A 72089-nucleotide genomic window follows, 5' to 3' on the forward strand; every position below is an offset into this window, starting at 1 on the left:
GAGGTCGTATGGCCCGATCCAACAATATTTAATCTGTGCACTACCGAGGGTCGAACGGCACGAGCCATAGATGCATCTATTACCCCGCTCGCAAATCATACATGCGACGTGGTCAAATATAAATACACACAACATTCAGTCAATCAAGAATTCATCAAGGAACAATTATCCAAGGAAAAGCCAATTCTCTTTTAACAATTCAAGAAGATGAAGTTTAATCTTTTTAGAAATTTATTTACTAATTTGATGTGATTTAAGCAAATCAAATTGTCAACAAGATTACTAATATTCTAAGTATAGCATGCTTTTGGGTCCTAGACTACCCAGACTTAAACATAATAGTAGCTACGCACGGACTCTCGTCACCTCGTGCGTACGTAGAACCCACAAATAGGAGCACATAACCAATTAACTCGCCTATGGGGACAATTCCCTCTTACAAGGTTAGAAAGGAGACTCACCTCGCTCTGAAGATCCATAACCGGCATTCCACTCCCTTCCGAAGACTCGAATCGATGCACAATTCTCCAAAACTAGCCAATAATTATGCAAATCCATTAATATGTGTTCAATTACTCACTACAATCCAATTCGTAGCAATTCCTAACCCCGATCGAAAAGTTGACAAAATTTCCCTCAGGCCCATATGCTCGGATTCCTAAATTTTTCGAAGATAAAGTTTACCCATAATCTCACGAACCCAAATATATGATTTGCTCTCAATTTAATGCCCGAAATAGTGGTCAAAATTTAAGAATATCAAATTTCTAGGTTTTCCTCAAAAACCTCAAATTTCTACCAATTTTCATGCTCAAATCCGTACATAATCAATGTATTTAACTCAAGATTTGGTGGGGATAGCTTATCTTATCATTGATGATGAAAATCCTCTCTTGAAACCTTCTAAGAATCGACCAAGCCAATAAAATATGAGAGGAAATGGCCAAAACCTCGATTTTAAAATATCCACTGCCTCCAGCACTTTCCGCACCTTCGGTCCCTTGACCGCTTCTGCGGTCCCACAGGTGCGAGCCACTCTACCACTTCTGCGGTTTCCTCCAGGCTCCCCTTTTCCCGCTTCTGCGCCTTGTCAACCGCAGGTGCGGTCCCGCTTCTGCGCCCTGTCAACCGCAGGTGTGGTCCCGCTTCTGCGGCATCCTGACCGCATTTGCGGTCTCTTCGTTCCTGACCCAAAACCGCATCTGCCCCCTCCTAGCCACTTCTTCGGCACTGCACCTGCGGCCAAACCCTGGCAGGTGTGGTTACACCAGATACCAGCAACTTCAGCCTTTCCAAATCCCATTTTCGATCCGTTAACTACCCGGAATCTTCCCGAGGCCCTCGGGACCCCAACCAATCACACCAACCAGTCCCAAAACATATTACGGACTCGCTCGAGGCCTCAAATTATGTCAAACAATGCTAAAATCTCGAATCGACCTCCAATCCAAGCTTTATGAATTTTAGAATTTCAAACATCTACTTTCGGTGTTTAAACCTATCAAATCAAGTTCGATTGACCCCAAATTTTGCACACAAATCATATTTGACATTACGGACCTACTCCAACTTCCAGAATCGGATTCCGACCCCAATATCAAAGAGTCCACTTTCGGTCAAACTTCTCAAAAACCTTCAAGTTCTATCTTTAGCCAAATGACTTCAAAATGACCCAAGGACCTCCGAATTTACTTCTGATCGCGCTTCCAACACCAGAATCACCATACAGAGCTACTCCCATACTCGGAATCCCAAACGGATATCGATAACACTGAAATGCACTTCAAGCCCAAACTTATGAAATTTCTTCCAAAATACTAACTTCCACAATAGGCGCCAAAACGCTCCCAGGGTCATCCAAAACCCAATTCGGGCATACGTCCAAGTCCGAAATCATCGTACAAACTTGCTGGAACCTTTAGATCCAAATTCTGAGGTCGTTTACTCTGAAATCCAATTCTAGTTAATTCTTCTAACTTAAAGCTTCCGAAATGAGAATTTGCTTTCCAAATCAACTCTGAACTTCCCGAAATTCAATTCCGACCATGTGTACAAGTCATAATACCTGAAATGAAGCTGCTTGTGGCCTCAGACTGCTGAACGACGCGCTAGAGCTCAAAATAATAGATCGGGTGGTTATAATAAATAAGAGCCAACTTTTCTCGATTCGGGATTTTAAACCGGTGACTTGGGACACCATAAATTATCCCAAGTGGCGACTCTGAATTTAAATAATTAATCACATTTCGATTATTGTCACTTTAATTAGAAAAACTCCCCTATACCCCTTTCCAGGGGTAGGAAAAAGGAGGTGTGACAAAATGATAGAAATAATGACTTTTTGTATGTAAATCACATTTTAATCCGTCATACCTCCAAAAAAAAGTCATCTAAACGATCCTGAAATCGTCGAAATATGATGTGATTCACTATAGCAGTGAATTCTTCTTAACTGATCATTTTCGATTATCGTACCAAATTTTAGGTCATTCGGAGATCGTAAAATTCATAATCGTCAAAAACTAGATCAAATTCGAATAAATTATTTTTGGCATATTTAGGATTAAATTCATGTGATTTGCATTCTTGCTATATATCATATCAAGTTAAATTATTATGTTTCAGATTTAACAAAAATATAACTGATATATAAAGAATAAATTTTCATATTTATAACAAATTCAATTTAATAAACTACTTGGAAACCAATCTATACGACCTCAAAATACCAAAAAACAGCATGATTCACTTCAAAGCAGTGAGTTTTTCTCACTAAATCATTTTTGATGAACCTGCCAAGTTTCAGGTCAATCGGAGTTTGTCAAATTCATGACTACCAGCCTGTAACCAAACTCGGAAAATAACCGTTTAAATCAATTTTATGAATTAAAATAAATATGATATTGATTTACATTCTCCTTATAATTATACTATGAGCTCAAGGTATATATATTATGTTCTTCCTATTTCTAGGATACATAATATCTCCTTTTGCAATAAATTATCCTTTTATTAAATACACAAGAATCTAAGATATTATATTTTCTCCCGTCCGGCCAAAACCCCAATATCTCTTCTCACGAGTGGAGTTGGTCTCACTAGTACCCAAAGATAAAACTTTTTTTCTAGTTAAGAACCTGCACCACTAATTTAGATTTATCAAGAATAATTTTTACATGGTACATAAAGCAGACTATTTTGTGGATCCTACTTGTTAATCATAATCCAATCCATGAATAGACATAATTTCACATGTACAAATTTATTAAGAATTTTTCATGAGTTCAAATAAACAAATCACTTTAGTAGTAACTATTTATTACTCATAAAATACTCAATTTATGAGTGAAGATACATGTAGCTCATAAAATTATTTTATGATAGACTATGGACCACAGCTTAAAAGCCATGCCAATAATATAAAACTCATACAAAATAATGTCATGCTTCTATAACGACCCGACCGATCGTTTCATGAGTTATAGCCCCATTTTCCCCATTTCTGTTTCCTTTTGTGCTCTTCAGCTGTATTTTATCATATCGCGTTAGTTGGCTCGGGTTCAGAGCGAGTTTTGGAGTAATTTGAGACACTTAGTCACTTTTGTGAAGGCTTAAGTTGGGAAAGTTAACCGGGTGTTGACTTATGAGTAAATGACCTCAGACTGGAATATTAATAGTTCCTTTAGCTCCGTTATGTGATTTTAGACTTTCAAGCGCGTCTGGAATGTGATTTGGAGGTTCGGGGTAGAATTAGGCGTGAATTGGAGAAACTAGAAATTTGACGACTTTGACCGGCAGCGGAAAATTTGATATCGGGGTCGGAATGGAATTTCGAAAGTTGGAGTAGGTTTGTATTGTCATTTGTGACTTGTGTACAAAATTTCAGGTCATATGAACGTGATTTGATAGGTTTCGGTATCTTTTGCGGAATTTGGAAATTTAGAAGTTCTTAGGCTTGAATCCGCGTGTAATTTGGTGTTTTGATGTTTTTTTGAGTGATTTGAAGGTTCGACTAAGTTCGAATGATGTTGTGGGATGTGTTGGTACATTTGGTTGAGGTCCCAAGGGCCTCGGGTGAGTTTCAAGTGGTTATCAGATCACTATTTGGCTTTGAAAGTTGGAAATATCGAATATCTGGTGTTGGAAAGTTGCAGGTGTCGGATCTTGGGAGTGCGACCGTGGAGGAAATTTCATGGACTACGATGGTACTATGCCACCGCGACGGGATTTCACGGTCAGCGGTGAGGATTGTGCGACCGCAGTGAATTTTATACGGACCGCGGTTGCTAATATCTCAGGACCCATGACCGCAGTAGAATTTCGCGAAATGCGGTGGGGAGTGTGCAGTCGAAGTGAGAAATATGCAAAACGCGGAATGGAATTTCAGATAGCACTATAGAAGTGAGGTTTAGGGTTTTATTTCACATTTTGGACTTTGGGAGCTCGGTTTGAGGCGAATTTTTGGGAGTTTTCATGAAAATCTTTGGGGTAAGTAATTCTAACTCGGTTTTGGATAATAATCATGAATATATCGTTGATTTCATAATTTGTTTAGTAATTTGGGATGGAATTTGGGGAAAATTTGTAGAGTTTCCTAAAATGATTTTTTGGAATTTGGAATCCAATTCGAAGTTGGATTTGAGTGAAACTAGTTCGGTTAATCTCGTAATCGAGTGGGTTGTCAGATTTTGTGACTTTGGTTGGATTTCAAGACATGGGCCCAGGGCCCGAATTTTGAGTTGACCTTTTGACTTTTGTCCTAAAGTTTAGCATTTTCTTATGGGATTGATTCCTTTAGCTCATGTTGATTATATCGAATTGTTTATGGCTAGATTCAGAGCATCTAGAGGTCGATTTGAGGGGAAAAGGCATCACAAAGTAGGATTTGGCTTGATTGAGGTAAGTAATATTTCAAATTTGGTTCAGAGGGTTCGAAACCTCGAACTACATCTCATGTGATTAGTATTGAGGTGACGCACATGCCAAGTGACGGGCGTGCGAGCGTAGCAGGGTTATATAGCATGTGCATTGGCATGTAGATGTAGCAGGGTTATATTTCTTTACTATGTTCATATCTGCTCTGTTTCACAATTTTGAGTTGTCTATTTAACTAAACACATGCCTACATTTCTGTATGTTATTTCTATTACTACTGATGAGGTTGAGTTCGTCACTACCTCTCAGTCCATAGTTTGGACTCATTACTTATTGAGTTGGTGTACTCACGTTACCCCCTACACCTTGTGTACAGATCTAGATACTTTCGGTCCTAGTGGCAGTCATTGATCAAGGTTGCAGGCTTTGGAGATTGTTGAGGTATATGCATGGCGTTCGCATGCCTTAACCCTCCTCCTCTATTCTAGATGTGTTTTAGATGTATTCAGTAAACATTGTAGTACACTATGCTATTTCTCTGGATGCTCATGTACTGCGTGACACCCTGGTTTTGGGCTGGTTGAATTCGTATTATGAATTTTGCCTTATGTTTTAAATTGTTTATTTTAAACGATAAAAGTATTCCACAAAGGTATCCAACTTTAGTATTGCAATTTTGTATTACGTTGAGTCGAGGCTGGCCTAGTTGCATGATAGGTGCCATCACAACGGGTTGAGTTTTGGGTTGTGACAAGTTGGTATTAGAGCCTAGGTTACATAGGTCTCACGAGTCATGAGCGAGTTTAGTAGAGTCTTGCGGATCGGTGCGGAGATGTTTGTGCTTATCTTCGAGAGGCTGCAGAACCTTTAGGAAAACTTCACATCCTTTAATTCTTGTCATGCAAATCTGTTAATTCTGGTAACTAAACTTTTGTTATTCTATTCACTCACAATTGGTGAGGACACGTGCTACCGGTCAAGACGGACGGTCGCCAGTACCACCAATTGGGGTTGGGAGAGGCTAAGGTCGCGATCGCAGTCGAGGCTGTGGTATGGGCAGAGGCATAGCCTGCACAACAGCTAGGGCGTCACCTGTAGAACCACCAGCCGCCCCAATTACTTGATCATGTCCCAGTTGTGGATGCTCCAGCGGGACCAGCTTAGGCACCGACTATTCCTATTGTTATCTCAGGTCTTCAGGAGATCTTGGATCAGATTTTGACCGTGTGCACCAGTCTTGCTCAGGCGATCGCTGTTTCTATTACAACAGCTACTTTCTAGGCAGGGGAGGCACTCAAACTCCCGCCTCCCATACACCCGAGTAGGTTGTTCAGGGGCTTCAGACACAGGGGTGTCACCAGCCCAGCCGGTTGCACCTGCACAGGACTATTTGGTTTCAGTCATGCCTAATGATGAGCAGCGTAGATTGGAGAGGTTTGGTAGATTTCAGCCTCCAACTTTCAGTGGTAGAGAGGGAGAGGATGCCTAGGGTTTCTTGGACAAGTGTCAGAGGATTCTCCGTACAATAGGTATTCTAGAGACAAGTGGGGTCTCATTCACTACATTTCAGTTCTTTGGAGCTGCCTTTACTTGGTGGGAGGATTATGAGAGGCATAGGGCTGTTGGTGCAGCGCCCCTTACCTGGCAGCAGTTCTCCGTTCTCTTCCTGTAGAAGTATGTGCCGCAGTCGTGCAGAGAGGAGTTGCACATACAGTTCGAGCAATTGTGTCAGGACGATATGACTGTGACATAGCATGAGATGAGGTTCTCTAAGTTAGACTGTAATATTGTTTGGTTGGTTCCTACAAACAGGGAGAGGACCAGGAGGTTCGTGGATGGCCTCGGATATTAGCTACGAATTCTTATGACCAGAGAGAGGGTGTCTGGTGCTTATTTTGAGGAGGTGGTTGACATTGCTCGAGAGATAAAGTCAGTTTACTGTCAAGAGCGGTTAGCTGAGATTTATATCTGAGAGATTGTTCGCCTGCACGGTGTCCCAGTTTCCATCATTTCAGATAGAGGTACTCGGTTTACATCGCAGTTTTGGAGGGCCATACAACGAGAGTTGGGTACTCAGGTTAAGTTGAGCACAAATTTTCACCCTCAGACGGACGGGGTAGTTCGAGCATAATATTCAGATATTGGAGGACATGTTACACACTTGTGTCATCAATTTTGAGGGTTCATGGGAACAGTTTCTATCGCTCGCCGAGTTTGCTTACAACAACAGTTATTAGTCAAGTATTTAAATGGATCCATATGAGGTTTTATATGGGAGACGGTGTAGATCTCCAGTAGGTTGGTTTGAGTTGGAAGAGGCTAGGCTTTTGGGTACAGACTTGGTTCAGGATGCTTTAGACAAGGTAAAAGTGATTCAGGAGTGGCTTCGTACAACTCAGTCGAGACATAAGAGTTATGCTGATAGAAAGGTTCTAGATGTGTCTTATATGGTTGGGGAGAAGGTTCTGCTGAAGGTTTCACCCATGAAGGGTGTTATAAGATTTGGGAAGAGGCACAAGTTGAGCCCTCGAATCATTGGGCCTTTTGAGGTGCTTCGGAGGATTGGGGAGGTGGCTTATAAGCTTGCTTTGCAACCTAGCTTGTCGGGGGTGCATCCAGTATTTCATGTTTCTATGCTCTAGAAGTATATCGGTGATCCGTATCATGTTTTGGATTTCAGCACGATTAAGTTGGATGGTGATTTGACGTATGATGTGGAGCCGGTGGCTATTTTGGAGCGGCAGGTCCGAAAGTTGAGAACAAAGGATATAGCTTCAGTGAAAGTGAAGTGGAGAGGTTGGCCCGTGGAGGAGGCTACCTGGGAGACCAAGAGGGAGATGTAGAGAAAATATCTACACCTATTTGAGGCTTTAGGTATGTGTCTAGACTTGTTCGAGGACGAATGTTTGTTTAAGAAGGGGAGGATGTAATGACCCGGCCGGTTTTTTCATGAGTTATAGCCCTGTTTTAGCCATTTCTATTTCCTTATGTGCTCTTCAGCTGTATTTTATCGTATCTCATTAGTTGGCTCGGGTTCGGAGTGGGTTTTGGAGTAAATTGAGACACTTAGTCACTTTTGAGAAGGCTTAAGTTGGGAAAGTTGACCGAATGTTGACTTATGAGTAAACGACCTTGGATTGGAATTTTGATAGGTTCGTTAGCTCCGCTAGGTAATTTTGGACTTAGGAGCATTTTCGGGATGTGATTTGGAGGTTCGGGGTAGAATTAGGCGTGAATTGGCGAAATTGGAAATATGACGACTTTGACGGGCAATGGAAAATTTGATATCCGGGTCAAAATGGAATTTCGGAAGTTGGAGTAGGTTCAACTTCTCATTTGTGACTTGTGTGCAAAATTTCAGGTCATATGGAAGTGATTTGATAGGTTTCGGCATTGTTTGCGGAATTTGGAAATTTAGAAGTTCTTAGGCTTGAATCAGCATGTAATTTGGTATTTTGATGTTGTTTTGAGTGATTCGAAGGTTCGACTAAGTTCGAATGATGTTGTAGGATGTGTTGGTATGTTTGGCCGAGGTCCCGAGGGCCTCAGGTGAGTTTCGGGTGGTTATCAGATCACTATTTGGCTTTAGAAGTTGGAAGTATCTGATATGTGGTGTTGGAAAGTTGCCAGTCTCGGATCTTGGGAGTGCGGCCGTGGAGGAAATTTCGTGGAATGCGATGGTACTATGCGGCCAAGATCGGATTTCGCGGTCAGCGGTGAGGATTGTGCGGCCGTAGTGAATTTTATGCGGACCGCGGTGGGGAGTGTGCGGCCACAGTGAGAAATACGCAGACCATAGAATGGAATTTCAGAGAGCACTATATAAGCGAGGTTCAGGGTTTTATTTCACATTTTGGACTTTGGGAGCTCGGTTTGAGGCAAATTTTCGGGAATTGTCAAGAAAATCTTTGGGGTAAGTAATTCTAACTCGATTTTGGCTAATAATCATGAATACATCATCGATTTCATCATTTGATTAGTAATTTGGGATGGAATTTGTGGAAAATTTGTAGAGTTTCCTAAAATGAATCTTTGGAATTTGGAAGCTGATTCGAAGTCGGATTTGAGTGAAACTAGTACGGTTAGTCTCGTAATCGAGTGGGTTGTCGGATTTTGTGACTTTGGTTGGATTTCGAGACATGGGCCCAGGGCCGACTTTTGAGTTGACCTTTTGACTTTTAGCCTAAAGCTTAGCATTTTCTTATGAGATTGATTCATTTAGCTCGTATTGATTATATTGAATTGTTTATGGCTAGATTCGAAGCATCCGGAGGTCGATTTGAGAGGCAAAGGCATCGCGGAGTAGGATTTGGCTTGGTTGAGGTAAGTAACGCTTTCAAACTTTGTTCTGAAGGTTTGAAACCCCGAACTACATGTCATGTGATTAGTATTAAGGTGACGCACATGCCAAGTGACGGGTGTGCATGCAGGCACCATGAGAATTGTGGCATGGTTCACACCATGGCACCGTTTAGTGAGTCTTTCTCATTGATATTCGTGTTTCCATCGTGTGATTAAGTAAATGAGCTGTAAATCAGACTATGTATCTTGTTAGGGCTTTTCGCTGATACTGTTGGGACCTGAGTGGTCCTTTTCTTGTTGTCATCTCACTGATTTCATTGATATCATGTGCTCAGTCATATTCATACATTTCATGTCACTTCTCAGTCTCAGATGTTATTTATTTGCATATCATATCATTGTTCCGGGCTAGTTTCATGTCATTGGTGATCCCGCGGTGAGACTAGAGAGTGATGACTGAGTGAGGCCGAGAGCCTGATTATGAATAACAGTTATTGGGTCGGGCTGCACGCCACAACGATTATAATAATGATTATAATAGTGCTTAGGCTAAAGGAGCCCCTCTGAAGTCTGTAACACACCCACAGTGAGCGCGGTTGATTATAATCAGGGATGGATCTTCCCTTGGTATGGAGATGGATCTTCTCCATGAGGCTGGATTGGCCTGTTTTTCCTCGGTACTGGAGACTGATAATTAGTGATGTATATATTCTGTGATGGATTTTCCCTGGTCCATGTGAGCCATATACAGTACCGAGTGGTTGTGAGGTTATTATCATTATCTGGAGATGGATCTTCTCCATAGGGCTGGATTGCCCTTCCTCAGTATTCAGTGACTGCTGTCAGAGATGTATATATATTCTGGGATGGATCTTCCCTGGGTTGTATGAGCCATATACAGTACTGAGTGGATGAGCACTTGGAATTGTGCGCACATGTGGCACTCAGTATGGTGCATTACATATAGCATGTGCATTGACATGTAGATGTAGCAAGGTTATACTCCTTTACCATGTTCATATTCTGTACGTTATTTCTATTATTCCTGATGAGGTTGAGTTCGTCACTACCTCTCAGTCCATAGTTTGGACTCATTACTTACTGAGTTGGTGTACTCACGTTACCCCCGGCACTTTGTGTACAGATCCAGGTACTTTCGGTTCCAGTGGCAGTCATTGATCGAGGTTGCAGGCTTTGGAGATTGTTGAGGTATATGCATAGCGTTCGCAGGCCTTGACCCTCCTCCTCTATTCTAGATGCGTTTCATATGTATTTAGTAAACATTGTAGTACACTATGCTATTTCTCTAGATGCTCATGTACTGTGTGACACCCTAGTTTTGGGCTGGTTGATTTCATATTATGAATTTTTCCTTATATTTTAAACAGTTTATTTTAAATATTCTGCAAAGATTTCCATCTTTAGTATTGTGGTTTTGGATTACATTGAGTCGAGACTGGCCTAGTTCCACGATATGCGCCATCACGATGGGTTGAGTTTTGGGTCGTGATAGTTTCACTTAATTACAACCTCCAACCAGAGAACAAAATTTTTCATCGAAAATCCAAGACTAGTAATCACGTAGGGCATGAAAACATAAACTAAAATTTGAGAATTTTTTTATGCACAAATATACCAAACACACAAATCATTAGTCATCCAGAATATCAAATAGAGGATTTCACTTTCTTACAAAATAATTATATCAGGTATACCTCGTAAGACCTAGTCAATAAAATCATACATCTCTATTATTGAATTTAATATAACAACATGTCTACTTACTAATAGCCAATGTGTAAACCCATTATATCACCAGTATTTAATCATGGAGACTATGGGGAGTCACTCCCCACCACCATTGAATTAAAAACGAATTAAAATTATTAAGAGATAATTTCTAGAAAATTAAAAAAAAACATCCAAAACACAATCCAAACGACCTCAAAATGCCAAAGAACACCATGATTCACTGTAAATCAGTGGGGGTTTTCTCATCACATCGTTTCCGATGGACCCACCAAATTTTAGCTCAATCAGAGTCCGTCAAGTTCATTGACCTCCAAAAACACCGACAGTTCGGTCAAAATCGAGTTTTGCGTTTTTCTGAGGTTTACCTAAAAAATACAGATCATCTCAATCAAATATCAATAAAAAAACAGATATCTCATGATTAGAAGAATAATCCAAAATTTTGCACAGTTAATTCACAAAACAATAGTGTAGTTTTTTAGAAAACAACATATACATATAATCAAAAACGCACATAAACATGATATTCTTGTTCCATGAAAAACCTAGTTAACAAATTAGATGTGAATGGGCTCTGATACCAATTGTTGGATTATTATATGCAGCAAAAGCATTCCCAATATCAAAATCACATATAATCTAGACAACTAGTATAACGGGATTTCACAGGTTACCTATTGAAGCGTGAACATGGCTCTTCAGTCACATGAGCCTTCAATTTCACATCGTCTCGTTTAAATCTCCACCACCCCCACGATCATGGTCTCCGAACATTCCACGGTCTTCTACTGTATTACCCAAATAATATCCCAAAATAGTAATTTCGTGTGGGCAAAATTTTCTAGGAAAATATGGCTGAAATTCGGCCACCATGTCTAACTCCCTTTAGGTGGAAAACCTTATATATTTATAGCACAAGTTTTAAGGGTTAAAACCCTTTTCCACAACTTGTTGGATTTTCTTTTCCACCAGAAAAAGGATCCTTTTATTTCCTATTATTTAGGCACAACAGGAATCACAAAATTTAATTAACAAGACTTCCAATTATGGAATTAATTTTTAATTTTCGAAATTAATATCCACCATAATTAATTACGAATTATTCCACTAAAAATCATAATTTCACTCATAATTCAACTTCGAAATTTATTCATTAAATCTTATTTAACTTCCCATGTTAAGATTCAAATACTAGTCAATTAAATTAAATTAAATTACTGACGATTTAATTTATTGATTATTTCCTTTAGACTTTCGCTTAACTTATTTCATGTGTCGGATACAAAATTTACCAGCCGGGTTTACACATGAAAGCTTATAAACTTTCATAAAGGTGTATTATCAATCTCTAAACCGAGACATGAATTCCATCAACTGACTATTACTTCGCCAATGTACATTATTATTATCCAATTTACTAGGCATATTGACCCACGAAAGAATCTCGCCTTTTAATAAATCAAAACAATAATAATATACACAGCTAATAATAATTATATCAAGATTAAGAGTATAAGTACATTTAATGGCTAGAATAAAATATTTATCTCTACTTGGTCCGTTCAGTACATACAAAATGTATTAGCACAAGAAGTTGGAATTAAACCATTCCCATAATCAAAATAAATTATATTTAATCTTGTGCTACAATCATCCATGATGGTTTGTCCAGTTCCATCAATAAATTGTGAACTCAAACTTTATACTTATAAGAACTGATGATTTAATCTTCCGTGTATAAGCTAAACTATATACACTAAATCATCTACTATATAAGCAAATGACACAGACTAATATATGATATGTTTAAAACTTTATTAAAATTGGATAAATAATTATTACATAATAAATACTATATCTAAACCAAACCCATGGTTAATAGTATATATCCCAATAGCTAGAACTATGAGCAAGACATATTTGATGTCTTTGATCTTTTAATGAATATTCCAAGAGTTTTATGAAATTTTGGAGATCGTATATTTAATCTCTTTGTGCATATTCTGAGAATTTATGGAATTGCTTAGATGGTTTTTGAAGGACATATGTAGCCTTATTTATAGGCATGAATTAGAGTTTGTGTGGAGTAACCACCAGGTAACTCTAATGGACTCATCTTGTAGAGGCCCTAGTCCAAAATTTTGTTATATACTAATTGACAAATTTTCAATATCTACAAATGCTCCCTACTTCATGGTTTGTCGGAGTGTAGGCTTGTCAAAGCTTGAAGACGAAACTTAAATTACACCTTAGACCTTGTGTTGACAACGTGTGCTAAATTTCGACGAACAAGGACAAAGAGATATTGCCCCCAACTGGTTTTTGGAATTTGCAGACCTCACTTTACGAGAAGAAGAGATGAGGGAAGAAATAGTCTCACTGGGCGTGTCAATTTATTTGCAGTAAATGTGTGCAGAAAAATAAATCTGCAATCACAAACAGCTACAAAGAAAAAAGGATTTTATTGATAAACATTGCGGGTTACAACTCTGTTTATTCCTTGATTCTTCTCTCCGATTTGTTATCTGTAATTCGAGTGCCTTAGCGACATATTTCTCGAATATAGGATGATATGCATCTCCGTGATGTATTTGATGATCAAGAAGCATGTAACAATACTTCATTTGGATCTTGAATGTTGCTAGAACTTCGAGCAAGGCAGTTGACATATGTTTGATCTCTTAATGAATATTCCAAGAGTTTTATGAAATTTCATAAATCGTATATTTGATCTCTTTGTGTGTATTCCGAAAGTTTATGAAATTGCTGAGATGGTTTTTGAAGGACATATGCAACCTTATTTATAGGCATGAACTAGAATTTTGGGTGAAGTAACCACCAAGTAATCCTAATGGGCTCATTACAAGGCCCTAGTCTAAATTTTTGTCACGTACTAATTTGACAAATTTTCAAAATATCTACTATAACTATGTGAAAAGCTTACTAATTATTGGTGATGACAAACCAGAACTTGTCTGTTGGGAACAAAGTTTAGGATCACATAACCTCAAAGCTGCCCAACCTTATTCCTCATTATCTTTCCCTTGATTTTGCTTTTGTTTTTCTTTTTTTAATTTGGATTTTTCTCCTTTGCATTTGTGCCTAAACTCTAATAATGTGAGAGTAGAGCGACGAAAAGATAGTAAGTATAGATTTTTAGTGAGCATTGAAAAATATCTAAATGTAGTTAGCTAGGTGCCGATGTAGTGCGAGTTCAAGAAAGCACGTTCTAACAAATTCATAACTAAATGTACTTTACCATGTTTTAATAACCTTTTTATTGGCCATTAATAAACTAATATAAACCTCATAAATCAGAGTATGAAATTAGAAAGAACAAAAGTGTGATGAAAACAATAAAAGAAGAAGAACAATATTGTAGCGAAAAAGAGAGAGGAAATTCTTATTGAATTATGTGATGAATTACAATGGAATAGAACCCTCTATTTATAGGGAGAGAGCGACTTAGCCACCAAGTAATAAACCCTAGAATCTCTCTAAATATAGACATTCACCATAAATAAAATTTTATTTATAACACTCCCTCGGAATGTCTATTCAACATATAATGTGCCTCGTTAAAACCTTAACTAAAATAAAACCCAATGGGAAAAATAATTCTAGAAAAGGAAAAAGAGTACACATATCTAATAATACGCCTTTCGGTTGCCTCGTTAAAAACCTTGCAAGGAAAACTCAGTGGGACAAAATCTTGTAAGGGAAAAAGAGTGCAACACACATTAACTCCCCCTAATGAGAGCGTCAATTGATATCCTTGAGCCTTCGCATCCCAATCTTGTACACTAGCTTCTTGAAGGTTGACGTCGGTAGAGATTTGATGAACAAATCAGCCATATTATCACTTGAACGAATTTGTTGCACATTAATATCACCATTCTTTTGAAGCTCATGTGTGAAAAATAACTTTGGTAAAATGTGCTTTGTCTTATCTCCTTTTATGAATCCTCCCTTCAATTGGGCTATGCATGCTGCATTATTTTCATACAAAATCGTGGGTAATTTGTCACACTTCAAACCACATTTGTCTCGAATAAGATGTATTGTAAACCTCAACCACACACATTCTCGACTTACTTTATGAATAGCAATTATCTCAGCATGATTAGATGAAGTAGCCACAATTGATTACTTAGTCGATCACCAAGATATGACAGTGCCTCCACAGGTAAACACATAACCTGTTTAAGACAGAGCCTTGTGTGGGTCAAATAAATACCCAGCATCGGCATAATCAACAAGATCAGGACTGCAATTATTGCCATAAAATAAGCCTATATCGATAGTTCCTTTTAGATACCGTAATATGTGTTTGATTCCATTCCAATGTCTCCTTGTAAGAGCAGAGCTATATCTTGCTAAGACATTAACTGAAAAGGTTATGTCAGGCCTTGTAGTATTAGCAAGATACATTAGTGCACCAATTGCACTAAGCTATGGTACTTCAGGACCAAGTAGCTCTTCATTCTTTTCCTGAGGTCGGAATGGATCCTTATTCACATCAATTGATCGAACAACCATCGGAGTACTTAATGGATGTGCTCCATCCATGTAAAACCGTTTCAATACATTTTCTATGTAGGCAGATTGATGAACAAAAATTCTGTTTGCCAAATGTTCAATTTGCAGACCAAGACATAATTTTGTCTTTCTGAGATCTTTCATCTCGAGTTCCTTCTTTAAACAATCAATTGCCTTTTGGAGTTCTATAAGAGTTCTAATAAGGTTTATGTCATCAACATATATGGCAAGTACAACAAATTCCGATGTTGTTTTCTTTATAAAAACACATGGGCAAATGGCATCATTTATATAGCCTTCCTTTAATAAATACTCAATAAGACGATTATACCACATTCGTCCTGATTGCTTTAGACCATACAAAAATCTTTGCAATTTGATTGAAAACATTTTTCGGGACTTTGAATTATGTGCGTTAGGAATTTTAAATCCCTCAAAAATTTTCATGTATATCTCATTATCAAGTGAGCCATCAAGGTAGGCGGTAACAACATCCATTAAATGCATATCAAGCTTTTTATGGACATTATAACTAATGAGATAACGAAACGTTATAGCGTCCATAACAGGTGAATATGTCACTTCATAATCGATACTAGGCCTTTGTGAAAATCCTTGTGCAACAAGGCGTGCCTTATATCTTTGTACCTCATTTTGCTCATTCTTCTTGCGTACAAAGACCCATTTATAGCCAATAGGCTTAACACCATTAGGTGTTTGGACTACAGGCCCCAAAACATCATGTTTCGCTAGTGAATTCAACTCTGATTAGATTGCTTCTTGCCATTTTGGCCAATCAAGTCTTTGTCGACATTCTCCAACAGATTGAGGTTCAAGATCCTCACTTTCTTGCATTATGCTAGATGCAACATATGCAAAGACATAATCCACCACTATATCCATTCGATTCAAATTTGTCTCAATATCGATTGGATTTATTGATAGTTCCTTATTTTCTTGAGTCTCGAGCTCAATGGATTCCTCATGGATCTTTGAATTTATTAAATCGTCAATTTCTTCATGAGATTCTTTCGTAGTGTCATTTTGATTATTTGTTTTCCTTTTTCTAGGATTTTTGGAACCTAATGGTCTGCCACGTTTTAGGCGTGCTTTTGACTCATTAGCTATGACACTAGAAGATTGTCCAATAGGGACATCAATACGGATTGGAACATTCTCTGTAGGGATATGTGATTTTGTTATCCTTTTCAAATTTGTAAATGCGTCTGGCATTTGATTTGCTATTCTCTGCAAATGGATAATTTTTTGCACCTCTTTTTTACAAATAGAGGCACGTGGATCAAGATAAGATAATAATGCATTTTTCCATAAAATTTTCCGTTTGGTTTCACCAACTTCTCCCCCTAATTTTGGGAAAAGTGTCTCATCGAATCGACAGTCTGCAAATCATGCAGTAAACAAATCCCCCATCAATGTTTCGAGGTAGTGAATAATGGAGGGAGATTCAAATCCAACATATATTTCTAACCTTTTTTGCAAACCCATTTTGGTGCGATATGGCAGTGCTACAGACACATATATTACGCATCCAAAAATTCTTAAATGGGATATATTAGGTTCATGACCCAAAACTAATTGCAACGTGGAATATTTATGATAATTTATCAGTCTGAAATGAACTAGCATTGCTGCATGCAAAATGGAGTGACCCCAAACAGAAATGGGTAACCTCGTTTTCATGAGTAATGGTCTTGCAATCAATTGCAGACGTTTAATTAAAGACTCTACAAGGCCATTTTGAGTGTGAACATGGTCTACAAGATGTTATACTTTTATCTCAATTGATAAGCAATAATCATTAAATGCTTGGGATGAAAACTCAGCAGCATTATCAAGTCTAATAGACTTAATTGGATTATCGGGGAATTATGCCCGTAATCGAATTATTTGTTCCATTAATTTGAAAACGTGAGGTTGCGTGATGACAATAGGTACACATGAGACAATCCAGAAGATGCATCTATTAAGACAATGAAATATCTAAATGACCCACTAGGTAGGTGAATAGGTCCACAAATGTCCCCTTGAATACGTTCCAAAAATGTAGGGGACTCAATTCCAACCTTTGTTGGTGATGGTCTAATTGTTATCTTGTATGAGTCCACCAAACTGTAGAGTACCTGGTCCTATATGAGATAATGCTGAGAATGCTACAAAAACTGAAAGTAAAGAAGACAAGGAATTTTACGTGGAAAAATTCTACACAAGGGGATAAAAAAACCATGACCTACTCTTGTAGGCTTTTAATTTTATTAACTTGCAATCTCCCTATTACAAGGCACTTTGCAATAACCCTATTACAAAAACTTCAATTAACTTGTGATGGTCTCACCACAAGCCACTTTATAACTCTCCTAGTTACAAAGGTTTTAAACTTATGACTATTCCTAGTCACAACATAAACTCGAAAGTTTACGGATTTTTGGTTTTTTCCTAAGACAAAGCTTCTAAGAAAGCAAACTAGGAAATACAATGAAGAACAAATAACAAGATTACAACTCAACTACGTATGTACATAAACTCATTAAGAAACTGATCCTTAGTGGTGTTGTCTTCTTGTTCTTGACACACCAGTGACTTCAATGTCGGATGAACACTGTTATGCTTGAGAGAATATCACTGAATGCACAAAAAGGTTGTGCCTTGAACCAGGTTGTTATATCACAAAAGACATCACAATAGATAGTGATGCCAATTCTTAGTACACGTATTGTCTGCACAGTCACTTTTGTGCAGTTGCGTTCCAGCTGGATAGTCGACTTGTACTTCTATTAGAGAACACTAACGAACCAGGTCCTAGTTTTGTTCCTCCTCTGTAATAGTTGTGAGATAGTCACTTTCTGCTGTTATGTTCCAATTGTACAGTTGACTTGTACTTCTATTGGAGAACCCTAAGGGACCAGGTCACCAGGTTCCTGTTGTGTTCCTCCCTGTGATCGTTCATTCATGTGCTGATTTTCAGACTGGACCAAGTCAGTTGAAATGTATACCATGTGGGCCAGGTTCTTTATCTGGTTCTTCACAACAAGTTTGTTAGATCATCAAAACATAAGAAGCATAAGGCAAAGACATTGAAAACCCATTAATGACAAACTTAGGCATATATAGTATTTATTTAGAGTAGAAATAACCAGATAAGATACCGGAAACTACAAAAAGTTCCCCCTTAATCTCAGATCTCTTTTTTCTTTTTGATTCCCCCTTAATCTTAGAGCTCTCTTGAAATATGATATTCCAAACTACACAAATTTCCCCTGAAATCTTATATTCTTCCCCCTTTTGGCATCATTAAAAAGAGCGCAAGCAGGTATTTAGCATAAAGAAGTCCAACACAGCTAGCTCATGTCACATATGTGCACACAACATGACAAAAAAAAGAAGCCAGAGGAACAAAGCATTGTACAGGCAAAAATGGGAGCTATTTTATTAATGTTTACAATGGACTCAGTAAGACAGGAGCAGTAATCGTGAATTTCAGCATGCCACCACAAAAAAAAAAGCAAACAAAAATAAAACAGCAGCCACAGAATATTAGAGCAAAAATAGCTGGACACTAGGAGGATCCTAGGGGACACTAGAAGAAAGAGGCTTGGAAGAATAGACAACAATGGTTTTGAGAACCAGGTCCAGTCGAGCATTTGCAGATAGTTGTTCTTCAAATAATTGTGCCCAAAGTTTATCATTTTCCTTTATCAATCGAGCAACTTCTTCATGAACAGAATCAGGACCTTTAACTGCTTGACTGAGCTGAGTTTCCAGTATGGCATTTCGAGCCCTCAACCTCCTAATATCTTCAGAAGCTACATTTTGAGCATTGATCAACTGAGAAATGGTCGAGATGCTTCCACCAGCTCTTTCTACACTTTCACATTCTTCTAAAGCGATCTTAGAGAAGGTTTGCTTGCGTGTGCCCACTCTGGGATTCTCCAAGGGGACCTTGTAGAATCCGATTTTATAGCAATAGATCGCCTCTCAAAACGAGGTAAGAGCACCTTATTGACCAGTTCAAAGAGAAGTTGATACTCAGGAAGCAACACCTTCTTATCGACCTATTCCCCCTGCTGAATAGCTTGCTCCTTCATGATAGCTCTCCTAAATTTTACACCATAAACACCCTTAACTGAGGACATCCCTTCACATGGAATTCTGAGAACCTTACCCAATATTGAAGCGTCGAGTACAATGTCTACTCCATTTACTAGCGCATAAATATGATCCCCTTCAATAGTGAAAAGAGATGCGTAAAACGTTTGTACCGCATCTTCGTACACCAGAGGCATGCTCCCTTCAAACAAGTGTTCCTATTGTTGAAATTCCACAATCTCCAGAATTTGTTTCATACCGGCCATCTCCGAAATTGTTGGATCAAATGTACGACCCCACAAGACTTTCTGAGTTCTTAATCTCTGCTGCCAAAGACCACTATCACAGGGCATAGACCTCTATGAACCAGGTTCTTTAACAGTTTCCTGTTTTCGTTTGCTAGACCCTTCAACATACTTTCCTTTCCAGCTTACTATCCCTATAGAATTATCTTCAGACATGGCTAGCTCTGTTTGACTCCTTTTAGACTTGTTGCTTCCCTTCACGAAGAACCATTTTGTTGCTCAATAGTTTCATCTGAAGCTTTATCCATAGACTTTTGAGCTTTCATAGATTGTTATACTAAGGAACCAGGTTCCCTTGGAGGATTTTTGTCAATCCCACTTACTGGAACACTCTTGTTAGTGACAAATTCCCTTTGATTCGTTATCCTCTTTTTCCTTGTCTTGACACTCCTCTTACTTTTCTGCAATGTGGACTCAAAACTCTCTTGCTGTTGTGACCTAATAGTGAGTGATTTGGAGGAGGACTCTACGAGCTTAGAGTGATCACGAGGTGTAGGAGAGGGTTTGCATGGAAAGAATCAGGTTCTTCAGAAGGTTTTTCTGAGAAAGTCTCATGAGCCAAAGACTTGAGGAGTACTTTGGTTTTTACATCTTCTAGGAATGAAGTTTCTTCCCCCTGATACTCAGACGAGAGATATGCTCATTCATTCATCAAACTCTCAGCAGCGATAGCCATGATGTTATGCGCTGCTTCCTTTTCTGGTGACTCTGAGAGAGTCACTAAGTCCAGGATGGAGGAGTTCAGATATTGGTCAGGATCATCCTCAAGGACTTCTGACACTTGAGAGGTAAAATCTCCTGAGTGTTCTTTGATGAGATCCAAGGAATGGCTAGACATAGGGTTTTCAAAATATTGAGGGAAACTAGGGTTTGTCTGAAAAGGAAAAACTGTAGGAAAAAAGGAGGAGCCAGAAGTGGGTTAAGTAGTAGAAGGAGTGAAATAGTGAAGCTCTGGAGATGATTTCAAGGATGATAGAGAAGTGGGATTGGTGTTAATGGTGGGAGAAGGGGGCGATTGTTAGATTTCCATTATAGGAGTATTTGGAAGGCAAGTAGATTGGGAGAGAGAGATGAAGAGAGGATCATAGCTGCACAAAAGAGATGAAGGTTCATGACTTGTTGTGAGAGAGAAAGAAAGTTTTATTGGAAGAAGGGCTAATGATGAGAGGAGAGAGAGAAACAGGTTTTGAATAGTTCTGAAAACGACAGTAGGTTTGTGGGAAGGTGTTACCGTGCAGAGGGGATGAAGGGATTTGAAAGACAAAACCTGACATGCAGACTTTGAAAAGTCGGATGATGTGGCAGTTGAGTTAATTTTGTTAAATTTTCTTTTTTGTTTTCAAAATGCATGTAGAATAAGTACATTACTCCTAACCTGGAGTACAGGAACCTTATGCCAGAATAATATATTTTTTTTGAAAAAGGTTTTAACAACTCCTCTTTCATAGTTCATAACTGTACCTTTAGCTTCTATGATCATCATGCGTGTTTACCTGCAATAATATTGATGTGAGTTAGGCTTGGTGAGAAAACACTTTAGCTAACTTTACCTGATAGTGTTTTGCATAGCCAGCTGATGGAGGATTAGGTTCTTCATTAGACTTTTATGACCCCATCTTCACCTTGTTTGATCCAGAATATTCTCTACTCAAGGCTTTGATAAATATATTTGGAATTTGGTCTTCTGTTCTGCAAGACTTTCCACAGATCAACCCTTTCTTCATATTGACCCTCAGAAGATAATCAATGTGCATGGTCCTCTTGCTTTGAGATTCTTTTTCAGTTGTTGACGAGGCCATTGAGTTTTGCTTCCTTGTCCCCCAAGGTATGAGGCATGAAATGGCAAGTGAACCTTTCCAGAAGTGATTTTCCTTTCCACAGCAAAACTTGCATTGTTAACATCATCATTCCCAATAGGATTAAAACACTGTCACCTGAAGGGTGACACAATACCAGGTCCTGAGTTCCCTTAAGGTATCTCAAACTTCTGTAGGTAGACTTCAAGTAGGATTCCTATGGACTTTCACTTTGGATTCTATTATGGAGTGGAGATACAGAAAAGACTAAAGAATTGTTTTTAAAAGACTTATCTAACTCTAGAATAAAAGAAAGTGATTAACTTGTCACATAGATGAGAGCTTTTGTGTTTCCAGTTTGGGACTAAACTTTGATTGGTAGGGGAGATTTCAAGATTAATTTTATTTCCCCACACTCTGTGTTCTGTTGCTGTGGAGTGCCATGAGCTGCATCTCTACTCTTTCTTCAGCTTCAGTGGTAGTACGTGAAGTACCAGGTTCCTTGTGAGAAGTGGAAGATGATGTTGCATTGTCTTTCACCAGTCTCCTTCATCTTACTCATTTTATCAGCTTCCCTATTTGAAGCCTCAGATATTTCCCAGGGACCAGAGTTGGTTCATCATATTGATCATCACTGTTTCTTCCTTGGCTAGAGGATGGTGTCTTGTTGAATACTCTATGAGCACTTCCTTCCATTTAGTGTGCCTTTTGTTGTAGACTTTGTGGCCTTGCTTTGTGGAGAGTAATCCAGAAGGATTCCTTCGTTTGACTTTTGCATTGAACTTCCCAAGATGGTCTTTCCCGTTGTCGAGAACATGTCCTTTTTAGTCAAGAAGGTTCTCTGATGAGTTGTCTTTCAGTCAAGAAGGCATTTTCTTCCATTTGGCAGCTCATAGTGGGTGTTGATTCAGGAGCAACCTGATCAAACACTTGTTTGCCAAGTAGAAAATAGTATTTACTGTTTTTGCCCAGAATTTCTTGGTGATTCCATAGTTGATGAGCATTATCCATGCCACATCTTCCAGTTCTGTTCTTTCTTTCAGCAATACCATTTTGCTGTAGAGTCCTTGGTGTTGACAAGTTGTGCGTGATCCCTTTTTTTCACTTGAATCTTCTTGACAAGAACCATTAATACCTCAAGAGTCTTCTCCTTTGTTTTGTGAACCCGTGCCCAGGTGACTCTTGAGTTTGGCAGACCATGGACCAGGTCCTTCTGAGTTAATTTATTCGGAAGTGAGAAGCTTGCATACACCAATATTTCATGCCAAAGTTCCGACTTCACCCATCTCATACCACCAGCTTTTGGAGATTCATAGTCAACATAGTGGATGTTCTTGTTTTCTTTGTCCACTGAGACCACTTGGCTAGTTATCAGATTGGTACCTATACTTTAGGTCATTCACATAGTACACGTTCTGAATTGAGTGCCAAAGAACCTTTCCAACTTTACATTTACTGAGAATGTACCCTCTCCTTTCTTTTTAAGGATACATTCCCTTCCTGCAGGGCTTTTAGTGAGAAAAAATACGTGCTTTGAGGATCCACAGTCCATAGTCCATCGCAGTCTGTTTCCTCTTATTGTTCCCTGCACATGCAAATCAAGGGTTAGATTTAGGAACCCAAACTAGTTTGGGTCCTTTTCTATGATTAAAAGGATGCATAAGGGCTTTCCTAGTCCGCAGGCAACATCCGTTTCTTGCGAGTGGTACCCGGTCCCTTGCTAGTAGTCACTTTATCAGTAAACACTTTGTTTTTCTGAACAGACTGAACCATGGCCTGGTAATTTTCTTTAAAGTGCTCATTGTTCCCACAGTGGGTACATAGCCAGTTATCAAGGACAGTGACATACTTGCTGTGAGGATTGTAAGGAGTTTTCTCCCTTTGCAACCTGATCCCCTGCCTGTTTCCACTATTGCTAAGATATATGGCAGTGACAGCATCTGAGGACCAGGTCCACTTTAGAGATTGTTCAAGATCAATCCTTTCTTTCTCTAATTCAGCTTTGAAGTTGCTGATTCTTCTCGAGTTCCCTACATAGACTGGTTTTCACAACAGTTAATTCATTTTCAAGCTTGATGTGTGACTCACTAGCTACTTCCTTCCCTTTCCCAAAACTCACATTCATATATTCTCTATTGAGTCCCTCAATGGTTTCCTCTAGATCGGTGCATATCACTAAAAGATCATCCTTCTCTTACTCAGTAGTTGCAATATTTCCTTCTAAGGTGTGTTTCTCATTGCTAAGACCTTCTATTGTTTCTTTTAGATCAAAAACTACTACCATCAGGTCGTCTCTCTCATTTTCCACACTAGTTATTCTTTCATTCAAAGCTTCTTTTTCTTTTGCAAGATTAGCTATGGTCTCATTTAGGTCCACTACACAGACCACCAGATCATCTCTAGATTGTTCGCCTTCTCCTAGTTCTATGGTCAGGATCTCCTTATCATTAACAAGGCTATGATATACATCAATTAGGACATTTGCTAACGACCTTAGCTTCTTTCTTGTCTACGGCCACGACCACGACCACAAATAAAGTCACGGCCTTTTCCACGCTTAACATAATGGGAATACACCCCATCCACTTCAGGCAATGGTGTAGATCCAGTGGGTCGATTTTTGTGATTTCTCATGAGCAAATCATTGTTTCGTTCATCCACAAGGAGAAGAGAAATCAACTCAGAGTACTTCTTGAAACCTTTCTCTCTGTACTGCTGTTGCAGGACCATATTGGAGGCATGAAACGTTGTAAACAGTTTTTCAAGCATATCATAGTCAAAGATAGTATCTCCACAGAGTTTCAATTTAGAAGTAATTCTGAGCATCGCAAAATTATATTTAGAAACAGACTTAAAGTCTTGGAGCCTCAGATGAGCCCAATCATATCGTGCTTGTGGAAGAGTGGCCAACTTTAAGTTGTCATATCTTTCCTTTAAGCCATTCCACAAAACAAGTGGGTCTTTGACTGTGAGATATTCTATTTTCAACCCTTCATCAAGGTGATGACGCAAGAAAATCAAGGCCTTACCACAGTCTTCGTTGGATGCTTTAGTTTTGTCTTTAATGGCGTCTCCAACACTCATTGCATCTAAATGGATTTCAGCATCCAACACCCATGTCATATAGTTCTTGCCCGAAATTTCAAGGGCAACGAATTTTCTTTCCATAGTGTCAGTCTTAATTAAAAAGAGGAGAAAAGTTATACCTTAATCTTCCCAAATGCTTCTTGAGACGGTAGAGTCTCGTGCTGATAACGTGTGATGAAAACAATAAAAGAAGAAGAACAATATTGCAGAGAAAGAGAGAGAGGAAATTCTTATTGAATTTTGGGATGAATTACAATGAAATTGAACCCCCTATTTATAGGGAGAGAGCGACTTAGCCACAAAGTAATAAACCTTAGAATCTCTTCAAATATAGATATTCACTATAAATAAATTCTATTTATAACAAAAAGGAAATAGTGGGGACCTTTTGGAGACAAATTGATGAGTTTGGGGGGTGGGGTGGGGGGGGGGACGACTTCAAGTATTTGTCAAAGCAATTACTATATATTATCAGAACATCATCCATAGATGGCAGCAAAATATATTTTTTGGTAAAATATATGGCAAAATTGCATTTATTTTGCTTAGTAGTGGGACAGCATCCATGGCAGTAGGTTCAATATGTCCATTTTTTTAGCCAATTGGCATATATAAAGCGATATGTATTGATTCTGAAGTCTATACTAAATTTGGTTGGGAGGGTGGGGATTACCTCTTTCATGGATTAGTCATGTCTTGGTCGTTTGGCAAAATTGATGGAATTTTTAATGGTAAATTGCCATCAGCTAAGGGACACAATACGCTAAGAATCCAAGCAAGGTGTCAGATTTTAAATACGTAGAAGTTTCTTCCTTAACTGGCTAGTATTAATGAATAGATCCAACCAAAGAATCTTCGTCCTTAATTAAAAGTCTCAGGCTCGAACACTTGCAATAAAGAAATTCAGGGTGAAATTAAAAAATAGCCAAATTTATAACTGGTCATTCAAAAATAGCTCAGTTTCAAAAGTAATCGAAATTTAACTACATTTCATGTAAAAATAAATCTGAGTGAAAACACTGTTCAAAACCCAGAAAATACACCAGTATATTATGCTGGAGTTCTAGCATAAGTATACTTGAACTCCAACATATTATACTGGAGTTCCAGGATAAGTATGTTGGAACTCCAGCATATTATGATGGAGTTCCAACATAAGTACACTAGAACTCCAGCATACTATACTGGAGTTCCAGCGAATGTACTAGTCCAACATAATATACTGGAGTTTGGAGCACCGGTACTCCAGTATACTGGAGCCAGCAAAGTATACCGGTCCAGCATGATATGCTGGAGTTCATACACAGGTGCACCAAACTCCAGTATATTATGTTGGACTAGTCTCTGTTGCAGCAAAATAGTGGTTATATTTTCATTGACTTGGTAAACGCTGGCTATTTTTGAATGACCAGTCTGAAAACTGGCTATACCGTACTATTTTTACAAAAATTCATAGTGATGACTGGGAAGTGCTCTCCCTACATGGTCCTTATTATGCGATGTAAACCTAAATTAATTATTGGGTTTGTGATTTCGATTATCAAATAATTAAACAAAAAAATAGTATTAGTGAATAGTGCGGGACTCTTTATATTTCTTAATTAATAGAAACATAAAAGAAGGACAGAAATACTACAACAACAACAACCTAGTGTAATCTCATAATTAGTGGGGTTTGGGAAGGATAGAATATACGCATACCTAAGGAGAAAAGTTATTTCCGGTAGACCCTAGGCTTAGGAAAAAGGGAAGGGGCAATAATAATCTGACCAATCTGACACCTTCGAAAGGAGAGGACAGAAATATTGTGTTTAAATATAATTGGGGTCATCCCTTTATATGGGGACACTTCGTCTAGTTGTTCTAGAGGATTAAAAGTGACAAATCAAGGAAAAAATGAGCTGAAAAGGGGACTTAATTATCAATGGATGATTAGCAATCTAAAGATTTGAAAATCTGTGATTGGCATAGGGATTAGTAGAGATAAATCAACTGTGTATTGAGCGACTGTTCCAACATGTGGATCTAAACTCCCATATGTCTCCTGGAAACAAAAATATCACATGGAAATGTCTTTATAATTCACATACAATTCGGACATATCACTTGAACACTGTGTTTAAGACGGTTCCCTTTTTATCTCCTCTCTTAATTTCCCTTAATATTGGAAACAAGTACACATAGGATTTAAAAGATCTGAATCTAATTAGTGATAGAATAATTAATTAATCATTTCATAATTATGAAATAAGTATCTGATGTTGGTTCCTCTATTCAGAGAAATTTAAGTGAAGCTAAAAAGTTACTCCTAGCTAGGTGTCTATGGAATCTTGACTCTTATGTATGGACATGCAGTAAATAGGGTTAAGTTCCGAAGAGGAGACTACCATCGTCAGAGGGTTGTGCCTTTATCCTCCAGATCAAGGTGAGATGCAGTCTTGTCAATATTATTTCGTTGTCTCGGAAAAAGAAAAAAGAAAGAAAAAAAGGACGAATATATCTTACCCTGTAAGAGAAACCTAGTTAACTTTACAACTAAGATCATATATATCTGGAGAGACGCACGTTTAATTAAGAAGACCTTAGCGCCAAGTTATATTAGAGATAACTAATTAATCCCTTGCCATGGGATATGGTAAACATATGACCAAAATCTTTGCTTTTTTGTTGTCAGCCTCAATGAGACGGAACTAGCATTACTCCTTCTACCACAAAATCAATGGTCGTGTTTGGAGTACGCAAGGGTCACGCATCTAATTATTATTAATTGTTGATTTTACCTATTTTCAAATAAACTTTAAATATATTCTGAAGCTGCAGATTGTTTACCCCATAATTTGGTAACAATTAAATTTGTATGTGATTTTAGGGATATGTGATTTAATCTAACACGAACAATTAAGAATATCAAATAAATGAGATAGAGGTGAAATAAACGTTCAAACCAGTTGCAATACTATGATCAAGCCTGAATTTAGATTGAACAGTGACCTCATCCTCGATTGGGGCTTCGGTTCGAGCCCAGTCGTGAATGAAGAACATGATAAGTGAACAAGAACTTTAACAGTAGCTAAACGACAGAAAATAAGCTTGTATTGCTTTGATTCGCGTGATACAGTGTGTCTTACAAAAGAAAAGAGTTTCATCCCTACAATTGAGATGTCTTTGGATAGGACCAGACTACAAAGGTTCGGGCCACTTGGTCTTTTTATTGCGTCCTATGGCTGATACGATGCTGACGCGTCCATGTTGAAGTTGTATGCCGACAATCTCGGTGCTTCCCTTCTCCCAATCGGCTTATAGAACCCATTTTTGCTTATCAAGCCTCGACCATCGTGCCCTCGATCGCTTTTCTTCTCGTTCCTCGCAGGATGACGCCTGAATCCATTTCCTCTTCGGTTCGCACTGTATGGTTGATACCAATCTCGAACCGATCTAGGCTCTTCATCAATGTACCTCCTAGATCTATCGTCAGCCCTGATGGGGTAAACAGATTCAGAAGGGGGCCAGGGTTGGTCGTCCTCGATCCTGATCTTTGACTGGTACCTGTTATGGACATCGACCTAGGTTACTGCCGGTTACTCAACCAAATTTTGTTTGTTGTTGAGAGGCCAATGAACTTTGGGGGTTAAGCCATTGAGTGAATTCCTGAATGGTCCAATCATCTGCAACCGGAGGTAGGTCCATCCGTTCAATCTGGAACCTTGACACGAACTTCCTAAGCTTCTCGTTGTCCCTCTGTTTGACCTTGAAAAGGTCTGACTTTCTGGTCTCGACTTTGATAGCCCCGGCATAGGCTTTTACGAAAGCTTTGGCAAGCATAGTAATTGAGCCAATGGAATTTGAGGGTATGTTGTGATACTATATCATCCTCCCTTGGACAAAGTCTCCCCAAACTTCTTCAGTAACACCGACTCAATTTCATCATCTTCTAAGTCGTTCCCTTTGATTGAGTATGTATAGGAGATCACATACTCATTTGGATATGTGGTCCCATTATATTTGGGGATGTCAGGCATACGAAAACTCTTTGGGATCAGTTTTGGTGTCGCGCTCGGAGGAAAAGGCTTCTGAATAAACTTCTTGGAGTCTGGCCCCTTCAATATAGGGGTGCTCCCTGGATCTGATCGAGCCTGAAATTGTATGTTTCTACCTTCTTGTCATTAGTCTCAATTTTCTTCTCAGATGAATCCTGTTAGAAACTAAGCGTCCACCAGACTGTATAGAGAACCGAGTTCTCTATGAGTTTCCACTGAAAATACTGAGGAACCAAACTGTATAGTGATCTGGTCCTATATCAGTTTGGTACAGTGCTAACTGCGAAACCAATATATAGATGAGACACAGGATAAGTTCCCACTGTGTAGAGAACTAGATTATCTAGCAGTTCCTATTGTAAGCAATAGATTGTGTAACCAATCAGTTCAGGGAATCAGGTTCTCTAATTGTTACCACAGTAGCTCGGTAGTAAGTAAATAACACAGAGGATTTTTACGTGGAAAAATCCCAACTCAATGGGACAAAAACCACGACCTACACTTGTAGGCTTTCAACTTTACTAACTTGTAAAAACCTATTACAAGCCACTTTGTAATGACTCAATTACAAAGAATTCAACTCAACTAACTTGTGGTACTCTTACCATAAGCCACTTTGTGAATCCCTAGTTACAAAGGATTTTACTAACATATGATGCTCTTATCACAAGCCAATTTGTCACTCTACAGTTACAAAAGGCTTTTGACACTCTAACTTGTAATAACCCTATTGCAAGCTACTTTGTAATAACTCTATTACAAAGGCTTTACAACTCGGCTAACTCTAGCCAAGACACAAACTTGGAGGGTTTGTGATTTTGGGTTTCCTAAAACAGCTTCTAAGAAAGCAAAATAGGTGTTACAATTGAAGAACAACTAACAAAGACTTAAAAAACCTAAGGACTTAAGACATCTTTAATCTTGGATCCGGTCCTTGAGGTTGAAGCAGCTTTGTTCTTGAGAGAAATTGTTGCAAGCACTTGAGAGAGGATTTTCGTTTTCTGTATTTGGAAGTGTTGAACCTGAATCTTGTGCCATGCATGAGGTTTATACTACAAAAGACATTACCTTAGTGATGTCAATTCACAATGGTGATGTCCAATCTCAATAGGAAGTGACTGATGCGTAGTCTGCAGAACTGTTGTGTGTACAGCTGCAGGCAGTCACTTTCTGCAGTTGCTTTCCAGCTGTACTGTTGAATTATAATTCTGTCAGGGGAACACCAAGGTATCAGGTCCCTAATATGATTCCTGTGAATCTAAAGCACACTGCCCAGATCATCTTGAGTCGACTAACCTGACTGATTATACCAAGCTTGCTTCAGGTCCTTTATCTGGTTCTCTCATGAAGAAAATTATTTTACCTTCCTTGATGGTATTTATAAGTGTGTGACATCATTTATAATGATGTAAGCAAGGTAGGTAAAAAGCTTTCCATAGAAAGTTGACTGCTGCACAGTTCCTGTGCAGTAGCGTGTGTAGGCAGTAACTTTTCTGCTGGAGAGTTGACTTCATATAGTCTCCTCGAGAACTAGTAGGGACTTGTTTCCTCAGTTGTTCCTTCCACTCTGAAGAGCTGGGTTATATCCCATGCTAGATCCCCACCTGGAACTTTGTGATCTCAAGGTCTTGTAGATGTGTAACAAGTTCTTTATCTGGTTCTGGATGATAAGTTTGTTAGACCATCAAAACATAAGATAAAGTACATATGCCCAAGGTACTTGTAACCTATCAACTCCACCTGTTTTTTCAATGCTTCAAGCGTTTTCATTACCTCGAGATTGACCCGGGGCTAGACTTCACCCGGTCACTGGGTAATTTATTTGTTTCTTCGGGTACTTTCCCGAGATTGTTTGGGCCCGACCCTATTGGGGGCATGGCTTTTGATTTTGTAGCTGCACTATTGTCGCTTATTGAGTTGCAACATTTTGAAAATTAGCCGTAGGGATATTAAGACTGGGATCGGCAGGAGACACCTCGTTACTGGGCACCAAATTATTATTTTTGTCGTGATATCCAGACTCAGCATCAACATTCATGTGAGCATACTGATAGTTTGACATTTTTGGGCTGACCTGAAATTAAGACTTCGAAGAACAAATGTCAAATATGGTGTGTTACGGAGATTCATATCAAATTACCACTATTATCCTTAGCCCCACGGTGGGCGCCAAACTGTTTACCCCAAAGTTGGGTAACTATTAAATTTGTATGTAGTTTTAAGGATATGTGATTTAATCTAACATGAATAGTTTAAGAATATTAAATAAATGAGTTAGAAGTGAAATAAACGTTCAAACCAATTGCAATACTATGATCAAGCCTGAATTTAGATTGAATAGTGACCTCGTCCTCGATTGGGCCCTCAGTTCGAGCCCAGTCGTGAATGAAGAACATGATAAGTGAACAAGAACTTTAAACAATAGCTAAAAGGCAGAAAATAAGCTTGTATTTCTTTGATTCACGTGTTATAGTGTGTCTTACAAAAGAAAAACTTTCCCTTTATATAGTAGGAGAGTTTTATCCCTAATATAAGTCTAAAGAGGGTAAAAATCTTCCCTTTCGAGTAATTACTGATCCATAACCGGTGTCTAGCGAGATCCACGTCGTGATATCAGATTGGGTGTGAATATCACGACCCTCTATCTATCATGTGTAACCGTTTACCGTATTTTTCGAAGTCTTAGAACTCATTCTTGGCCCGGGGTGCGCTGCTTTACAAAATTTGATGACAAGCACATCGTTCATTCTCCCTGGATCTCGATTCCCTGGATCTCGATACAAAGGGCCTTTAACCTCGTTTACAATCTCGTGCGTCTGTGCCCTTCCTCTATTCTTTTACTGGAAAATCGGGGTAGACCTTACCCCTGATTTTACCCATACACACAGATATTATATATAATGGCTATTTTTATTTAACAATATCCTCAGAAAAACATGTCATTAAAGAAAATCTATTTGACTTCTATAATATACAATAGAAAACCAGATTTAGGGGGAAGTACACACTTAGCCACTAATAAGATATGTATTTACTTTTAAGCATTATTTAAAATGTCTTTAGTCTTTAGCCATTATTTTAATAAACTTTACCCGCCCGGACGAAAATACCCTTCTGCTCATAAAGTTCAGGACCAAGTGTTAACTTATGAGCTTGTTACTGTAAGTTCAGGACTAGCTGTCCTTAATTTATGAGCTTGTAAGTCTAAGTGAAGTACTTGTTTAACGACCTTAAAACTGACCCGGTCTTGATGGCGCCTATCGTGAAACTAGGCCAGCCGACATAACTCCTGAATTAACCATTTAATCAATACAATCATTTTTAAGCCTTTAATTATCAGATATCTTATAATGTAAGTCTAAATGAACAGTGCAGAATAAATACACAAGCCTAACATCGGGGTGTCACTAGTCATGAGCATCTACTATAATTGTCTAACAACATAAAGACCAACATGGCCGGGAAAATCACAAGAACACATTAAAGAAGAATAAGGAGGGAGAAAAGCAAGGTTACGCTGCACTCGCCAGGCAGCTACCTTGCTAACTCCGATGAACCTGCCACCGAGCTCTAAAATACCTGAATCTACACATAAGGTGCTGGGAGTAATGTGAGTACGCTAACTCAGTAAGTAATAAAAGTAAATGAAGATTGAGCAGTAAGAAATCACGTAAACCACGTCATAGAACCACAGTGGTTACAGTATGTTCCCAAAACAGGATACCATTCAAGTCATTTCATTAAATTTTTCCAACTTCAGTAAAATCCTTTAGAAAATATCTTTCTAACCTTTTCAATAGAGGTTTAATAAAATATATAGTGAAAGTGATGAAAATCATAATCGGCCCCTCGGGCAAAACATAGTTCGTATACAGCCCCTCGGCAAACAGAAATTCATAACCATTTCATAATTTAAAAATCTCGAAGGAAGTAACAAAGCGAAATTAGTGACTAAATTCCGAATGCCTTGTAAAAACTTCAGTCTAAATGAAAGTTGTTTAAAGCATTTGTTTAAAATTTTCAATAGATGCTCGGTCTAAAGATGAGTGAAAGCATTAATTTAATCAACATATTTAACAGAAACTCACTTTAAGGAGGAGTGAAAAACATTAAGTTCATAAACAGGCTCCTCAGGCAAAACATCACTCATATACAAGTATATATAGCCCATCGGGCAAGCCTCTCAGTCACTCATGACTCAACTCTTATCAATCAACGCTCCCACTCAGCACTCATGCTCAATAGGTACCATATAATAACAGCTGCGACGTGCAGTCTGATCTATATATCGCTACGACGTACAGCCCGATTCATATATATAGTCGACTGCGCTCACTAGGGGTGTGCAGACTCCAAAGGGGCTCCTACAGCCCAAGAGCTATATCGTTGCGGCGTGCAGCCCGATCCAACATATCACTGCGGCGTGCAGCCCGATCTATATATCGCTATGGCGTGCAACCCGATCCATAATCCTCACAACCAGGCCCTCGACCTCTCTCAGTTATTAACCTCATAATCAGACCCTCGGTCTATCTCAGTCATCAACCTCACAATCAGGCCTTCGGCCTCTCTCAGCCATCAACCTCACAAGCCACTCGAACTATTAGTAAAACAGGGCGTTCAGCTCAAAATACCGTTTATAGTATCAAAATTTAGTAAATAAGTCTAAGTTAAGAAATTAATAAAATACAGCATGACTGAGTACAATTATTAAGTCAAAACAGTGAGAAAAAATAGTTTAAAAGCCCCATAAGGGTTCAAAACAGTTAGCACGAGGCCCAAATATGGCGTTCCACCCAAAACATAGCAATATTTTCGAAACACAATGAAATCAAACAGTTTTCAATTAAATACGCGACTTAACAGTCGTACGGGACAGACCAGGTCACAATCCCCAATGGTGCACGGCTCCATGCTCGTCACCTAGCGTGTGCATCACCTCAAAGTAGCACAACAATGTGAAGTCCAGGGATTCATACCCTCAGGACAACATTTACGATCATTACTTACCTTAATCCGGTCCAAACTCTAGCCTGCGATGCCTTTGCCTATTGAATTGGCCTCCAATTGCTCCAAATCTAACCAAAATCAGATTCATACCATCAAAATATGCTAAGGGAACAAAGCCCACTCGAAAATAACCAATTTACACCGAAAGTCCCGAAATTGGCCAAACCCGACCCTCGGGTCCATGCCTCAGAATCCGATAAAAAATTACATCAATAGAATATTTATCCTCCCACGAGTCCATACATACCAAGAACATCAAAATCGGACCTCGAATGACCCATAAAATTCCCAATTTTCAATCTCCAATTTCAAGCCCTAATTCCCCTATTTTAGGCTTTAAATTCCACAAATTTCATGTTTAAACAAGTAAGAATCAACATAGGATCGAGTATTGAGTTCAAAAATCTTACCTCCAAGTGTTTTCCTTCGATTCCCTCTTCAATCCTTCTCAAAAGCTCCAAAAATCGCTCAACAATGGAGAAAATAGACCAAAAATTGCGAAACCCACTTTTAAACATTCTGCCCCAAGTAAAATTTTCTTCTTTGCGAACGCGACCACCCTCTCGTGTTTCCGTAAACCAAATTACACTGCTTCTCCAATTTTCCCTTTGCAAAAGCGGACGCTGCCACGCGAGCGCGATGCTTCGTCAGTCTAGCCTTTTGCGAACGTGATACTAATCTCGCGAACACATAGCACAAGGGCCTGGGGTGCCCAACGACCTCACTCCTCTTCGGAACGCGACCCCAAGCATGCATCCACGATGCACATGTTGCCTTCACCTTCGCGTTCGCGTCCCTTCCTTCGCGAATGCGTAGAACAAAATCATCATCACATAAAACACCCTTCGCGAACGCGATGAACAAAAATCAGCAAAACTGCCAAGTCCAATGTCCAAAAATTGATCTGTTAACCACCCGAAACTCACCCGAGGCCCTCGGGATGTCAACCAAACATGCCAACATATCCCATATCATCATTCAAACTTGTTCCAAGCTTCGGAACCCTCAAAACAACATCAAAACATCAAATCAATCACAGATTTAAGCCTAAGAACTCCAAAAACTTCCGGATTCCGATTTCGATCAAAAAGTCTATCTAACCTCGTCCGAATGACCTGAAATTTTGCACACACATCACAAATGATACAATGAACCTGTTCCAACTTTCAGAATTTCATTCCGATCCCGATAACAAAATTTCTACTGTCGACCGAAAAATACCAAATTTTTAATTTCGCCAATTCAATCCTAAATCAACCACGGACCTCCAAAAATACATTCCGAACGCGCTCCAAAGTCCAAAATCACCTAACGGAGCTAATCAAATCATAAAAATCCAAATTCGAGATCGAATACTAAAAAGTCAAAACTTGATCAAAACTTTCAAATTTTAAGCTTCAAACTGAGAACTGTTCTTCTAAATCCATTTTGATATCCCTGAAAACCAAAGCCGACGATTTACATCAGTCGTAATACATCACACAGGGATAGTCATACCCGAGAACTGGCGAGCGAAGTGCAAAATGCTCAAAACAATCGGTCGGGTCGTTACAACTTGTTACTGTAAATATAAGTTAAGTACTTGTTATAGTAGCAAGTAATTTTCTGATAAAGGGTGAACATGTAGGTTCGCTCATGGCGAGAGCTTAGTACACCGTGCTGCTTTTTTTAAGTGTCATTAAACACCAAATGAGATTAAATATTTAAGGTTGACGCCGCAAATAACATGAAATCGTGAATCGCATACTAGGTATTTAAACCCGTTGTTAATTTTTTAACTGCAGCATTAGATATACTGGAGTTTGACCAAGTCTTTTCCCAAAAAGAGAAGGTGAAGGCAGTAGATCCGTTAACTAGCTAGCTAGAGCCTAGGGTTGTTACCGAGTCTTTTTTCTTTCTCAGAAAGATTCCATCGTACAAACATAGATATGAAAGCAACAATCCTCCATCTTTTATGCAAATCAATCATGTGGCATTCACAAAATAACATCAAGCTCTTGTTAAAACAGTAAAAATTAACTGTAATAACAAAGCCATATATGCTAAAACAACAAAAAAAATATCCATTAATACTAGTGGTAAAAGAAGAAGATGCGAAAAAGCGAATTACATTTTGTCCCCTCTAGCTAAGCTAGGGTTTTAACCACCCACCCACCACCATCACATGGCTCTAGGAACTTGTGCTTTCAATAGATTCAAGAATTATAAGTCAAAATATTGGACAGGAACAATCAAAAGGATCTCCAAAAAGATCTCTGCCTTCTTATTCCGCCAGTTGACTCTTTGTACTCTTTTGGCTTCCACTGATTTCTTGATTCATAACATCCATCCAAAAGGCCTATCATTTCAATCTAGTGAATATTTAAGAAGAATCCGAGCCTTGATAGGGTGATTTAGCTTCCTCCATACGCATGCACAGGTTATATACTAGGACTATATATAGTCAGCTTTTTGAATTTTCTTTTGTTTTAGCCCCACTTCTTTTGCTGGATAAAACCTCCTTTCCAAAGTGCTGCACAAATTTACAAAATTGTCAGCTCCTTAATTATTAATTGTATACATGCATTATCCTCTAATGCTATCTATATGCTTAAACCATAAATTAAAATATTACTATGATGTTGTCTCTTGAATTACATACTAAGATTATGATGGATAGCTCACCAGATGTTAAGTAGGGCAGGGCTTTGGTGTTACATTAATGGAAAGAACAAAAGTTGTTGCTGAGTCCTGACTGATTAATTAATTTTTGTCTTTGGTCATCTGCACCCCATAAGAGCTGTCCATTACCCTGAAAAAGATATGTACTTGTCCATGTTAGATAAACATCAGCTATATAATATTTCTCAATTGTGTTCAACAGTATTCTCTCTATTATTTAACCTAGATTTGGGTTACATATACAGTTAGTATGAATCTTTGTTACACTATATATAAGTGCAATTTAACCTATTATAGTAGGATATTACTCTATTTTTCCAAATTACAATATTAGGCTTGTTATGAAGTGTTACCGGTTATTATACACGACTTAAAACTTATAAACTCCTAACATATTTAATTTGTTTGTTTATGTTCGTGGAACTCAATATACTTTTAAAAACGTATCATCAACGTGTCTGACATAGGATCCATCATAATATGTGTTTTTAGGTTTTTGTCTAGTTGGTGATTATATACAGAAGTATTATAGATGCCCATATGACCATATTCAATGAATATGCAATACCTGAGAAATGGAATTAGGAAAATGGACTTGTTGAAACATGAGTGAAGCTGAATTATCCAAGAAAGGATAGCCACTATTATTAATGTTAGGAATAACTTCAGCTGCCTGTGATGTAATGTTAGTAGGGCTAGTTTGCTGCATGTTTGGCAGTGGTGTTCCCAATCCACTCAAACTCTGAAAAAAGATTAAAGAAAAAAAAAGTCTGATTAATTAATATTGAAAAGTAGTAGTAATAAAACTACTAAATATTTGAAGAAAATCCATAAACAGAACCAAAAAAATTTCATACCTGGTCAGGTCTGACCATGAGTGCATCTAAGTCCATGCCAAAGTCATAGTACATTGGATTCGAAGAAGCAAGTTTCATGGAGAGAAACTGATACATAAGAACCACATAATATTAGTAATATTTTTGGTAAATGAATGAGACAGTGAAATTATTAAATAAAGGGTATTATTAATTACTAGGGAGTATTATTTTTACCTCAACTTGGTTTTGCAAAGATTGGACATAATTGATTATCTCATCCAACATGAGGGCCTTCCCAGTTACCTGATCTCATTCAGGTCACATGAAAATTGTCAGAACAATTAAATAAATAAAGAAAAATATACAGACTACTTTTGTTGAAAAAGTATCACTCTACTGTACATAGAAAGACAAATAAAAGACAAATTACTGAACTAACTTTGTTATTCACCTTGTCACAACCAGGAACAAGAGATTGCAGTATCTTCATCCTTTCACTTATTTTCTCTCTCCTCACCTGAGATCATGTCACAAGTTAAACAGTGAAAAAAACTGTTCAAACGAATAATTACCCTATGACATGGGTAATTAATTATTATCTTAGTGAAAAAAATTAATCCTACTAAAGGGAAAAAAAGTTGTACCCTTTCAGCAAGACTATGGCTGTCTGTTGCTTGACCCCTTCTTGCTCTAACATGAATGTAGCCTGTTGGAGCCTCTTCATTAGCTTTCTTTTCCTCTTTTTTGTTGTCATCTTTTCCCTTTTTCTCATCTTTGCCTACTGATTGGCTATTGCTTTTCTTCTTTTTCCCATTATCAACCTGTTTTACATTCTAAGAAAAAACAGATATATAATTAATCCCAATTCAAATTCATCAGGATAAAGGCCAAGAACATTATCAAGGAGATGAAAAATTATAGACATATATAGAAGAATTATATTACCTTAGAATGAGCAGAACTCATTGAGGAAGACCCTTCTCTGGATTTTCTTTTCTTGTCCATAGGAATAAAATTAGGCTTATTCCCACTTTCTATTTTATCAGTAACAGAGGAAGAATCCATATCCAAGCTAACACTGCTGCTACTGTTGTTGGTCATAGAATTAAGCTCATTTTGGCTAAGTGTAACATTTGTACTTTGGTCAAGGCAATAGCTACTTTCATGAACAATCACATTGGCAGTTGGGAGCTGCTGAAAAGATTCTGGTTGGTAAAATTGAGTAAAACAATTCTGCACTATAGAATTGTTTTGTTCCTCTAAAAAACCAGACATCTTAATAGGAGAACTTGGCAAAAAAACTGAGTCAAGAAGGAAAGGGTTTGTGTGCTGTAATTGGTCTGAAAAAGCAGCCATCTTTTTTTTACAAATAATTCTTCTTTATTAGTATATGATTTTCTTTGAAAATCCCAAGGGAAGGATTCAAGAAAGTGATGAAAGAGAGAAATGGTAACAGAGGCAGTAGTCAAGAGAGAGGTAAATATTATAATGAGTTTGAGAAAGTCCTAAAGGGTCAGGTTTATATAAACATAAGGAGAGAGATAAGGCATCCAAATTTTAGCTAAAAATATTTTCTAGCTCATACCCATGCAGTTGCTTTGCATTTGACTGGTCTTATCAAGCTTTTGGAAGGTGGGAGCTATTAAATATGCCAAGCTTATTAAATAATTTTCCTTTAACATATTAAATAATTTAAGCTAGCAGATAATGATGTCAGAACAGTACTATCATTATAAACATACACAGTACAACCAAAAAAAAGGGTATAATCTCACCGGTGGGTATGAAAAAGGTAGTATGTACCTACCTTATTCTTATTTTTAGGGTAGAGAGACTGTTTCCTATATATTGCCCCGGCTAAAAAAAAAGCAAAAATAACCAGTAATACCAACAACAAGATAATAAGAAAATAAACAGTAACAATAACAAGATAATAAGAGAACAAGCAGTATCAACCGCAAATAAACATACAAAGTGTTTAACCAAAAAATGAAATTTTAGTCACAGCTAGAATTTAGAAGAACACGGGTTATTGATAATCAAAAGAGTGTATAAAATGAAGTAATTTAGGTAACAAGAGAGTAATCAAGAGAAAAACAAGTAAACCAAAGTTTATATCAATAGTATTTCGTGTCCTTACAATTGATTAGATGTCTCCCTTTTATAGATATCTTGGAGATATACGTTTTGTCCAAATCTTAATGAGGCTATTATGAGTAATTAAAGATATTTAATGCTACGTTACATAATCATTATATTCAATACAAATTCTCTAATGTATTCCACATTTAATGCCTATTAAATGTCGTATATGCACTCTTTTCTAACGTCAGATTCATTCCTTTTGATTCTCGGACATAAATGACTTGGATAGGTACGGGTGCTGGGTTATTTGTATTCCTGCTCGTGCCTCTTCCTCTGCTATTTGCTCGTATCTGTTGCAACTCGTGCCTCTTGGCTAGTTGTAATTCTTTGACCATTTGACCAGTCTACGTGTTTCGACACGTATTCGTCACGTCACCTTTATATTTAAATACAATTTTTTCCAATACAGATAGTCCCCCCACTTTCCATTTATTCATCAATTGAATATTTGGGAAGTGGATTTCATTAAAAGAGAATTTTTGTCACCATTAATGCTATGAAAAATTGACGCTTCAATTGTCGCTTCCATTTAATGCTCCTTACACGTGTCTTTTTTTCATTAGTTCTGCAATTTTGCAGCCCTTTTTCAAGGCTTTTTACTGCTCCACTATTCACGAAGTGCTAGTTATCATTATTATGGTCCTTCCATCACTGCACTTTTACCTTTGACGGTGGCGTATTAATAAAAATAAAAGTTCTCTTTAGTTGTCTTTTACCACATAAAGCTTATTGAACACTTAATTCCTCACATTCTTCTTCTTCGCTATGTCTTCACCAAATCTTAACCCTAGGAGAGTTCCCATTGTTGATACCTTCCCTAACACCCCCATTAGACATAGAAGGGGAGGTAGACTTCGTAGCTTAGGGTCTACTCGCGGTGGTAGTTCGTCTATACCTTCACCTAGTTCTGGTCCTTCTTCCAGAACCAGAGGTTCCCTTTCTCACAGATCTTCTTCTAGGGATAAAGAACCTTTTGAACCATTACGTGAACCTTTAGTAGAGGAAATAGTCCCTACAGAATTATCTTTTTACCATGATAGGGAATCTCTTAGAAACTAGGTTTTCACCTTAGATCGTGTTGACGCTTACCCCACTCAAATTACAGAAGTTTTAACTCTTGTAGTTCGCAAAGACTGCCATTGGAGTAATGATTTTCCCATTATTATCCCTAATCCAAATCAGAGAATTACTTCTTACTTGATTGGGTTCTCTTTTGTTTATACATACCCTTTCACTTTAGGGTTCAAACCAGCTATTGACCCAGTTATTCTTGAATTTTGCCGTTTCTTTAACGTCTGTTTGGGTCAAATTGGCCCAATCATATAGAGGGTTGTTGCCTGTTTGAGGCATCTAACCAATTTGGCTGATGTTTCCTTTACTTTCCCTCACCTGATTCATCTTTACTCCCCTAGACTTTTTCGTAATGGCATTTTTACCCTAGTGGCTAGGAGTAAGAGGGTTTTAGTAATCCCTGAAGATGACAAAGACCGTGGCTGGTATGCCCGATTTATTGTTGCCCCCAATGTTGGTTTAGTGGATGAGAATAACCTTCTCTTCTCTGAAAAGTAGAATTTTGCATGTAAGTCTTTTATCCATCTCGTACCTTTTTCCTTCAAGTTTATCAACTTCTCTAATTTTTGCTCCTCCTTTTTTTTAGCAACCATGGGAGTGGTGGAAAATATTTTCAATTTTCGTGGTTGGGTAGATAAATTACTGAAGGCCGCACCAATAGATGGTAGGTCTTGGAAAACACTTTCTAACCGTTACGGTTGGAAAGTAAAGATTCATGGTAAAAGTTTTTATTTCATCTTTCATGCATGTATATATTTTTCTTTATGGTTCTAACTTTCATCCTTCTTTTTATCAGGATTTGCTATTCGAGGAGTTACTGCTGAAGCAGTTGCGGCCTCTCGTGTCTCTTTGGGAACCCGTACTCATTCGAGAACCCGTATCTCTTTAGAAAGAGCCCGAGAAATAGTCTTGGGTTCTTCTTCTGCAAAAAGAAAAACTGTTGAAGAAGGATACTCTGAAGAAGAGGAAGATGGGGGTTCCCTGGTGACGAGGCCACGAGCTAGGAGACGCATCGTCTTTGATGACGAAGTTGAAGTTTTTCCTCGTCTTTATGTTCCTCTTACCGAACCTGTTGAAACCCAGTAATAATTCCTGATGATGACGTCACTCCCCATGATACCCATGAATCTATTGATCAACTTTTCTTTAGTGGTTTTGGAAGTGGAAGTTTAGGGCCTGTTTTAGATGAAATACCCTTATCTTCTTTCTCAACTTCCGTGCATGTGATTCCTTCCTTACCAACCCTAGCTGTTTCTGTTCCTTCTTCTACTATTTTCACTTCCTCTACCACTCCTCCTTCAACAACTCCCCCTCCTATCGTTCACTATACGGAAGCAGGCTCTTCAAGTAGAAGTGCCACTATGAGGAGGGTAACCATTGAAGTTCCTACTGATAGCAGCCTTTTGAGGAAGTCAAGTCAGACAAACGTATGGCTGGAACCTTTAATCGGTCCAATTGAAAAAGCAAAGTTGGAGAGCCATAGTTCCCTGACTCTAATGAATGATGTTGTGCATGCCACTTTGAAGGTACTTTCCTTCTCTCCTTTCTTTACCTTAAAATTTTTTATCTTTGGGATTCTTATATTCTTACTTCCTTTCCCTTTTTTTAGGCCAATCTTATCGGCACAGAAATGATGAGTAAAATCCCTATCTTGGAGAAGGTAGCACGTGATTCTCAATTGGAGGCGATCAATTGGAAGGAACAATTTATGGGGTGCACAAATTGATATGGAAGATTTACAAGAAGGCAAGAGTACCCTAGAACAGCAGGTGCAGGCTTTAACTTCAAAGTTAGCAGGTTGCAAAGGCTTCCTCAAGCCAAGCAGAAAAAGACAAAGAACTTCTCGAATCTTCCTTCTCAGAGCAACTATCTAAAGCCAGCAAAGAGAACAAAGAGTTGTAGGCTCTTTTGAGTCGAAAAGAAGTTTACGCCGGGGAGCTCGTGCAAATATTAACTCAAGCACAAGAAGACCTTTGAGTCTCGGCTGACAAGGTTCGTGCTTTAGAGAGCTCCCATGCCTCTCTTCAAGCTTCTTACAACTCCGCCTTGGTTGAAAACGAAGAGCTAAAGAATGAGATTGCTGATTGGGAAAAGGATTATGAGACCCTTGAAGAAAAATCTGATGTTGAGGTAAGTTGGGCATATTTGAATCCTCGTCGAGATACCCTAATTGAAGTTGGCCAAGAAAACTTCAACCTAGAGTTAGAGTTAGCTAAGATCAATGAAACCATTGAAAAAGCTCAGCAAACTCAGGACTTCCCTTCTCCCGTGGTTGAAGCTCCCGCAAATGTTGAAGCTGATACGGGTATCCCAACTCTGTCAAGCCCAATCGAGCATGTTGCTGCAAGCCAAGTTGAAACCGCATCTGTTGATGCACCTGCCCAAATTGAGCCCACTGCCATTGATGCTCATGCTTTAGTTCCGCAAACATCTTAGTGACCAGTTTTAATCATTTGAATGATTTTGTTTTTTGTTTTTATTTTGGAAAATTATAATCAAACCCTTAGCTTCATTTGAGGGTTAGATTTGGAAACACAAGTCCCCAAGTCTTTTATGGGGCAATTTGTATAAACAATTTCATAGCTTTATGACTAAGTTCGTACTTAGTTTTCAGTTTTTAGATATTAAGAAGTTTTCCATGTTATTATCTTAAACTTCTGTCTGCTTTATTTTTGCCTTGACTTTTAAGGACTTATAGAATAATTCGCATTTTTGTTCTTCGAAAATGCTTCTGTTAATCTCATGACTAACTAATTAAACATGAATTTTATAAAAGAGGGCCCTTTTATATTTCGACACTTAATGAAGAAGACGTCTCAACTTCATAATGGTGTTACCATACGATAAAAGAAATAGGAACACACATGTTTCTTTGAAATAACTTTGACAAGTTTTGAATAATACTTTACATGTATTTGAATTACATCTATAACTTTCTCGTAACTGTTTTTCTTGTAACAGATTTTTTCAAAAGAAGAATAATAGACACGGGGTTTTTCCTTATAGCCCGTTTTAGTACATAGCATTTACTCTAACTATAGTGAGGTTTTTCTTTGGCCTTAGCTCGTGGCTTCATCTCGTGACCTTGTGACTTTTACTCTGCACTTGACTCTTTTAGGCTTGATTTTTCTTAATCTTCTTTGCCTTTTTATACACATATCTGTGTATATTATATAGTCCCTAAAGTGATTGAGTGTTGAAGTATGAAGCCTCGAGCACTTGATAGATTCTCTCATTTGGTCCTTTTCCTGAAAAGGAAAAACATACGGGACTCGGAGGTGCAATTTTAGATGAAGACTGCTTAACCCATATGAATTTCTATCAGAATAATTGTAACACTAGGCCAGGAATTTTAGGTTATTCCGTGTGCCTTACAGGTCATGACTCATCATTTAATACGGGTTAGCTTTTTGCCTATTATCTAAAATCGTTAGTAAAATTTTAACAATTCAAAAATTAAATTTGAAATAGTGATACCTGACCATGGGTATTCCTTAAAAATAATATCTCTTCAAATGAGCAACATTCCAATGTGAAGGTAGTATCTTGTCATCCATTGTCTCCAGCTCATATACTCCCTTGCCTGCAATATCACGAACTCTATAGGTTCTTTCCTATGTTGGACTTAATTTACCCGTGTTAGCTGCCTTTGTGGATTGAAAAACCTTTTTAAGCACAAAGCCCCCACTTTGAAGAATCTGAGGCATGCTTTTCGATTGTAATATCATTCTATGACTTGATTTTATGCTGCCATTCTTATCAATGCAGCTTCTCTCCTCCCCTCGAGTAAATCTAGATTGACCCGCATCTCCTCGTCATTAGATTCTTCTGTCGCCTGTGTGAACCGCGTACTTGGCTCCCCTATCTCAATTGGAATTAAAGCCTCAGCTCCATAAACTAATGAAAACGGTGTTTCTCCTGTACTTGTTTTTGTAGTATTGCGATATGCCCATAAAATTCCAGGTAACACTTCAGGCCAGTTACCTTTTGATTCCTCTAATCGTTTCTTTAAATTATTGATAATAACCTTGTTCGTTGATTCTCCTTGCCCATTACCTTTCAGATGATAAGGTGTTGACGTAATCCTTTTAATTTGCCAACTTTGAAAGAATTCTGTGATTTGTGATCCAATAAATTGAGGACCATTATCACACACGATCTCCTTTGGCACACCGAATCAGCATATGATATTCCACCAAAGAAAATCTTTGACTTCCTTTTCTCGCACCTGTTTAAATGCTCCTGCCTCCACCCATTTAGTAAAATAATCAGTGAGTACTAGCAGAAATTTTACCTGTCATTTTGCTTGTGGTAATGGACCCACGATATCCATTCCCCATTTCATAAATGGTCATGGGGCAATGACCGGATGTAATAATTCTGCAGGTCTATGCATATTGTTATCGTACCTTTGACATTTATCACATTTGGCCACGAAACTTTCTGCTTCTTTTTCCATTTTAGGCCAGTAATAACCTGCTTTAATTAAGGTTCTTACCAATGACCTTCCTCCTGCGTGATTCCCGCAATGTCCCTCGTGTATTTCTTTCATTACATACTCAGTTTGTGAAGGTCCGAGGCATCTTGCTAGGGGACCGCCGAACATCTTACGATACAAATTGCCTTGCTTTAAGCAGTACCGAGCAACCTTCTTTCGAAGCACATGAGCTTTCTTCTTATCATCAGGGACGGTACCATACTACAAAAAAGTAACAATCTCGTTCCTCCAATCCCATGTTAAATTATTAAAATTTACCTCATTCTTATCAGGATCTAGAACTGAATGGAACAAATGTATAACTGAGGCATTTGCATTGCTTGCCACATCAGCTGCAGATGCGAGATTAGCTAGGGCGTCTGCTTCAACATTTTCATCCCTTGGTATTTGTATAACTTTCCAAGTTTGAAATTGCTTTATAAATTCCTGTACCTTTTCTAAGTATTGTTGCATCCTTGCTTCCCTAACCACGAGTTGCGAATCACTCTTAATTATAATCTGATTTATGCCAAGCACTCGTGCCAATTCTAGACCTGCAATCATAGCCTCATACTCCGCTTCATTGTTAGTTATAGAGTGACATTTAATATCTTGTCGAATGGTCTCACCCGTAGATGGTACCAAGACAATTCCTAAACCTGCACCTTTTACATTAGATGAGACATCAGTGAATAAAGTCCAAGTTCCCGGGTTAGCCCCATTGAATACCTGTAATTCTTTTTCTGCTTCTAATTGCATCTCTTGGCTAAAATTGGCCACGAAATCAGCTAACACTTGTGATTTTATAGCGGTTCTAGGTTGGTACGTGATTTCGTATTCACTCAAATCTATTCCGCACTTAGCCAACCTACCTGATAGTTCATGCTTATGCAATATATTACGTAAAGGGTAGGCAGTTACTACGACGATAGGATGACTCTGAAAGTAAGGTCTTAACTTTCTAGATGTCATGATTAATGCAAGTGCAAGTTTTTCTAACTGAGGATATCGCGTCTCCGCATCTAACAAAGATTTACTAACATAGTAGATAGGGGATTGGTTACCTTGTTCTTCTCGGACCAACACAACGCTTACCGCAACTTCCGAAACAACAAGGTAAATGAGTAGTCTTTCCCAAGCCTTTGGTTTTGCCAGCAAAGTTGGATTTGATAAGTACATTTTCAAATTCCTCATTCCATTAGAAATGATCCTGCTTCTTAAGGGTTGAGAAGAATTTGAAACACTTCTCTGATAATTTAGAAATGAATCTACCCAAGGCTGCAATTCTCCCTGTTAATCTTTGAACCTCTTTCTTGTTTGAAAGTATATCAGGGATTTCCTCTATGGTCTTGATCTGTGCAGGATTTACTTCAATACCACGGTTAGAAACAAGAAAACCCAAAAACCTGCCTGATGCAACGCCAAACACACATTTTTCGGGATTTAACTTCATATTAAATTTGCGCAAAATTGAAAATGTGTCAGATAAGTGTGATATGTGATCTTTTGAATACTGAGTTTTAACAAGCATATCATCTATATATACCTCCATAGTCTTTCCTAAATGCTCTTGAAACATTTTGGTAACTAACCTCTGATACGTTGCACCTGCATTCTTCAGACCAAAGAGCATTACTTTATAACAATAAGTCCCCCTGTCTGTTATGAATTAAGTTTTTTCTTCATCTCCCGGATCCATTTTAATCTGATTATAACCTGAATATGCATCTAAAAACTTAATAGTTCGTGACCTGCAATTGCATCAATCAATTGATCTATGTGTGGTAGTGAAAAAGAATCTTTAGGGCAGGCTTTATTGAGATCTTTGTAATTACACAAACCCGCCAGTTACCGTTCTTCTTTGGAACTACAATAGTGTTAGCTAACCAGTTAGGATATTTTACCTCACGAATAGAACCAATTTTTAGCAATTTTTGGACTTCTTCCAGAATTACCTGATTCTTGAAAGTTCCTTGCTTTCTTTTCTTTTGCTTGACAGGGGGGTACGATGGATCTTCATTTAGTTTATGGGTCATCACCTCCGGGGGGTATTCCTGTCATGTCAGAATGGGACCAAGCAAAGCAATCCGCGTTAGTTTTCAGAAATTCAATTAACTTACCTCTCATGCCTTGTCTAAGATTGGCTCCAACATAGACTTTTTTATCAGTCCATTGAGTAAATAACACGACAGGCTCTAATTCCTCTATTGTTGTTTTGATATTTTCATTCTCTTCTGGTTCTTGAATGGTATCAGGCCTTGAATCTACATCTGTTTGCCCTTGTTCAGTTGAGGTTTGTGTTGTGGTGACCTCAACTGTCTTCTGTGATTGCTATTTACCTTCATCTATCGTGCTTGTATCTGCAACAGAGTTGATTGCCCTGGTTGTATGTTGATCTCCACGAATTTGACAGATTCCCCATGCCACACCTCCTTTTTCACTCGTGCCCGCAGGGGCGTATGGGGAGTTTTTCCAATTAAAGGACTATCGAAACGAGATTTATTTTTAATTCAGAGTTGCCACTTGGGAGATTTATGGTGTCCCAAGTCATCGGTTGAATCCCGAATCGAGGAAAAGATTGACTCTGTATTACAGTTCGCGAACCAGAAATCCGGATAAGGAATTCTGTTAACCCGGGAGAAGGTGTTAGGCATTCTCGAGTTCCTTGGTTCTAGCACGGTCACTCAACTGTCATATTCGGCTTATTTATCCGATTTTAATACATGTTGAACCTATGTGCAAATTTTAACTTTTTACCGCTTTATTATTTTTAATGAGAATTGCAACGTCGTGAAAACACATCTCGAACCACGTCACATCAATGCACCCGTGGTTATTGACTCATTTCAACTCTGTCGAGATTTGGATTTGGGTCACATAAATGTGCACCCGAGTTTAAGAAAGTAAATTATTAAAGGCGCGCCTAAAGCGACTAGCGTATTATTAACTTTGCGGGAAGCCATGAAATTCGCTAAATGGCATGTCCCGAGGTCTAAATACTTAATGTGAACATTTGGAGAGGGCCACACGATTTGTGATTTTATTTGGCGCGGTGCACCTTATTTATTTTAAAGCCAACCTAAGGACTATGATTTTTCTATCATATTTTGTCTCTAATAATAAGAAAAGACTCTATACAAAGTAAGTAGTTCAACTCCATATAACCATGGCAAATGGTATTACTTTCATGCAGTCCTTATGATTAATATACTGAAATGGCCTAGAATGTTCAAATCTTACATGTCTACCATTATTTCAAAATTAACTACAAGCCATATCATTAACAATTTCAGAATCAGATTTTTACTACTAACTATCACAAACCTCTCACGCTAAACTATCATAGGCCAAATATCATATTTAACTACAACACAAATTAAGGAGTAAACCAAATTAAAACTGGTGTTTCAATTCTTCACACAAATCAAATGAGTTTAACAATCCTACACAACCTCAAACAGTCCAATTATACAAGTGATATGAAATTCAAATAAATATAATTGCTCTACACTTTTGAACTAAAACAAAACATAAGGAGTCAGAAATCATTTCAAGCAGCATTTCATTTCATGTCCACAAGCTTGAAGGTTACAGGATATGTACCTGGATGTTTGAAATATAAGAATAAGAAGAAGAAGAAGAAGAAGAAGAAGAAGAAGAAGAAGAAATCAGCAGCATCAGAAATGCGAGCAACAATACAACAACAATTCACAACAGCAATGCACCAAAAGATAACCAGCAGTGACTTAGGAAAACCAGTTAAAATTCCCAACAATACCAACAGCAACACAAACAACCAGTAACAGACCCCAAACAGCTTGATAGCAACCAAATATCAATCAAAACACAAGCAGAAAACACCCCTAGAATTCAGTAATCAAGAAAAACTCGAGAGTACAACTCCACAGTTAAAGCTGAAGCTCTTTTCAGTTTCAATTGGATAGCACTAGTTGAACTAGACTAACTCTTAAAACTCTCTTCTAGTTTTCAGAATATTCAACACCTTTAAGATTTCCAGAATGTTTTCTTCCTAAGGTCTGCCCAAAAGAAAAGCCAGACCAGACTCCAAAAAAAGGTCCCCCCTAATTCTGTCCAGACCCCTATTTATGCCCAAACCTCAGCCCCTTTCCAACTCTAAGGAGCACTTAGCTCATTAAGAAAATATTTTCTGCCCACTACTACATGTTTTGTTTTAATTCACTTGTTCCCCACTAGAGTATGTTTTTCCCATTATCCCGTGTCCTTCCCTTTATTTAATAGTTCAAACATGTATGGGCAACATTTTATAATCAATCCCCTTTTAAGCCTTTCATACCATTATGTTTTGTTCCCCATTAACACTAAACAATTGCGTTAGTTTAATGGTACTTTAGTACCCTACTGTCAGCCCATTCATATTAAGCCATTTTCAAACCTTTTAAACCCCAAAATACCCTCCTAAAGCCCCCTGAAGTTACTGTCCTACCCAATCCCTTAATCTGTACCAAATCCATCAGCTATAACCAATTCAACTAAGTTAGAAATCCTAATAATTGACTAATTAAACACATGAAACTAACTCCCAATCAACAACAATAGGACAATTCAACAAAGCCAGATTCATATCAGAATACACTAAACAGAACAAACAAGTAGATCCGAGTCGTTAAACTTAATCAGCAATTTAAGCTTGAAACTCAATTCAGACCAAATACCATATTAATAAAGATTCAGTGATTAAACTAACACACTTCTAGATTAAACCTAAACAAGAACAAATGAACATTGCCAACATACTGAATGAACCAAAATTAAACTATTATCATGCTAATCTAACACTCAAGCATAGCAGACTAATCAACGACACTTATTCAATCGATTACACAAATTATAACATATAACAATCGACAACAAACAGAAGCAATGATAAAATTGGACGAAATAAAAGGTCTGATGGAGAAGGACAGAATCAATCGACAAAAATTGAAAAATCAATAAAGCTACACTAAACAAAGTAAACAGAATAAACAAACACAAAAATGGAACAAACAGGAAAGGGAAAATACCTCAAGAACTCGGAAACTGGACGACCCTAACTTGGACTCTGACTCGGACCTTTAACTGAGGTCGAACGAACCTTAATCGAGTGTTCTCAACTGAGAACATTTCGACTAAGGTCCACTGGACACCCAACTTCCTTTAATTCGGACCAACTCCAGCCTTTGGTTTTCTAGTGTTCTTGGGGTTTGATTTGGGGTTCGAACGGTTCTGGTCGGATTCGAACCAAGCCAAAGGTATTTTGGGCATGAGGGAGGTAAGAGGGTGCCGTGGTGTGAGATTGGGACTAGTTGAGGTAGGTTTAGGTTCTGCTCGAATCTTCGATTGAAGATTCAAGAAGCTGGAGGTTGATTCGAGGCAAACGGTCAACGGATCCATAACGAGGGTGGTCAAGGGGTACCGTGGGGTGAGTTTGGGGTTGGTTGGGGTAGTTTCAAGTTTTGCTCGAATCTTTGATTGAAGATTCGAGAAGCTACAGGCTGATTCGAGCAAAACGGGTAAGGGATTCATGGAGAGGGTGGTTAAGTACTCTAGGGGTGTTAGTTTCATGGTCACCGGCGTTGTTGCCGCCGGGTTTACGGCGAAGGGATTTGGTGGCGGCTAGGGTTTGGGGGGTCGTCTCTGAGAGAGACGATGAACAGGGGGTATGGCTTGGGAGGGTGCGTGGTGAGAGGTTGGACTTATATACAGAGGGGGTGGTTTAATCCTGGCCGTTGGATCAAGCACGATCAACGACCTGGATCAATTCACTTAAAGGACACGGTGACGTTTGGTCATGCCTCGAGACTGGGTCGACCCGGGTTGAAATGGACCGGGTTATGGGGGAATCCTTGGATCGTTAGATCAAAACAAATCAATGGCTTGGATTTATTGGCCAGATACAACGTCGTTTGGATATATCTGGAGACGGACTGGGACCGTTTGATCGTATGAGATTGACGGTCCAGATTCACAATGCCCAAATGATTTCGTTCTGGACTGGTCGCAGGTGGACTGGATTTGGGGCAGGTATGGGCTGACTTGGGGGTGACATTTGGGCCTGAACTTTTCCCTTTTAAACTGGCCCAGTCCAAATTTTTACCCTTCTTCTCTTGTTTCTTCTTTTCCCTTTTACTTTCTTTAATTCCTAAAAACCAAAATTCCTAAATTAAATTGTAAAACCAAGATTATTTTAAAAAGATATTAATTAACCCTTAACAATAATTAACACACAAGATCAAATATTGATTAAAATAAAAATCACACAATTAAACAATAAAAATGACAAAGCTACCAAAAATTCATATTTTTGTGATTTTAAAATAGGACGTGGTTTAATTAATTCAAAAAATGCACAATGAAATCCTAAATATATATGCAACATGTATTTTGGTATTTTTTCGATTAATTAAAACAAAATAAACATTTGCAGACAAAAATAATTATCCAAAATGTCACGCAAAATTTTCAAAATTGTACCCAAAGACAATTTGTTTTATTTTCGATTTCCTTTGGAGTAGATTTCGTGAAGCAAAAATCACGTGCTCACAGCTGCCCCTCTTTGTCCGAAAGCACAAAGAGTTTTCGTGCAAAGATAAAGTGAGCGGATACGAGCGATTTTTGCCCGCTGGAATACTCCGTGTGAAGCATTTTTTTTGAAAAGATTTAACCGAACCTTTGCTTCACTAGTTTCCTACATATCCCTGGCTAAAAGGGAATCAGGTTAATGTAGTTCGGGAAGTTTTGGTAGCTGGGACTACCATGGGACTGCATTTTTGCTGTTACTGCTGCTGCATGATGTTGCTACCATTTTTTGATCTCCTTATTACACCGTGCTAAAAGAAAACAAGAAGCTAGACTTAAACTAGGAATTACAAAATCTTATCTATCTTCAACTTGCTCTTGTAGTCTTCCTTCTGATTTTCTGCAGCGGAAATTATGCTGGGGATATTTTGTTGTAACCCTCCGCTTTACTGACTTCTGACTTGAAATTGAGTGTAGTCCTCTGTTCTACAGGCGGGCTCCTGACTTCAAACTCAAAATTTATTCCTCTGTTCTACAGGCGGGCTCCTGACTTCGTTTTGAAATGTACTCCTCTGCTCTACAGACGGGCTCCTGACTCCATCTTGACTTTAAAAGATAATACGGCCTCCATTCTCCAGGCGGGCTCCTGACTTCAACGGCAATTTAAAGATAATGCAGCCTCCATTCTCCAGGCGGGCTCCTGACCTCAACAATTTCTTAAAAACATAACACCTCCATTCGTCAGGCGGGCTCCTTACTTCAACTACAACTTGAAAATATAACACCTCCATTCTTCAGGCAGGCTCCTGACTTCAACAACTTCTTAAAATGTAACACCTCCGTTCTCCAGGCGGGCTCCTGACTTCAACTATGACTTAAAATATAATACGGCCTCTATTCTCCAGGCGGGCTCTTGACTTCAACAGCAATTTTAAAATATAACACCTCCATTTTTCAGGCGGGCTCCTTACTTCGACTACAACTCAAAAATATAATACCTCCATTCTCCAGGCGGGCTCGTGACTTCAACGAACCTTAAAATTTTAAAACCTCCGTTCTTCAGGCGGGCTTCTGACTCATTTAACTTAAAATATAACAACCTCCGTTCTAACAGGCGGGCTCCTGACTCCTTTAACTTAAAATATGACAACCTCCATTCTACAGGCGGGCTCCTGACTTCTTCAACTTAAAACATAACAACCTCCGTTCTATAGGCGGGCTCCTGACTCCTTTAACTTAAAATATAACAACCTCCATTCTACAGGCGGGCTCCTGACTTTTCAACTTAAAACATAACAACCTCCGTTCTACAGGCGAGCTCCTAACTTCACTACTTCCCAAAACATAAAACCTCCATTCTCCAGGCGAGTTCCTGACTTCAACTACTTCTTAAAAATAGAGCACCTCCATTCTCCAGGCGGGTTCCTGACTTCCAACACGACTTAAAATGTAACACCTCCATTCTCTAGGTAGGCTCCTGACTTCAACTATTTCGTAAAATATAATACCTCCATTCTCCAGGCAGGCTCCTGACTTCAATAAACCTTAAAATATAACACCTCCATTCTCCAGGCAGGCTCTTGACTTCAATAATGACTTAAAATATAATACGGCCTCCATTTTCCAAGCGGGCTCCTGACTTCAACAACTTCTTAAAATATAACACCTCCATTCTCTAGGCGGGCTCACAACTTAAAAATATAACACCTCCATTCTCCAGGCGGGTTCCTGACTTCAACTTCTTCTTAAAAATATAACACCTCCATTTTTCAAGCGGGCTCCTAACTTCGACTATTTCTTAAAGACATAACACCTCCATTCTCCAGGCGGGCTCCTGACTTCAGTAAACAACTCAAAGATAATACCTCCATTCTCCAGGCGGGTTCCTGACTTCGACTATAACTTAAAAAATGTAACTTCAACAACTTCTTAAAAAATGCGTTTTATTGCTGTTGCTCCTTCCTGCCTCCTGGACCATTTTCCTTCTATCTTGAAATTATTTTCTTTCAGAACTGCTTCCCTCAAAACTGGTGTTTCATTCCTCTGAAAACTGCTGGGGATAACACCGGTGTTTTATTCAAAAATATGTTATTTTCCTTCTTCAAAGACTACTTCCTTTAAAGCTGGTGCTTTCCTTCCACTGGAACTACTTCCCTTAAACCTTGTGTTATCTTGCTTCTTCCGAAATTGCTTCCTTTAAAACTTGTTTGGCCTTCTTCCGAAAACTGCTGGGGATACCATTTTTTCCCCAAACTTGTGTTATCCCGCTTCTTCCCCAAGCGGGTACCGGACTTCCAGAAATTTTCAAAATGAAAGAAAATTTTCTGCCCCAGTTTGATAATCTTCCTTGTATCATGATGTCTTTTCATCATCTATAACATTTCCTGTCCCTGCTTTAAATCAAAGAAAAATTTTTTTAGTTTAAAACGTGGTGAATGGTCGTGCCACTCCTGTCGGGGATGGTTTTCTCTTTCTCCTTTCCCAGCTTTGTGTTCTATTACATCACCAAAGCTTGCTGGGGATGCGATTATTTGTTGGGGATGATATTCCTGCTGGCGATCATATTCCTACTTGAGATGGTTTTCCTCCTCTTCTTTCCCTTCTCCGTGTTTTCCGACCCTCTTGGAACTTGGTCGATAATCTGCCAGGGATGCTCTTGTTTCTCGACGATTCTTTATTCACTAATTGTTGCTTCCCATTTTTCTCCATACCCTCCCCGAAATCCTATACCAATCCATCATTGGGTCTTGCAATGAATGTCTTTCTCGTTCCATTGCATTATCTTTGGCCCATCCTATCCATATTGTGTTTTTGCACCATCTTGGCAACTGGTAATAAGCTCTGAAAATCCTTTCAAAAACAAACTGCTGGGGAGGTAAAGTCTTTAAACCAAGAAATGAAAAAGTGATGATTTCAAAAGATAAAAAAAAGAAGTCTTTCTGAACAGATGCTGGGGAAAAGGAAAGAAAAGAACTTATCTAAATGATATAACCGATCCCAACGATCATGTCGTGCATTTCGGATTAATCAACCCAGTCTATTTGTATCAATCAATCTTTCGGATGGCCTCATCTTGTTGGGGATAAACAGGCACTCAACTCTTTGCCAAATGCGGATTCTTTCCGCCAATCTTGTCTTGTCGCCTCGTAGTGCCCTTCGAGGGGTTTTCACTAATAAGACTCTCTCATTTCTCTCAACTCCCGTTGCCTTATGGTGCATGTGAAGGTTTTCACCGATAAGACTCTCTCGTTTTATTTCTCTCAACTTACGTCGCCTTATGGTGCCTGTGGAGGTTTTCACCGATAAGACTCTCTCATTTTATTTTATTTTTTCCAGCTGGGGATTGGAGTGTTACCGATATGACTCTCTTTGCTGGGGATTCTTTCGGCTATCAATTCATTTTCAGCTTATGATCCTCTTCTCTGCTAGGGATTAGAGTGTTATTCCTGACTTCCGTTTGCATGACTTGGCACTTCTCGGATACTGATTGGGAGGTCTCTTTTGGACATCAATATGGGTTTTTGTGTATGGCTAAAAGAAAAAGGGGTATCAAAAGGTTCAAAATAATTTTGATGAGTAAAATATTACAACTCTTGGAATCAAACCTCCTTCCCAAAATTACAAACACAACTTCTGCCCCAGTTTCTTGCTTGGGGATTTTTATTTTTGTTACACTATGACCGAGCCGTGAGGCGCCTACGTATCCTTTTTGAGGAATCAGGTCAAACGTAGTTCCCAATTCTTTTGTTTTTCTTGTGATTTTTCTTTTGTCTTTATTATCATTATTTTCTCTTCTCTTTTTCTTTCATTTTCATTACTGATTCCAAGAGAGGGGTATGAAAGAATAAATAAGGCTCAAAAGGGGAAGAAAAGGTTGAAGTGTTTGGATGGAAGAACAAATTGCCTTCGTCATTTCATTCTCCGATACCATGCCAAATGCAAACAAACAACAATTATAATTAAAAGAAATCATACATAATATCTCTTAACTACGTCAGAATTGATAGCCATGTCGACACATTTCCCTTCGATATATGTTAAACATAACGCGCCATTGGAAAACACTCTGGTTACAATGAATGGCCCTTGCCAATTCGGGGCGAACTTGCCTTTTGCTTCGGCCTGATGTGGCAGGATTCGTTTCAACACTTGCTGCCCCACTTTAAATTTTCTGGGGCATACCTTCTTGTTGTAGGCTCTTGCCATTCTCATTTGATATAGTTGGCCATGGCATACTGCTGCTAATCATTTTTCATCAATCAAGCTCAACTACTCCAATCGGGCTTTGACCCATTCATCATCATCAATCCCAGACTCAGCGACAATCCGGAGGGACATGATTTCAACCTCTGCCAGTATCACTGCTTCAGTTCCGTATACCAACAAATAAGGAGTTACACCTATTAAAGTACGAACAGTAGTGCGATAACCCAACAATGCAAATGGTTATTTTTCATGCCATTGCCTTGAACCTTCTACCATCTTCCGAAGTATCTTCCTTATATTTTTGTTGGCTGCCTCAACTGCTCCATTCACCTTGGGACGATATGGGGTGGAATTGCGGTGTGTAATCTTAAACTGTTGACATACCTCTTTCATCAAATTGCTGTTAAGATTAGCACTATTATCCGTGATGATCACCTTTGGGATTCCAAATCTATAGATGATATGGCAGTGAACAAAATCTATCACTGCCTTCTTGGTTACTGACTTGAAAGTTGTAGCCTCAACCCACTTGGTGAAATAATCGATAGTGACCAGAATGAACCTATGACCGTTGGAAGCTGACGACTCAATCGGTCCAATGACATCCATGCCCCATGCAATAAATGGCCACGGTGCTGATATTGTATGCAATTCTGTTGGCGGAGAATGAATCAAATCTCCGTGTATCTGACACTGATGGCATTTTTGCACGAAATTAATACAATCATGCTCCATAGTGATCCAATAATACCCTGTTCGAAGAATCTTCTTCGCCAATACATATCCGCTCATATGTGGCCCACAAACTCCTGCATGTACCTCTGTCATCACTGTCGTGGCTTGACCAGCATCTATACATCTCAACAATCCTAAATCTGGTATTCTTTTGTATAACACTCCTCCACTGAGGAAAAATGCATTTTCCAATCGCCGAATGGTTCTCTTTTGATCTCCGATGGCCTGCTCTGGGTATATCCCCATCCTGAGGTATTCCTTGACATCATAAAACCATGGCTCGCCATCCATTTCTTCCTCTATCATGTTGCAATAAGCATGTTGATCACGAACGTGGATATGCAACGGGTCAACATGAATTTTGTCTGGGTGGTGCAACATCGATGCTAAGGTGGCCAAAGCATCGGCAACCTCATTATGAACTCTTGGGATGTGTCTAAACTCCACTGATCGAAATCTCTTGCTCAGATCATGCGAATATTGTCGATATGGTATGAGCTTCAAATCCCTTGTTTCCCATTCACCCTGAATCAGATGCACCAGGAGGTCCGAGTCTCCCAAGACCAAGACGTCCTGGACATCCATGTCTGCAGCTAGCCGTAGACCCAAAATGCATGCCTCATACTCAGCCATGTTGTTGGTCCAATAGAAATGCAGCTGAGCCGTAACAGGATAATGATGTCCTGTTTCAGAAATAAGTACCGCTCCTATTCCAACTCCTTTCGCATTTGCGGCTCCATCAAAAAAGAGATTCCATCCTAGTTCCTTGGTCATTTCCAACTCATCTATATGCACCACTTCTTCATCGGGAAAATACGTCCTCAAGGGCTCGTATTCTTCATCAACAAGATTCTCAACCAAGTGATCAGCCAATGTTTGGGCCTTCATGGCCGTCCTCGTCACATAGACGATGTCGAATTCTGTGAGTAATATCTGTCATTTCGCCAATCTCCCTGTGGGCATAGGCTTCTAGAAAATATACTTTAGTGTAACCAAGCATGAAATGAGATAAGTAGTATATGATGATAGATAATGCTTCAATTTCTGGGCCACCCAAGTTAGGGTGCAACATGTCTTCTCGAGTTGAGTGCACTTAACCTCATAGCCTGCAAACTTCTTGTTGAGATAATAGATGGCTTGCTCCTTCCTTCCTGTAATGTCGTGTTGCCCCAGTACGCAGCCAAACAAATTCTCCAGGACCGTTAAATAAAGAATTAATGGTCTTCCCGGCTTAGGTGGAACCAACACATGTGGATTTGATAAATATTCTTTGATTTGGTCAAATGCTTCCTGACATTCTGCCGTCCAGTCTACCGCAACATCTTTCTTCAGTAGCCGAAATATGGGTTCACAAGTTGCTGTGAGTTGAGCAATAAACCTGCTGATATAATGTAACCTTCCCAACAGACTCATTACTTCTGTCTTGTTCTTCGGCGGTGGAAAATCTTGGATGGATTTGATCTTTGACGGGTCCAACTCAATGCATCGCCGACTGACGATGAATCCCAACAGCTTTCCAGATGGAACACCAAATGCACATTTTGGCCGGGTTGAGCTTAATATCGTATCTTCGAAGTCTTTGGAAAAACTTCCTTAGGTCTGCTATGTGGTCTTCCTGATGCTTGGATTTTATGATCACATCATCCACGTACACCTCAATCTCTTTGTGTATCATGTCATGAAACACAGTAGTCATTACTCTCATGTACGTTGCCCCAACATTCTTCAAACCAAATGGCATTACCCGGTAGCAATAAGTCCCCCACGGCGTAATGAAAGCTGTCTTTTCCGCATCTTCTTCATCTATCAGAATCTGATGATACCCAGTATATCAATCCACAAAAGACCCGATCTCACATCCAGCACAATTATCGATCAAGATATGGATGTTGGGTAATGGAAAGTTGTCCTTTGGGCTTTCCCTGTTCAGATTGCAGTAATCGACACACACACCTGATCTTCCTATCTTTCTTCGGCACTGGCACCACATTAGCCAACCAATCGGGATATCGAGTGACCCGAATAACCTTTGCTTGCAGCTGCTTGGTTACTTCCTCTTTAATCTTCACACTCATATCTGTTTTGAACTTCCTCAATTTCTGCTTGACGGGAGGGCATACCGGGTTAATGGGCAATTTGTGAACCACAAAATTCGTGCTTAACCCCGGCATGTCATCATACGACCATGCAAAAACATCTTTGAACTCAATAAGTTCTTTGATTAGTTCTTCCATGATATTCGGTGCAATGTGGATGCTTATTTTAGTTTCCCTGATATCATCTGCATCCCCTAAATTGATGGCTTTTATGTCATTTAGGTTGGGCTTGGATTTCTCTTCAAACTGGCTTAACTCTCTGTTTATCTCTTCGAAGGCTTCATCCTCATCGTATTCCAATTCATCATCATAATCGACCTCGTGTACAATTAGTTCGGAATCAGATTGATTTTTTAGACTGGGTTGAAGATCCGTTGTGCATGCCATGTCATTAGAACCAATATAAAGAGAACTATTCAGAAAGAGAAAAGAAGCTAACAAAATTAGAACAAAATAAGAAGAGAAAACTTTCACTTTATTAAAATACGGGATACTAGAGTTTCACACTTTGCCGAATACAAAACAAAACTGGATTACAACCCTGGAATAATCCAAAAAACAAGAAAGAAAATCCAGAGCCTACTACCAAGACTCCCTCCGGGTAGGAAGAGGAGTAGCTGTCCAATTGTTGATATTGGCCCTAGGCCCCACAAACTGTATATCTGCCCTACTGGAACCTTTTCCAGCTTCTATCACATTGACGTCGGCGAACAACCTTTCAAAGCCCTGATTCAAATCTCTATCTGGCCTAATCAGTGGTCCAAGAACTTTTGGGACCAACAACTTTCTGATACCTGCTCTGACAAATGATCTGGATAGGCACGGGATTGGCTTGGAAAGGACCCAGACTCTTTTCTTCAACTTGCGGGTCTATCTCACATCCGTCGCTGTAGGCTTGAACCCCAACCCAAAGGTATCCAGATTTTTGGGCAAAGAAACCGGTTGAACAATACCCTGAAGATCAGCCCCTAAACCTTTGCCTGGCACAAACTCATTCTTCAACAACTCCGAGGCTACAATGACAGTTGCAGCTGCTATTTTGGGAAGTGGGATGTTTTCACCTTTGGGAACTTTGTCCACTAAAACCGTATCGAAAACCTGGTAAGCCCACGGCCCCTTGTCATCGTCAGTCTCTATGAAGGGTACGATGGCATCACTTACGGCGCTTGTATTGTCTTCCCCATGTACTACAATTTCTTGTCTTCCCCATGTACTATAATCTCTTGCCTATCCCACTCGAATTTGACCATTTGATGTAATGTAGAAGGCACAACTTTGGCGGCGTGGCTCCAGGGTCGCCCCAACAGAAGATTATATGACACTGCCACGTCTAACACTTGAAACTCCATGGTGAACTCGACTGGACCAATTGTTAATTCAAGTATGATGTCACCCACTGTGTCTGTACCACCACCATCAAACCCTCGAACATAGATGTTGTTCTTGTGAATCCTGTCACCATCGACCTTCAGTTTGTTCAATGTGGTCAAAGGACAGATATTGGCACTGGACCCATTGGCACTTGAAGGATAGAGTCTTTGCACTTCACGGTCAAATAAAGGGCTCTATTATGTTCTGTACCCTCCACAGACAACTCGTCGTTTGAAAAAGTGACCATGTTGACCTCGAAAATCTTGTTTGCTATTTTCTCCAGATGGTTCACAAAGATCTTATCCGGAACATGGGCTTCGTTCAGAATTTTCATTAATACCCGACGGTGTTCATCTGAATGGATCAACAAGGATAACAATGAGATCTGTGCCGGGGTCTTCCTCAACTGCTCGACAATGGAGTAATCTTGCACCTTCATTTTCTTTAAAAATTCTTCCACCTCTTCCTCGATAACTGGATTCTTTGTCGCTACTGGATTGGCCCTTCTTAACTCTGCGGGAGCAAAACATCTTCCCGAACGAGTTAACCCCTGTGCCTCACATATTTCCTCCACAACTTCATTCCCCTTATGCATTACCATTACTTGACTGTAACTCCATGGCACAGCTTTCTCGTTGATTATCGGCAACTGCATTACTGGCTTGATACCAACTAGTCCTATGCACGCCCCCTTAACGACTACTGGCTTTCTTGATATCCTTTGCACCGTTACTTTGACCGGCTCTGGATTCTTGGCAATATCAGACGAACTCTTCCTCATCACCACCACTAGCTTGCCTTCTACCTTTTTCGACTATACTACTGATTTTCCATTGACCGACTTTTCCTTCGGACTGGCACGGATCATCATTACCGTCTGTGAGGGCTTCTTGAGCCTCCCTCCTTCGTGCACTAGTTCGATCATGTGGGCTTCGTGGTGTGCCGGAAACGGGTTCTGATTGATGTTAGGCGCCTCTGGCTCCTGGACCTCGATCCTACTTGTGTCAATAAGATCTTGTACGGCAGTCTTCAACTTCCAACACTTCTCAGTATCATGCCCGGGAGCCCCCGAGCAATATTCACAGCTTATCGAGTGGTCTAGATTTTTGGGAAGGGGATTTGGCAATTTGGGCTCCACAGGACTCAATAGGCCTAACTGTCTCAATTTCTGGAACAGAGTAGTATACGTTTCTCCCAGCGGAGTGAATGTTCTCTGCCTCTACAACCTTTCATTCCTGAAAGTCTGATTCCCATGGAAACCTGGTCCCGAAGGATTCCTGTAGGCCCTTGGTAGTGGATATGTGTTTTGTGGAGGTGGATATGTGTTTTGTTGAGGTGGATATGTATTTTGTGGAGGTGGATATGTATTTTGGGGAGCCAGTGTACGCCATTGCGGGCAAACCGGAGGCTAGGTGTATGTTTGGGTGTGATGGACAGAGAAATGTGGCTCTTATGGTCGGTAGTAGGGTTGTGGAGGGCCGTATGGAATGTGTGTGTATTTTGAGTGATGGGGTCTAGGTTAATAGTGAGGGGGGCCTCTAGATCTGGACCAAGTACCTGCCTCGACTGTTGCGACATCTTCCCTTTTCTTCTTTCCGAGCGCACCTCCCGTGCCGCTCTGAATTGCCTGAGTGGTTGCTTTAATCGCCGAATAGATCAAGATTTTGTTGGACTTAAGTCCCTCTTCAATCATTGCGCCCATTTTTACTACTTCGTTGAAAGATTTGCCAACTGACGTCACCAGGTGACCGAAATAAGTTGGCTCCAAAGTCTGCAGAAAGTAATCCACCATCTCCCCCTCTCTCATCGGAGGATCAACTCTTGTCGCTTCCTCCCTCCAGCGGAACCCGAATTCTCTGAAGCTTTCCCCGGGCTTCTTCTCAAGTTTCAGCAATGTGAGATGGTCAGGGACGATCTCAAGGTTGTACTGAAAGTAACCTGCAAATGCTTGTGCTAGATCGTCCCAGGTGTACCACCTGCTCGGATCCTGTCTTGTGTACCATTCCAGTGCATAACCGCTCAGACTCTGACCAAAGTAAGCTATTAGCAGCTTATCTTTACCACCTTCTCCTCTCATCTTGCTGCAAAACCCTCGCAAATGTGCCATAGGATCGTCGTGCCCCTCGTATAGATCAAACTTTGGCATCTTGAACCCTATCGGCAATTGAATGTTGGGGAATGGGCACAGATCTTTGTAGGACACACTGACTTGGTTGCCTAACCCATGGATATTCCTGAAGGACTGCTCCAGGCTTTTAAACTTTCGAAGCACTTCGTCTTGCTCTGGGCTCTTAGCCGGCTTTTCAGTCTCTACCGGGATCTCGAAGTGAGTATTATAAGTATGAGGCTCGGGTGCTTTGAAGGTTGGTTCAAGGGGGGTAATATTGGTTATCGTGAGCCTGAAATAATGGCTCGCTGGATGATCTTTGCAGCGTTGCCGGTGGGGGTGCCACGAAAACAGGAACATTTGGTGGAGGAGGGTTCTGATTGGGTTGTGAAGCTTGGGGATCATAGGCATTTCTTCCCTGATAGTATTGGTGACTGGGGAAGCTTGTCGAAGGGCCGGGGGGAGGTTATTCCGGCGTGTGTGTTGGTGGGAGAGTGGGAATAACGGGAGGGTTAGGCACTTTTTGTACCCTAGCTAAGGCCAGTTGCATTTCTTTCATCTCCTGTCTCATCTTATCCATTTCCTCCTTCAGCATTTGATTCCTCGTCCTTTCATCCTCGACACTTTGGTCTGAACTAGTCATGCTTTTTAGTATAGGCCCTTTGGATCTTGTTTGATAATGGTAATCTGCCAGAACGTTCTAACAAACTAACTGGTTCGAAATCTATAGAAATCAACAAACTTGTTAGCGTTAGAGTTTAACACATATTGAAATTTCACGTTGGGGGATGCAATGTTCTAGGCAGTTTAACCATTTCTAACATGTCTTTGCTTCGACCGCATACGTCATTCTGGCTTACTTTGTTTGTGCCTCGTTTAAGTGTTTCTGGAACTTTTTTATCTCTCTTTTTATTTCTTTCTTTTCTTTTCTTTTATTCACTTTGCCTTTTATCTTTTTCTTTTTAGTGGTGGTCGAATCTTATGTGGATTGCCTACGTATCACGTCCCCGCATGAATCAGACCGCACGTAGTTCTGCCACAAGTGCAGAAAATAAAGACACTATTTTTGGAGTTTTCAACCTTTACTAGCAAAACGTTTTATTACAAGGCAAAACATTTTTGAAAGAAAATTGACAGACTTGATACAGACTACAGACTTTATTCCAAAAAGGGAAATACAAACTCCGACGGACAACAGACTCTGAAGACAAGGAAAATACAGACTCAAACTATGAATGTTTCAGAGTTTTGAATTTTGGCGCCTGCGGGGCGTCGTTCGGCCTCGCCGCGGGCTTTGGTGCAAGTCCCCTTTGCAGATATTTCAAATCTTCCATGATCTGGTGGACATAAATCATTATTGAAGCAAAGAAAGTGGTACGAGACATATCCTCACAAGCTAGGCACTTTATGGTGATGTAGTGCCCGATATCGTCGATTCTTCCCTTGATTCTGTCCCTTTCCATAAGCAATCGCTCTATTTGTTGATTCCGCGTACCCAGCATTTGCACGTTGTAAAGGAGTTAATCCCGAAACTCATTCATCTGTTTCTCCATTCGAGCCATTAGATCATAGTAGCGCTTCCTATCTGCTCTGATATCTCGGGCTTGTCTGAAGATCCGCTCTTTGAGAGTGGATATTGTTTCTCTCAATGTAGCGATGTTCCTTTCGTAGCCCCCCTTCATTTGTTGCATAGACCGTGCTCGCTCTTCTGCCTTCTTTATCCATTTCACCTAGATTCTCGCTAGACCAGCTTTAGATTTTTCCCGGTCTTCTTGATACTCGAGGACTTTCTTCTTTAAACCGTTTATGAGCCTTTCATAAGCCCGACTTCTTTTTGGGTTTCTGGTAGCTATTTTCATTTCCTGGATTTGAGCTTTGAGAACCTCGTTTTCCTGAGCTAGTTTTCTCTTTTCTCCCTCATTTGTAGCGATATGCAAATCTTTCTCAAATTTCAAATCTATAAGTTGCTTCTCCAACTTGCCTATTGTAACCCTGTACTCGTGCTCTTTAGCCAACCAATCCCACTATTCTTGCGACGCCTTGACGAATTCCTGTAGATGGGGTCTTTTAGCCGGCCTTTCGTGCTCAAGTTCTCTCATGTACCAAGCAAGGTATCCTGGCGCCACTTTGTCTTTGGCCTGATCCTGCACGCAAGTATCTTCTTTCAAATATCGGCATTCACTCCAGATCTCAATTACTTGAGCACTAAGATCCTCCTCCTGTGGCACTGTTTGGCGTCTCCCGAGTTGTCTCAAAACCCGATATGGCGCGTAAGGCTGAATGCTCTTGAGCCCCATCAATAGAAAGTGGGTCCTAGCTGCTGGCATATGGATGACCTCGTCAACGGGCAACCATCCTAGTGTCCACTGTATTTGGCTGGCGGTGAGGGTCCGAAAGAATGATGTCCACGCCGTAACTCCCTCGGGTAGACTGACCCCCTTGATTCTTGTGTAGAACTCTTCTATGCAAGTTTTCTTCGAGGAACCATAACTCAAGAGCTGGGAACGATGGCAGAGATGCTCAGTCATCCATATTTGTAACAACAAGTTACACCCCTCGAAAAAATTCCCTCTGGCTTTGCAGGCTGTGAGAGCTCGGAAGATATCATATACTATCATAGGCGCAAGAGTGCTTTCATCTTGAGTGAGCAAGGTACTGACGACCCCGGCTATTTTCAGATCAATGTTTCTGTCTTTCCTTGGAAATACCAAAAGGCCCAAAAAGGTTATCATAAAAGCCACTCGTCTATGCTCGTCCCATTTCTGACGGTTACTTTTGCTGCATAACTTGTTACCTGGGTTGTTGAATCCTCCGACATGACCGTATTTGTCGTACATGAAGCGCGGATTACAAAAACCTGCGGCCAAATCTGGGTTATGGACCGTCCTGGGTATCTTTAACGAATCTAAAAATCGATGCACAATGACAGATCTTGGAGCAACCAGGTATTTTTGCCTCAACGGAACTTCAGCATTTCCGATGTACCCGACTATTTCCTCCAAAGTCGGAGTGAGTTCGAAATCGGAGAAGTGGAAGACATTGTGTGTCGGGTCCCAGCAGGTGACCAAAGCTCTTATGATATCCCCCCGAGGCTGGATTTCCAATAAACCCATAAGACCTTTTAGATATTTCTTAACCTCATCTTGCCCTTCACCACCTAAATCTTCCCACCATAGCCGCAACTTGAAAGAGATTTTAGTCATTATTGAAAAAGGTTCATTTTGCATCGTGCTCATCCTGCATATTTATTAAGGTGATTAAGAAATAAAATTTATTTGACTCAACAAATTGACTATTTTTTAATTTTTCACAGATTAAAAGGAAGATCTGGCTCCGCACACGACTTTTCAGCACTTTGGGAACGAAGATTTTAAAGCTGGGTGAATCAACTGGTCAAAAATCCAAAAATGACTAAAAGTTGTTGTTTATGCAAAGTCAGCCTTCCGGCGTCCCTTTCGGGAACATTTGGCTATTTTTGCCAAAAACGGCATCACGGACTTATTTATGTTGACAATTAAAATTTGACATTTTTTGGCTATTTTTGTAAAAGGGGAGGTTGGACCCGAAGAGGGTTGCCTACGTATCCCGCACCCTGTGAGAATCAAACAGGCGTAGTTCGGATTGATAAAACAAACTTATTTTTAAAACAAGACTCTTTTCAATGGCAAATAAAACCATTTTTCATAAACAAAACCCCTTTCTTTCTTTTTTCATTTTCTCAAAAATTCGACAGAGTTTCGACGCTATTTGGACATTGATTTTTTTTCAAAACAGGTGATTAACTACCTCTATCTCTCTTTCCTCAAAGTATTCAAAAGTCGGTCAGCATGCAAGTCCGAAGCAAACAAATGCATAGGTAGTAAGTTGGATGCATCAGGATGGTTTTTTGTCGTTTTGGTAAACCTGTCCTAGACAGACCCAACCCCTGTGTTGAGCCTCCAAAGTCAAATGCACATGATGCAAACAAACGTTCCTACTAGGGATCCGGCATGAAGCTGAGTTATTCTAGGTTCGTAACCTGGGTATTTGTTCTAGACTGTGTACCCGAGCGGACAACTCGAGTCGAGGAGGGGGCTACGTACCGGGGACCCGCGAGATCGTCCGGCTTTGTAACTTGTCCGGCCTCTTTCTTATTTCAGGGTATGACACTAACAGAATAGGGAGTCTCAACTAGTAAGCACATCCCCGGAGGTGAGAAAAGAAGGGTTTTGTAGCAGTTTATATACAGTTCAGATAATATCTAAACGATAAAAGCAACACTTAGCACATTAGGCCCAAACGTGTAACAAAATCAGATAAAGCCAAATATAACAATTTATCTAAGCTCGAATTCTGAACCCTGAACCAGAGATTCTAGGTTCTTGTCCCCAGCGGAGTCGCCAGAGCTGTCACACCTCCTTTTTCACCCGTGCCCGCAGGGGCGTAGGCGGGGTTTTTCCAATTAAAGGACGATCGAAACGGGATTTATTTTTAATTCAGAGTCGCCACTTGGGAGATTTATGGTGTCCCAAGTCACCGGTTGAATCCCGAATCGAGGAAAAGATTGACTTTGTATTACAGTCTGCGAACCAGAACTCCGGATAAGGAATTCGGTTAACCCGGGAGAAGGTGTTAGGCATTCCCGAGTTCCGTGGTTCTAGCACGGTCGCTCAACTGTCATATTCGGCTTATTTATCCATTTTTAATACATGTTGAACCTATGTGCAAATTTTAACTTTTTACCGCTTTATTATTTTTAATGAGAATTGCAACGTCGTGAAAACACATCTCGAACCACGTCACATCAATGCACCCGTGGTTATTGACTCATTTCAACTCTGTCGAGATTTGTATTTGGGTCACATAAATGTGCACCCGAGTTTAAGAAAGTAAATTATTAAAGGCGCGCCTAAAACAACTAGCGTATTATTAACTTTGCGGGAAGCCATGAAATTCGCTAAATGGCATGTCCCGAGGTCTAAATACTTAATGTGAACATTTGGAGAGGGCCACACGATTTGTGATTTTATTTGGCGCGGTGCACCTTATTTATTTTAAAGCCAACCTAAGGACTATGATTTTTCTATCATATTTTGTCTCTAATAATAAGAAAAGACTCTAATTAATTAGCATGTCACTGAACCGTGATTAAGTACTCAAATAGATTTAGTTCAATTTGATAACCAGTTCATCATGGGCCTCTGTACAGGCCTAAGTATAATCAAGGAGCCTAAATTGAGACTTCATGGTCTTAGCATGAGGCTGACATGAAGCTTCTGGGGCCTAGGCTTTGAGCCAAGGCCCAAATCGTCAGAAGGTGCAAGATGAATTATGGCAGGCCCAAGTTCAGAAGATACAGGACTCAGCGTTTGAGCTTTCAACTTGAAACAAAAGACTGAGAATGCAACGAATTTAATTTACAGGCACAGGGTTATCACATATGTAAGCAAACTGGTGATTGCTTCCAACCTAATAGTGACTATCAGCAATTAATTGATTTTTTACAAAGTAAGCAGTTCAACTCCATATAACCATGGAAAATGGTATTACTTTCATGCAGTCCTTATGATTAAAATACTGAAATGGCCTAGAATGTTCAAATCTTACATGTCTACCATTATTTCAAAATTAACTACAAGCCATATCATTAACAATTTCAGAATCAGATTTTTACTACTAACTATCACAAACCTCTCATGCTAAACTATCATAGGCCAAATATCATATTTAACTACAACACGAATTAAGGAGTAAACCAAATTAAAACTGGTATTTCATTTATTCACACAAATCAAATGAGTTTAACAATCCAACACAACCTCAAACAGTCCAATTATACAAGTGATATGAAATTCGAATAAACATAATTGCTCTACACTTTTGAACTAAAACAAAACATGAGGAGTCAGAAATCATTTCAAGCAACATTTTATTTCATGTCCACAAGCTTGAAGGTTACAGGATATGTACCTGGATGTTGGAAATATAAGAAGAAGAAGAAGAAGAAGAAGAAGAAATCAGCAGCATCAGAAATGCGAGCAACAATACAACAGCAATTCACAACAGCAATGCACCAAAAGATAACCAGCAGCGACTTAGGAAAACCAGTTAAAATTTCCAGCAATACCAACAGCAACACAAACAACCAGTAACAGACCTCAAACAGCTTGATAACAACCAAATATCATTCAAAACACAAGCAGAAAACACCCCTAGAATTCAGTAATCAAGAAAAACTCGAGAGTACAACTCCACAGTTAAAGCTGAAGCTCTTGTCAGTTTCAATGGGATAACACTAGTTGAACTAGACTAACTCTTAAAACTGTCTTCTAGTTTTCAGAATGTTCAACACCCTTAAGATTTCCAGAATGTTTTCTTCCTAAGGTCTGCCCAAAAGAAAAGCCAGACCAGACTCCAAAAAAAGGTCCCCCCTAATTCTGTCCAGACCCCTATTTATGCCCAAACCTCAGCCCCTTTCCAACTCTAAAGAGCACTTAGCTCATTAAGAAAATATTTTTTGCCCACTACTACATGTTTTTTTTTAATTCACTTGTTCCCCACTAGAGTATGTTTTTCCCATTATCCCTTGTCCTTCCCTTTATTTAATTGTTCAAACATGTATGAGCAACATTTTATAATCAATTCCCTTTTAAGCCTTTCATACCATTAAGTTTTGTTCCCCATTAACACTAAATAATTGTATTAGTTTAATGGTACTTTATTACCCTACTGTCAGCCCATTCATCTTAAGCCATTTTCAAACCTTTTAAACCCCAAAATACCCTCCTAAAGCCCCCTGAAGTTACTGTCCTACCCAATCCCTTAATCTGTACCAAATCCATCAGCTATAACCAATTCAACTAAGTTAGAAATCCTAATAATTGACTAATTAAACACATGAAACTAACTCCCAATCAACAACAATAGGACAATTCAACAAAGCTAGATTCATACCAGAATACACTAAACAGAACAAACAAGTAGATCCGAGTCGTTAAACTTAATCAGCAATTTAAGCTTGAAACTCAATTTAGACCAAATACCATAAAAATAAAGAATCAGTGATTAAACTAACACACTTATAGATTAAACCTAAGCAAGAACAAATGAACATTGTCAACATACTGAATGAACCAAAAATTAAACTATTATCATGTTAATCTAACACTCAAGCATACCAAACTAATCGACGACACTTATTCAATCGATTACACAAATTATAACATATAACAATCGACAAAAAACAGAAGCAATAATAAAATTGGACCAAATAAAAGGTCTGATGTGGAACGACAAAATCAATCGACAAAAATTGAAAAATCAATAAAGCTACACTAAACAAAGTAAGCAGAATAAACAAACACAAAAAATGGAACAAACAGGGAAGGGAAAATACCTCAAGAACTCGGAAACTGGACGACCCTGACTTGGACTCTGACTCGGACCTTTAATTGAGGTAGAACGGACCTTAATCGAGTGTTCTCAACTGAGAACACTTCGAATAAGGTCCAATGGACACCCAACTTCCTTTAATTCGGACCAACTCCAGCCTTTGGTTTTCTAGGGTTCTTGGGGTTTGATTTGGGGTTTGAACGGTTCTAGTCTGATTCGAACCAGGCCAAAGGTATTTTGGGCACGAGGGAGGTCAGAGGGTGTCGTGGTGTGAGTTTGGGACTGGTTGGGGTAGGTTTAGGTTCTGCTCAAATCTTCGATTGAAGATTCGAGAAGCTGGAGGTTGATTCGAGGCAAACGATCAACGGATCCATAACGAGGGTGGTCAGGGGTGTCGTGGGGTGAGTTTGGGGCTGGTTGGGGTAGTTTCAAGTTTTGCTCGAATTTTCGATTGAAGATTCGAGAAGCTACAGGCTGATTCGAGCAAAACAGGTAAGAGATTCGTGGAGAGGGTGGTTAGGTGCTCTAGGGGTGTTAGTTTCATGGTCATCGGCATTGTTGCCGCCGGGTTTATGGCGAAGGGATTTGGTGGCGGCTAGGGTTTGGGGGGTCGTCTCTAAGAGAGAGGATGAACAGAGGTATGTCTTAGGGGGGGGTGCGAGGTGAGAGGTTGGACTTATATACGGAGGGGGTGGTTTAATCCTGGCCGTTGGATCAAGCACGATCAACGGCCTGGATCAATTCACTTAAAGGAAACGGTGATGTTTGGTCATGCCTCGAGACTGGGTCAACCCGGGTTGAAATGGACTGGGTTATAGGGAAAGCCTGGGACCGTTAGATCAAAACAAATCAATGGCTTGGATTTATTGGCCAGATACGACGTCATTTGGATATATCTAGAGACGGACTAGACCGTTTGATCGTATGAGATTGACGGTCTAGATTCACAATGCCCAAACGATGTCGTTCTGGACTAGCCGCAGGTGGACTGGATTTGGGGCGGGTATGGGCTGACTTGGGGGTGACATTTGGGCCTGAACTTTTCCCTTTTAAACTGGCCTAGTCCTAATTTTTACCCTTCTTCTCTTGTTTCTTCTTTTCCCTTTTACTTTCTTTAATTCCTAAAAACCAAAATTCCTAAATTAAATTGTAAAACCAAGATTATTTTAAAAAGATATTAATTAACCCTTAACAATAATTAACACACAAGATCAAATATTGATTAAAATAAAAATCACACAATTAAACAATAAAAATGACAAAGCTACCAAAAATTCATATTTTTGTGATTTAAAATAGGACGTGGTTTAATTAATTCAAAAAATGCACAATAAAATCCTAAATATGCATGCAACATGTATTTTGGTGTTTTTTAGATTAATTAAAACAAAATAAACATTTGCAGACAAAAATAATTATCCAAAATGTCACGCAAAATTCTCAAATTTGTACCCAAAGGAAATTCGTTTTATTTTTGATTTCTTTTGGAGTAGTTTTCGTGAAGCAAAAATCATGTGCTCACACCCCATGGCGATGGAAATTTAATAACTTGATGCAAGGTTAAAGGAACAACATCCATTTCGTGGATCCATGGTCTCCCAAGAATCATGTTGTAAGCCATCTCCATATCTACCACCTGGAACTTTGTATCTTTAACGACTCCTTCAGCGAATGTGGTGAGTGTTACCTCTCCTTTCGTGAGGACACTAGAAATATCAAATCCTGATAGAGTATGCGCCTTTGGTATCACTTTATCCTCAGCTTGCATCTCACGTAATACTCTCAGTAAAATAATGTTCACGGAACTACCTGGATCAATCAAAACTCGTTTCATATTAGTATCATGTATAATTAAAGATATTACCAATGCGTCGTTATGAGGGGTTAATACGCCATCTGCATCTGCATCATTGAATGTAATGTTGTCTTCCTCTAAAACATGTTGCACCCGCTTCCCTTGGGTAATTGTTACTTTGGAAATTTTGTTAGCTGCAGTATATGATATACCCTTGACGTCTTCACCCCCACTTATAACGTTGATAGTTCTTTTGGGAGAAGGTGGTTTTGGAGGCTCCTGCCTGTTCTTCATGTAAGCTTTCTTGCCTTTCTCACTGAACAACTCGCTAAGGTACCCTTGTTTTAATAAATGATCAACTTGACTTTGCAAAAACCTGCAATCTGCTGTTTTATGTCTGTGGTCATTATAAAACTCGCACCAATGGTCAGGTTTGCACCTGTTTGGGTTCGATCTCATTTCCTTTGGCCATTTAACCTTATCTCTCATGCTTCTCAAAACAGCTACGAGCTCGGAGGTGCTGACGTTGAAGTTGTAGCTGTAAGCACGTGATTTTTGCTTCACGGGAATTACTCCAAAAGAAAAAGAAAAATCAAAGTATATGCATAAGTGTTTTTTTTGTCATTAAGCGATTTTTATTTAATGTTAAAACTATGTGTTAATTATTGTAAGGTGTTAACCAATACTTGTGTAATTGTATTTTAAATTTTTACAATTTATTTAGGAATGTGGTTCAATTTTGTTAATTGAGGAAAGGAATAATTGTGGGAAAATCGTATTGGGCCCCAAAGAGAGGCCCAAAACCAGCACAAGGACCCAGACCAAACCAGGTCTGCCCAGGCACGGACCCAAAACGACGCCGCATAGGGCGTATGATCTGAGCCGTCCG

General features: G+C 39.3%; 1 protein-coding gene across 2 annotated transcripts; it reads right to left on the minus strand.

Moving 5' to 3' along the window:
• Positions 1–35847: 35847 nt before the first annotated feature.
• On the minus strand, positions 35848–38782 carry LOC107805224 (transcription factor bHLH137-like). 2 transcript variants are annotated; one of them, XM_075254352.1, is made up of 8 exons: positions 38232–38782; positions 37931–38119; positions 37726–37803; positions 37521–37589; positions 37326–37412; positions 37037–37210; positions 36472–36598; positions 35848–36319 (listed from the first exon to the last, which is right to left on the minus strand). In XM_075254352.1, exons 1-7 carry the CDS (start codon positions 38640–38642, stop codon positions 36506–36508), a joined length of 1101 nt encoding a protein of 366 aa, XP_075110453.1. In that variant the 5' UTR covers positions 38643–38782; the 3' UTR covers positions 35848–36319; positions 36472–36505.
• Positions 38783–72089: the final 33307 nt, after the last annotated feature.

Source organism: Nicotiana tabacum, chromosome 6, assembly GCF_000715075.1.
Source record: "Nicotiana tabacum cultivar K326 chromosome 6, ASM71507v2, whole genome shotgun sequence".
Classification (NCBI taxonomy): domain Eukaryota; kingdom Viridiplantae; phylum Streptophyta; class Magnoliopsida; order Solanales; family Solanaceae; genus Nicotiana; species Nicotiana tabacum.

Excerpts from the sequence above, each read along its gene's own strand:
- LOC107805224 (XM_075254352.1), bottom strand. The coding sequence starts at position 38,642 with ATGGCTGCTTTTTCAGACCAATTACAGCACACAAACCCTTTCCTTCTT. Across the intron at positions 37,590-37,725 it reads GTGACAAGGTGAATAACAAA|GTAACTGGGAAGGCCCTCAT; the intron begins GTTAGTTCAGTA and ends GAATGAGATCAG. Across the intron at positions 36,599-37,036 it reads TTCCTAATTCCATTTCTCAG|GGTAATGGACAGCTCTTATG; the intron begins GTATTGCATATT and ends TATCTTTTTCAG.